At 38.3% G+C, this 64,837-nt stretch overlaps 2 protein-coding genes across 2 annotated transcripts; both read right to left on the reverse strand.

Moving 5' to 3' along the window:
• Positions 1-6,078: 6,078 nt before the first annotated feature.
• Positions 6,079-18,471, reverse strand: LOC146464994 (ATP-binding cassette sub-family C member 4-like). Its single transcript, XM_085129077.1, has 6 exons — positions 17,938-18,471; positions 13,068-13,450; positions 11,500-12,821; positions 10,260-10,830; positions 9,667-9,803; positions 6,079-7,522 (listed from the first exon to the last, which is right to left on the reverse strand). The coding sequence occupies exons 1-6, from the start codon at positions 18,469-18,471 to the stop codon at positions 6,639-6,641; spliced, it is 3,831 nt and encodes a 1,276-aa protein (XP_084985203.1). The 3' UTR covers positions 6,079-6,638.
• Positions 18,472-29,762: 11,291 nt separating this feature from the next.
• On the reverse strand, positions 29,763-40,771 carry LOC146464995 (ATP-binding cassette sub-family C member 4-like). Its single transcript, XM_085129061.1, has 6 exons — positions 40,241-40,771; positions 38,487-38,869; positions 34,991-36,291; positions 33,702-34,272; positions 30,944-31,080; positions 29,763-30,670 (listed from the first exon to the last, which is right to left on the reverse strand). Exons 1-6 carry the CDS (start codon positions 40,769-40,771, stop codon positions 29,763-29,765), a joined length of 3,831 nt encoding a protein of 1,276 aa, XP_084985187.1.
• Positions 40,772-64,837: the final 24,066 nt, after the last annotated feature.

Consider the following 64,837-nt stretch of genomic DNA (forward strand, 5'->3'; position numbering starts at 1 on the left):
CTAGCTGAGGGGTGGGAGGGATATTGATCTCACCAGCAGATGAATAATAATATTGTGTGGACACTCTATCAATTTCTCCAAAGTCCTATGAGAGATGTTGTATGGATCTTGAAGGAATAAGCACACTGGTCTGAAAGGACTAATATTATATTATGAAGTCTCTTACTCAAAGTCCAGTTCAATTTATAGAAGGAAAATAGTCTTTTAGCAGAAGACAAAAACTGAAAATATGCTAGCAAATGCGGCGCGCGTGTTCAGGAACTCAAGGTAAAGTATTTTGGGGAAATTAATTTGCGTTTACTAAATAAATAATCATTTTAAAAAAAATCATTTTTGTCAAGAAATACCAAAAAAAAATATATGACCTACCTCCATTTTATCCCCAAAAGTAAGCAAGCTTATATCCATCGTGTTGGAAACTTGTGTAATTTGGCAAGGCCGTTTGAACGTTACTGCAAACTCTTTTCGGCTAAAGTCGCTGTTGTCTTCCGAAAAAACAATTTCTCACTGTTCTCTCCCCACACAAAGGGCATGTATGTATTAAAACGTCGCATGACAATCTTAATCGGAGCGAAAACTTTTCCGTGTTTTTGTTTCTTCCCCGAACTGAGCGAAAACCAAACACAGAAGGAAAGAGCCAATCACAGAGCAGATTAGAATGAGGCATTCTTAATTCTGGTAACCAACCAGAAATGGCGTTGTATCGAACTTTACCAGATCTCACATTTCGACATTCCCGAACCGACGACTGAGATCGGGGTACGAGATTATGCTAAAGCATATCCACGAGTAAAAACGAAAGCGAGTTTTCTGAGTTTTTAAACATAAGGGGCGGACCATTAGAAATCACGGGGGGGGGGGGGGGGGTGACAATTCAAAAAAAAAAATTCCTGCAAGCAGTTCACCATCCAAAAAAAATTCCTGCAAGTAAACTGAATCAAAGAACAATATCAAAACACAACGTCAAATAGTTTTAGTGCACATTTCAAGAATATAACCTGCACTTCTATCATTTTAACACATTTTACGTGTATTAATGTTTTTAGAAGTGACAATGTAACCTGATCTCCTGCTCATTTATGGATTTCAAATGTAGAAGAATTAAATATAAAACAATTTTACTATAGCAAACCTTCAACAATCTTTCTTTTGAGTAGGAAATAGCAAGAGGTGACAGGCCTGCACGACTTCTAACAATGGAAACATGTTTTGAAGTGTAATCTCTCTATATTTTTGCTCTGACAAGCACTTCATTTAGAGGTTTTCCTTTTTTTTAAAGGAAATTAGTGGTGACTCTTTGAAGATTTCTCGTAGGAAAGGCTGGCTTTGTATTAAGTGCCATTTTCCCATTAAAACATGTTTGAGGTTGGGCACGATGGTTGATATTGTTACAAAAGGCAAAATTTGTCTGGGGGCGTTGTCTTTTTGCTTCACTGCCGATTACCTTTCTATAAATTTGACATCTGATAATTTTTTTAAATCAGATTATTTGGGTAGCCTCTAACAAGGAGTCGTGATTTAAACTTCTTAATATTTTTCTCAAATGTTGTTTTTGAGGAGTTTGTTCGTAGGAGTCTTAGGGCTTCGCCTTTAACAAATTCTTTTTTGACTCCTGGTGGGTGGCTAGAGGAAAAATGCGTGTATTGACAAAAGGTTTCAGTCGGCTTGGAATGCGTTTTAATATCCAGTATGGAATGGTGATGGAATGGATTGCCTTTGTATACAACTTTATCCAGCCGGAAATGTAGTGTCAGCATTTGAGATTTCAGCCATAAATTTGATTGTTGGATTATATGAGTTTGCTTGTTCGATGAACCGTTCTATATCGTGTAAATTACTAGTATCCCACAGGGTAAAGATATCGTCAATGTAACGCTTCCAAACTGTAGGTTTTACGGCGACGCTTTGGCTAACAATTTGTGTTTCAATGTCGGCCATAAAAATGTTTGCAAAAGCAACGGCCATTTTCGTGCCCATGGCAGTACCGTGGATTTGGAGGTAGTTCCTTCCATTGAATTGGAAATAATTTTCGTTGAGAATGAGTGTTAGCGTTTCTCTCAGGTATCGGGTGGGAATGGCAGGGTTGTTGCTGTGAAAATTATCGTATGCTTTGTGAACTCTTTGAAGCACGATCCATTTGTCAATTGGACAAGAAGTTTTTATCTTCGACCGAGAAAACAACACAGACATTTTTTTTAAATTTAATATACGTACTATATTGCCTTTGAACTTCTCTCGCTTTTCGCTTTTGAGTTCAACTGTAATTAAAGAATGGCATCGACCAACACGACGAAGCAGAGTTTCCTTGACAAGTGAAAAAAAGACGCCTCGAGTCATGAGGTGCAATACATCTAGTAGCTCATTTCTTTCTCGATAGTCGTGATACTCGAATTTCGCGAAAATCGAGACTCCAAAGAGTGTGTCACCTTGAGCGGTACTGTAATTGAACTGTGCGGAGCTTTGTATGCCTTTAATATTTAAAGAAGTTCTGTCGAAAAAAAAAAATCGTGCAGAGCTTTCACGTCGAAAAAAAAATACATGCAGACAAATTGGACTAAAAAAAAAAAAAAAATCATTCACTAAAAAATTTTTAGCCCCCCCCCCCCCCCCCCCCGTGATTTCTAATGGTCCGCCCCTAAAGTTGAATTTTCGGCAAATTACTAGAATTTTTTGCAGTTCAAACAGAAGAGTGCCCACAACTTTTAATTACTATACTTCCTGTTTAGCCTTAGTACTAGAAAGTTACAAAAGTCATTATTCAAGCTGAGGTCCCACCTTTGAGAAAAATCGATTTATTTAAATCCTCTATTGGCAAAAATGCTAGAAGCGATTTCAGAGGGTGAGACAAAAAAAATCAAAACTTTGCTTCCTTTTTATAAAGACAACAGCTTTTAGTTATTTGGAAAGAAGAAACAACAATTTAGTAATTTTGAAAAATAAAATGTTTCACTGAATGTGTAATTCTTAAACGAGTCTGGAGTAACTCCCAAATCTTGCGTTTTAATCTCCATTTTTGTGCTTTTTGAGGTGGCTATCAAAAATCCCCCTCAAAAAATCAGGCGAATCTGCCCAAATAAACACCATTTTGTTCATTGTATATGCTGCTGGTCTTGTGCAGAAGATATGAAGGAATCTATTTTCCACCGAAATTTGAGTGAGTTGTTCTTACGCGGACTCGCACTTAATAGTCGGATTGCAAACCTCTCAACCTTTCCCCTGGATCTTCTTTGTTACTTCAGGAAAAACATGTGCGTGTGTTAAATGTTTTCTTTATTTGGCGAGTTTTGTTTTCTCCATACAAACGTCTGTTAAATGTCCTCAATTTAAGGAACTACATCTTCGCTATTTCAAAAGACAGGTCACTCAGACTTGGCCATCGTACAAAGTTTATTGTGCCCATTTAACCAATTGTACTGGAGTTTCGTTGCCTGGCCCATAGAGAAAATTAAAATAAAAGGAAAATATCAGAAAAATTTTGAGGGCAAAGGTGGCTTAAGAGAGATCCTCTGTAAGATCCTCAGCACTAACAGCTGCAAGTCTTCCAAAACTTACGATGATCTCGAAACTGGATGTCGAGGGCATCCCGAGCTGTGAGAACTTCAAATCAGATCTCAGTTCATATTTGTTGCCTACTTGCCAAGAGAAGTTAGATGAAAATTGAGTACGAGGATCTTAGAGAGAGTCACTCTTAACTCAAATTACACTCTTTTTATCAGTTTGTTGAGGGATTATTTGCTGGTAAATGCCTGTTGAAAAAAAAAATCATTGAATGTTTCCGACATTTTCCCTAGTTATCAACTTAAACACCTCCAATTATAATCATTTTTAAGATGATGTTTAACGGACGTATTTTTACTAAAAAGAGCACAGATACTGGTATTAAATATCTGTGTTTAACAGTTAATAGTTATTTATATTTATTAAAAACTGGATCATTGTATAATGCAATTCCAGGGATTTGATTGGCTAAGCGGCCATGGTATATGAGCCATTATACCATGCCAGAGAAATAGCGACCATTAAAATGGTCTTCTGGTTGTTCTTGCTAAGCGAAACCAGCAAGTTCTAACAATATTTCTTGATTGTTTTTAATAAAACAATTATTCCACTCGCGCTTGTTGGATATGAGATGATTATAGCCAACTCGGCACTTCGCGCCTCGTTGGCTATCTATCATCTCATATCCAACGCGCGGTCGCGGAATAATTGTTAAATATTCACACGTAATGATCTTGTACGGTGTGTTACAAATAAAGGTCAAGTTCTCTTAGAAAATTACTTCAGTGATTTTTTTCCTCGCGGTGTTTTAGCTGTTTCATTTTTTAGCAAAGGTATTTTCAGTGTGCCATATATTAGTGCTATTTTGAGCAAATACAGCAAAATCATCCCATGCCAATTCTCTTTAAGGGAGCTAATGAAAGGCAAAGTTTCTAGTATAAGGAAAGAAAACCGACAATGTAGGGACCACTGTAGCCTCGAAACACTGACACTCTCATATCACGAGGTAAAGACAGTCCACAGCAAGAGGTAGTCGTCCAAGTTATCGGCTTTAATGATACTGATATTGCTCTCGAGTCAAGTGAGTTGAGCTTACGAACTAGCTCGTATTTACCTCAAAATTGAATACTTAATTGCATTTCACAAAGTTGTACTGTGGAACAATAATCTGTGTTATGCAAAAACAGATGAAACCAGCTTTTTGGGGTCCAGTGAAAAATTACAAAATTTTGTAATTTTCAAAATATCATCGGGTCAGAATTCCAATAGGGATATCGTTAGACCAGAGTCGACTGATTGAAACGAAGTTTCTGTCGAAAAAGATTTCAATTTAAGGTTACAGAAATGAATTAAATCTGGTTGAAATTAACCCGGCTTAGAACAACAAAAACAACAACAACAACAACAACAACAACAAAAAACTGTAAAAGGAGTCAAGGCGCGTAGACAAGCCCAACTTTTAATAAATCTCGCAGAACTGATTATTGTGCGAATTTCGACTGAAAAGCGTGAGTGAGCTACGAAGGAAATCCGTTGTTTTAGGTCCTATTTACTGAAGGGAGGACGATTCTAGCACTTGGAAGATCCTAGAAGGCAACAACTTGTCGTTTGGTTTAGATGCAGAAAATTCGGTCGGGGTAGTCACCAAGTGGCGAGGCTAGGATTCTCCTCCTTCTGGGATCTTCCTTGTGCTAGGATGTTCCTCCCTCCATGTAAACCGACAGTCCCTAACAGACCCGGCAACTGAAGTCACTTGTTCAGTTGAAGAACAAATTTTTCGTTATACAGTCGACTCCCGATAACTCGAACCTTCAAGGGAAATTGAAAAAGGTTCGAGTTAACGGGAGTTCGAGTTATCGAGGGTAAAATTATATAGAAAATGACCTGAAGGGAAAGTAAAATTGGTTCGAGTTAGTGAGGGTTCGAGTTATCGGGAGTCGACTGTAATAGGATAGTTTGTCCAGCGTACGCCAAGGCACATACAAAAATTAAGCTTCTTACGAAATTGTTTGATTGAGATAAGCTTTACGACGCACTAAAATATTTTAAATTTTCTCCTTGTACCAAAAGTATCTACAGTCGAACCTCCCGTTAGCGACCGCCCATAATGTCAAGGATATGTGGTCGCTTACCAGAGGTCAGACCGCAGGGGGTCTAAATTTCGGGTTATTTACATATGGGTTATTGCGGAGACCTAACCCTTTTGCCAGTGCTTATCGAAACCCATAGTAATAACGTTTCTTTGCTACAAGTATATTAAGACTGGTCCAAAGTTATTTTAGGCAACAAATCTGAGGGTCTATGGTGATTATTGTTTGTATCTCACAAATTACTTAATACAGCGACTGAGAAAAAACTTGACTTTTTTATTACTCCAGGTGGCGCTGTCTAAATTTTTCAGGGAACGGAACATACGCAAAAGGATAAGAAAGATAAAAGATAAGAGAGCTTTTTTCCTACAAGGGATTCAGTCTGATTAAAGTTTATTTCAGTGTGAAGTATGGTGCATTTGTGTTTTATCAATTGTTTCAATGCTAAGCTATATCGGGAAACACTCGGCTTCCGGCAGCTCCGACTGTGAGATTTACGGTGTCCGCTGTAATGGTGTGGGCAATATGTTACAGCGACATATTTTTCAATTTCCACCCGTAAGAGATACAGCAGATTATGTGTCAAGTGGTCGCCTATGGGAGGTTAAAAACAATCGAAAATTTTAAACAATCATCTCTAAAAGTGGTCGCTTACGAGAGGTGGTCGCTTACAAGAGGTGGTCGCCTACGAGAGGTTCATCTATAGTCATTTGACTTGAAAACTTTTGGTATTTTGGAAAAGTGGTCGCTAATGAGAGGTGGTCGCTTACGAGAGGTGGTCGCAAAGGGAGGTTCGACTGTATTATTAATAATAGCCAGCTAATGCCTGAAATCACAATAGAAGGAAGAAAATTTAAACTAATTCATACAAGTAGAATTCTGTTCAAATATATGGCCGTTGTGAATAGCTATACTTACAACATATATTGGAAATGTGAAAGAAGAAAATTTCAACTTCATACAAGTAGAAGTCTGCTCAAATATATGACTGATGTGTATAGCTATACTTACAACATATACTGGAAATGTTCCCTTCAACAACAAGCCATTTTAAGATGCCGTGCTTCCTTTCCTTTTCATCAATGCATGAAACTCAGCAAATCCATCAACTTCTCCCCGTTTTAACACCAAAATCTTGTCACAGTCTTTAATAGTATTCAAACGATGAGCTATAGTGATGACTGTGGAGTCACGCAGTTTCTCACGCACTACGTTCCAGATTGTTTGTTCTGTGTCTGGATCCACATGCGCAGTTGGTTCATCCAAGATAATAATCTTGTTCCTCTGCAACAACACACGAGCCAAGCAGATTAACTGACGTTCCCCTACACTGACATTTACACCATGTTCTAACAATTTATAGTCCAACTGTCCCTCCAAGCGTTCCACGAAATCTTTCAGTCGTACTTCTTCTAAAGCTCGCCATAAGTCTTCGTCTTGAAAGTGCCCCATAAGATCAAGATTTTTCCTGAGTGATCCACTGAAAAGGACAGGACTTTGGCCAAGAATGGAAATGCACCTTCGAGCTTCTTGCAGGTTGATTCCTTGTATTGGAACATCATCGACAATTATGTTTCCGTCAGCGTCTGGCATGCGCAACAGAGCTGCTACAAAGGATGACTTCCCTGCACCTGTGCGGCCTGCGACACCAATCTTTGTTCCTCCTTTGATGTTTACATTGATTCTCTTCAGAACTTGCGGACCTCCAGGATAATAAGACATTGAAACGTTTTGGAATGTGATATTTCCATCACGCGGCCAGTGTTCCGGAGAAAGTCGTTCCACTTTGTATCCAGGCTCAGATTCAAGCTTGGTGTACGTCATGACTCGTTCAACTGACGTCATGAAATTCTCCACGTCCGACGTTTTTCGGACAGCGTATTGGGTAAGGGCTACAGTCTGTATGACGTAAACCAGGGCAAGGCCGGCAAAGGCTGGTTAAAAGGAAAAAGCATTTACTTTCTCTTATAAATATTGGGGCTCAACTTAATCTTTCTCATTTAAATTTAAAGTGGTCGATATAGTTTCGTAAGAATTTACCTGTGGGACTCTAAACTTACGATGGCGGTCGCTTTCTCTTTTCTTATATTTCTATTATAGTTACTATAATGACGTCATCGGTCACGTAACCAGGACGCTTGGATTTTGTCGAGGGTTTCGTAAACTACATTAAGCCCAGGTTGTAGATTGTTCAAAAGAGGAATTATCATTTTTATGTAAAATAAACAGAAGTTCTACTCATACAAATCAGTTGAATGTCTTTAGTTCGACGGTTAATGAAGCTAAAAGTAAAAGCAAACTCGTATATGAGATTTGAATGTATGCTCTTGCTAATGGCATCGATGGTTTCCCCCTAGTCTAATTCCTTCCTGGCTAGAATGGATGTAATTTTTCCATTTGTGGCAGCGCTGGAAACGAGCAAGGAATATTGATAACGAGAGCCTGGGTGAAATTCTTTGACCAAAACGAAGCTACTATTTTCGCGGCTACCATTCGGTTATCTTTCATGCAGTGATGGTTGCGTAAGCTGAAAGTATTGTTCCTCGTTTCTTGTAGAAACCGTTTAGCAAAATTGTTTTGCTTGCAAAACAAAAGGGACAAAAGGGGACAAACAGGCCATTTGTAGTTATGTGTCTTTATTTCTCTCAGACACACGCGTGGGTGTCGCGCGTATTTGTTTTTATTTTTTTTTTTGCTAAAAAGACTTCCGAATGCAGATTCTTTAGCTTAGAAATTGTAGATCCTGGAGCTTTCGACTGGCCAAAGGGCTTTTGCCTTCCATGGAGGAAAAATCTACAATAATTTATCGAAGCATTACAGAGACACGGAAAGTCTTAGCGTTTTGAAAAAGAGACTTTTTTAAGAATCTTCTCAATTCATATATTTTTTATCGTAATTTTTTCTCTATTTTGTCATCTAAATGTAAATAGTTTTCATTATTATTATTATTATTATTATTATTATTATTATTATTATTATTATTGCGTATGGCGGAAGGGCCTCCAAAGTGGAGCTATACAATTAAGTATTTATGTATGTGCTATATGATGTCATGTATCTAAAAATAATTTCAAAAACCTGTCAAACCGGTGATACCACCCATGACTGCCATAAGTTAAAAATAGAGCATGACATCATTGATAAACCTGTCAAACCAGTTCATAACCTGTTGGTAAGCTAAAATAAAATATGACGTCATTCTATAATGAGTGATCAAGACAATAGGCGGTGACGTCATCGGCGATAATGTATGCCACCGCATATTAATGAGAAACCACCGCAAAAAAGGGGACTAACTGGTGCCCCCCTCACTACTCGCGATCAATTTAATCAAGAGAAAATGTATTGGTGAGCTATTAAGGCTGGTTCACACGAGTAACGCAAATGCAAGCGCAAGCGCAGGCAAACATACGTGTGAACTACCACAACGCAAACGCAAACGCAAACACAAGCGCCAACGTAAGAAATGGAAAATTTTTCATTTTCTTGCGCTTTCATTTGCGCTTGCGTTTGCATTTCACACGTGTGTTCCAGGGCAACGCAAACGCAAACGCAAGATGAACAACACTTGTTCAATGCCTCTGCGGTTTAAGTTCAAACCAAGATGGCGTCCTCATGCGATGAAAAAACTAGCAGAGGGTGTCAGAAAATACTCTGTGCTTTAAGAAAAAAGTTGCAGCCGATTCAAAGAAAAAAAACAAGAAGCAACTTGCATGGAGTGATGTAGCAAGAGAAGTGGGGCTAGAAAACGGCATGCCTTTGCATTTGGCGCCTTCGCCTTAACAGACGACGGCCGAGAACGAGAAAGAAAAACAATCCTAAAACATCGCCTTCGTCCGCCATCTTTTATCTCGTTCCCAGAGTCCTCGCTTCCCGACTGCTGTTCTAGGGTAACGCGGACTCTATGAACAAGATTGCCGCCATCTTAAGGTACTGAAATGCGCGTGCGTATCTCATTCTTCTTGCGTTTGCGTTCGATGGGTGAACGTCTCTTGCGCTTGCGTTTGCGTTTGCGTTGCTCGTGTGAACCAGCCTTTAAGGGTAATAGTTTTCTGATGACATGAATACGTAAACACACCAGCGTCTTGAGACACCAGAACTGCAGCAATAGCCACTGAACCAGTTAAAAGGGAAGAAAGAAGATCCAAGCGAACTGAAAGCCATCTTGCACTGGCCACCACCATGACAAATGACTGATTGTGGGTATCTTGATATCTACAACGCAAAAACTAACAAAATTAGAGAAAACATGGATGAACACAGTTGCTGTTGCACCGATGAAGAAGAGTTTGGCCCTTATGAATCCTCCTAATCTTACTGGGATACGAGGTACGCAGTCAACCAGCCCCCACACCCAACTCCCCTTCCGTAAGGCCTCAATCATCGTAGAGTATATCCAAACCTCAAACAGACCATCTCTAAACCTGTTTTGTTGGGCCCATTCAAATTTCTTAGATGGAAAGTGTCTTGAGAAGAGTTCTGAAAAGATTGTTCGTTAAACACTCATCTATCCAAGTATTCGAAATTGAAACCAAATGTCACAAAAATTCGCCCTCCATGTGAAGTAGATAATATGTTTATGCTATGGGCACGTGCCTGTCTTTCATGTACCGTTTACGTAAATGCTACTCTCAAAGAGATGATGACCAATCTATGGAACTGCAATTATACCTGTAAAACTGATCCACAAATTCTCTCTGTCTTCGTCTTGACCGAATCGTGTCCAGTCCATCTATTGTCTCCGAAATATGAGAGAAGACCGGGCTGCGACAAATCGACTCTAACCTTTTCAGCTCCCTTGATGTCTTCAAGTAATACCTCGAGATGATAACAGCAAGCACAGATACTGGTACAACAACAATCAGAAGCCAAGGATTTGTGACAGCTGGTAGAATTATCGATGTACATACCAACAAGGTTGTTTGAATCGCCAAGAGAAACGTTCTTGGCAATACCTCGTCCACGCAGCCTACATCTTTAGAGAAGCGATTCATGATTCTTCCCAGGGGATTTGAATCAAAGAATAGGACTGGTGCTTGTAAAACAGACACAACCATTTTATCGTGAAGACACTCGGAACATCTAAGCGAAAAGGAAAGAAACCCGTAGGCTCGAATAATGGCAAATACAAAAGCTGCACTGACCAGACTACCATATATAACTAGATTTTTCGTGTCTCGTTGATCCTCTGGGTGTTTCCTTGTCAAAAATGAGAGCCAAACGTCAGAGGAAACTAACACTCCTAGAAATAGGATAAAAATGACAAGAAAATCAAAATCATGCGTTGCTTTGTTACGGAACAATTTTTGTAAAAATTTCGATTGCCAGATTTACCCAGCTAAGAATTGTTTTTGTAACTTTGTTGATTCGGTGATCACCAGGTGGTAAAAACGTTTCATTTTTGGGTAAGGATTGAACCTTGAACAAACTTGGGCCAACCTTTTCAAGTTGTTCTCTTTTTATTTGGTTTTAAACATCGCCAAGAATAGTTATGGTTTGTTCTCCCTATGAGAAAATGATTGGTGTGCTGAGCGAAGAAAGGTGTAATTTTTAGTTTGTGCGCAGCTCTGATCCCAAAACGTTGAAATTCCCATGACACTAAGAAAGTCATTTTGTTTTGCAGATCCCGACATTATCCCATTCGGAAATCGCCTTATAGAGCGTTTTCATTCAAGTGACTATCGGCCATATCGGTTTCCTGGAACAAAAGAAAGTATTAGCATAAAAATAGAAATCATAGGTTTAGTTTGGGACACCAACATGGCCGTCGTGACGTCATGTGAGAACAATCTCAGCCGAAGTTAACTGTGCCTTTGATTGTGTACTTGCAAAATAGTTTAAAACACTGATAACGTAATGCCACTATTTGTGTCAAAAAGTCTTCGTGTCAGATGAAGTCACTGTGGCTCACCTTGAGTAATAAGACACAAGCAAACTACCATGAAAATCAGCAACGAAGATAATCCGCTTCTGAAGTAGTTCCAGTAAAGCTTACATGACACCACTCCGATTGTGCGATCTTCTTCTGAAATTTGGAGACCCTCGGCTTCACTGTTGTGGAGGAAATCTCTACCAGAGCAGTCAGAAAAGTCATCTCCATCTTCACTCTCCCCATCAAAGCTGTTACATGAATCGCTTTCCTCCATTTTTTTATAGAGCGGGTCAACAGTTGTGTTGAGAATACCTTTTTCTTTTAGCTCAGTGAAGCTTCCTTTTCCCAGGACACCACCTTTGTACAACACAATCACGCTGTCAGCCTCTCTCATAACCTGCTCTTGATGGGAAACTATCAATCGCGTTTTCTGCCCCAACAGTGCTATGATGCATTTTTCAACGATATGTTTGCCAACTTTGAAATCAACAGCACTCAGCGGGTCATCCAATAGGTAAATGTCTGCATCTGCGTAGACTGCACGTGCTAAGCTTATTCGAGCCCGCTGACCCCCACTTAGAACTGCACCGCGTTCGCCAACAACGGTTAGGTCACGTTCGGGAAACTGATGGATGTCTTCTGTCAAGGCGCATGCTTCGATGACTCTGGTGTACTTGGTCTCATCGTATGGTTCACCAAACAATATATTTTCTCTTATAGTTCCTGAGAAAACCCAAGGGATCTGCGGCACGTAAGCAAGAACTCCTTTGCATTTTATGGTACCGTCTGTGCCTGGAACTTCGCCTGCGATTGCTGATAGAAGAATAGATTTTCCGCTGCCGACTTGCCCGGTGATAACCGTCAAACTTCCTGTTTCAGTGGTAAATTCGATATCTTGAAGAACAAATTCTCGTTCTCGCTTGGGGACTTTACAATGCACTGGCTTGTGTTGATCTTTTATGTTTACAAGCACGCTAATGTCTTCTCTTTCTAGTTCTTCTTGATTATTTCTCTTACAAATTTTCTCCGAAGAAGCTATGTCGGTGTCATCACGTTCATCCAGAACCTGGTCTTGACGGCTAGAAGGAGGATCCTCTAACAGAAAAAAGTCTTCTAATCTTTTGAGTGAGACAAAAGCGTCGTACGTTTCCAGAAAGCTGTAGCCCATGGACAAGCACAAACTCATTCGTAGGGCATTGATGAAAGCGACAAGCATGAAAACGGTAACAGGTGTGAGGGGACGACCAGTTAGTACCAGAGTGATAATAGACACCAGGGTCGCTATTGGTGTTGCAGCGTATTCCAAAGCGGCAATACCTGACAGAACGGCACTCTTCTTACGAATGATATCTACCTCTTGTCTGCAAAGAGATTAAATCCTGGTTAATTTTTCGGGAAATCAGTGGGAGTGTTATATTCATTGCTTTAACTTCAAGGGTCCATTTACCTATATAAAGGTGGACCATTCATCAATGGCATAATTTAGTAACTGGATTGTGTTATAATTACTAGACAGCTCAATCTCGGCTTATCACTACTTTGACTTTTGTCTCAAGGTCAACAATCAGTCGAAAGGAACCTGGAACTTGCGGCTTAGTTCTACTCACCTCCGACTAGTTTTTATCTTCTCTCGGTATTCATCTTCCCATGCATTAGTTTTGATGGCGCGTATACCAGAGACCACCTGGTTCATCAAAGAGATACGACGGTCGGATGCCACGGCAGTGCGCAAGCGTAGTCTAGCACCAACATGGGATAACCCGGCAAAATATGGTAAGAGGAAACAAAGAAATATGACTCCCATCAAACTCTGCCAGCCAATCAAAAAGGCCATTAAAAATGTTACCACTGTGACTTCGAGAATCGATTGAAGTCCATAGAAAAAAATCACGATAGTCTGCCCTTCCAATCGCTGAACATCGTTTGATACTAGGTCGATCACGTGTCCAGTTGAAACCTCAAATAGTGCATTCTTGGTGAGGAGAAGAATCTGAAAATAACAAAAAGGTTAATTTAGTTTATTGTTACTTTATTGTCAGGAGAAACTTAATGCTCAGTGAATTAAGGAGAAGTTTGAAAACCTCACGTTTATTTGCGTTAAGACACCTAATTGTAGATCTTGTTTTGTTGCTATGAGATTTTAGGGAAGGTATTTTGTCATACGCTGTTTTGTGGTGCTAGACAATCTCGTACCCAGAGTCTTCAGGCTTTTTGGTCAGCGGGGCAACGCCGGGAAGACTCTGGGGACATCGAATTTTATTACCGCAGGATTTCTGCGGTAAAACAATGGAAACCGTTACGGAACAGCCAATCAAAAAATTTGAGCAAGCATTCATTGCAAGTTTTTAAACTTCAAGTTTATCGAGAAGCATAAAAGCTGTGCACATTTGTGCGAATGTTTTGCTGAGTGGCGCCGAGCGACGGAAACGAACATTATGGCCGCCGCTCGTACGGATTTCATAAATGAACTTTTGTAAGTGAAGTCTTGTAAGTACGTAGAAACATAAAGGCAGGCATTAAGCTCTTCTTGAGAAATTTCTACGATCGGTTTTAACCTTTTACCACCAGGATTTGCAAGCCATCCTGAAATTTTTGAAGGTAACAGGTTGTTATGTGATCTAAATCGTAAAATCGTGCAATTATTCTGAAACTTCAGAGATACGCACAATTAAATAGTGCCATACCAAGCTTTGTGGCTTTTATTGTTGTTATATTGAGATGGCATTGTCTGGTATTTCTTTCTTTTCTTTTTTTTTCTCCATTTATCCGAAGAAACTTTCGCTTCCCGCCGAAAAAAAAAATTTTGCTTAGCGACACCTGGGGCAATCGTTTACCATATAAGGTCAAACTACGGTCTATGGGCAGGAGCCCATTATGAGCTGATAACCGGGATTTAGTGAACCAATCAGAACGCTAGAAATGCATTATCCGAGGCTGAGAATGTAATAATTATTTTTTATTATATGGCTGGCTCCGCGAGCGGGCAAGATGACTCAAATCCTGCGCTGTGATTGGCTACCCGAGCGGGCAAGATGGAGCTTTCTTGCCCGTTCGGGATTACCCGTTGCCCGTCCGAAAGTTTAATTCCGAGCAACAATGCAATCTTTTCTTCGATTTTCTCGTTGTTCTGAGGGAAAATACTCACTAAAATGTTCGGTAAACTGTCAATATTTACCTAAAGGAAAGGAAAGAGAATGGAATTGTCCTGGTGTTGCGAAAATTTTGTTTCAGCTACAATGAATGTGAGTTGAATCGGTGAGCTCAGTGCTCTGTGTGTAGATAGATTGATTTTGGAAAACTTATTGTCTTATGTCGAGTATTAAATTGATTAGTTTTCTAGCTTTGCAATGACTGTATTTAAATCATAGCGTAGTGAAAGTTGCGTTAAGTGTTTAGAGCAGGTCTGAAAAGTGTTTTTCTCAAGTTCGCCGAAGAAGCTCAGGTTTTTAGTTTAGCTGCGTCTTGCTTGTTGTAAACAACAAAATCTTATCAAAGCTTCGCCCAGTTTTCTGATTTACCCGCTCTATTTTTCGGCTTGTGTTTGCATATAATTTCAAAATGTATTGGTTCATTCAAAAATTATTGATTGGAGGCCGAAAACTGTGTAAAAATGTTTATTATTTACGCCATCGCGCGATCGGCTGAAAATGGCGAGTTTGCCGGATTCTATTAAAATCTACCCCCGCACTTGCGAAAATGTAAATTTTTCGTACTCAATAACTGTATGCTCCCTTCAAGCCATTATAAAGTTAGAGCCTTAAGATAATTTAGGAGTCCTTATTTTCCATGATAACATGCTAATCCAAAAATGCACTGAAAATAAATCTTATACCGGCCGGCTATGAAGAATTTCTTTCCGAGCAGGCAATTTCATGTTCTGTTTTGTTTTGTTGTTGTAGTTTTAACTTGAAGATAAAGCCATATAATAAATCCTTTTATTGACGAAGCTTGTTCGGTCAAGATGGCTGGATATTGGCCTCGTTCTTTTTTTGCATTTTTATGGACCTCGACTTTCGTCTCGGTCCATAAAAATGCAAAAAACAAAAAAAAAAAAGAACTTGGCCAATATCCAGCCATCTTGACCTCACGCTTGGTCAATTACGCACATAGATTTTGCACCTTTGTATTGAAAGTTGTATAATGCCCGTACCCTATGATTGAATTGAGTCCATTGTGCGATCATAATGCACGCCTTTGTGTTATTGATTTATAATTATAATACACCAGGTACCCACCCAAGGGACCCACCCTAGATTCAAGAGCTTTACTTGCCAGGCATAACTAATTAATGATCAATGACATCAACTGGTAATCAATGAGTAATCGATGGGTAATCAGTTGATTAGTCATTGATTATTGGCGATGATCAATGAGTAATCGATGAGTAATCGAAGCCCAAAAATTTTGTGGCCTATCGATTACTCATCGATGACATCGATTACTCATTGATGTAATTGATTACTCATCGACTATTATACTGCCTGGCTTTGCTTTAGACACAGCAGAACTTAACTGCACTGCGCCTTTTGCGAGTGAACAAAATTCCCATCGCGTAGTTTGCTACCCACGTGTTGGAAAAGTCCCAGGGTAGAGGATCCGAAATTCTCAATAAGCCTAAGACGTTTGAACAATTGTCGGAGGAGGGAAGAGAGTCCTACCGAAGGATAAAGAACTGACTAAAGCAAGAAGATCCCATAGCACTGATAGCAGATCTGAGAGGAAAGATCAAAGGTACATGAATCACTTATGAATACGTTTAATTATGCTGTGTTCACACTTGAGCGCTTTACCGAGGTATTGAAGTTTACTTACCTAGGTAAATATTTTGCGTGTGTAAACGCCAACTAAAATCATGGTATTAAAACGCCGCCCGAGACAATAAAAAGTTAACCGAGGTAAACGTTCGATTAACCCTGTGATCAGGCATGGTTTTGGTCGGTAACCAAGGTTGAGATGACAGATATATCCATTTGCGGTCGCATAGTATTTTATATCCCGTGGTGTCCAGATTGCAGCAGTCTTAGTCGATCACGTTTTCGCAACTTCGTTTTCATGCTTGTTTTTGATCTACCTACGAGTCATGGCAAAAAACAAAAATTTCTGAAAATTTCCGTGTAAAAGGGTTTCAAACCAGCATTAGTTTCTCGGTCATGACCACGCACGTCTAGCGCGCCTTGTCTTTCGAAGAGCAATGCGAAGCAAAATTAATCGCTTTCGCCTCGACTTTTTGAGGTGCTGCAAAAGTAGGAGCCGCTGAAATCTTGAGACCTGAGTTTGCAGCTCAAGCAAGGAAAAAAAAAAAGAAAAAAAAAGGCGACGACTACAAGAGGCACAACTTCTCTGATAAACGCGGGCATTTTATGCATGAATTTTAGAACTTGCCGCCCATTCGATTTGATCGTGATCTTGATTGATGACGGGTTTATCTCGCTTATTTCAGCCAGTGAACACTGTACAAATGTACCAAGGTTTAGTCATTAAATGTTTACTTCGGTAAATGCCCAAGTATAAACACAGCATTTATCAATTCTCAATAACTATTTCCGTTGCACAATCCATATACATTGTGTACTGTCATTATTACACTGACGTCTTGCTTGCATGGAAATGTTTTTACCAGATGTTTATTCATCAGCTTTGCATATAAATAAATAAATAAATAAATAAATAAATAAATAAATAAATAAATAAATAAATAAATAAATGAATGAATGAATGAATAAATAAATAAATAAATAAATAAATAAATAGATAAATAAATAAATAAATAGATAAATACATGTTCAACTAAATTTATCTAATTTTATTTTGTTTTTGCTTTACAGGAAAAAGGAAACGAACGGCTTCATCAACCACAATACTAAGACGAAATTTTCTCATGTGCAAAAAATGGCCCTTGGGGCCCTGTATAAGAGAGCAGATATCCATCTCGAGGTGTGGCAGGAGAATTTGCTAAGATGAACAACCTTGAAGGGGCAACCGTCAAGGTTTGGTTCAATAATAAACGACAGCGAGATACGGGGGAACAAAATAGGCCTTCTGAAGCTTAATTCACATGTACTGCACGCTGGACAGAATAAAGCTGGAAACATCTGTTTACATTTTTAAAATAAGTTGTTTTTACTTTGTTCTTATTTACCAAATACGGTCGTCAGCCATGAGATGATATCGATGAGCGATGAATGAAATTAATGACTAGCCAATACAATCAATGACTAATCGATGCAATCGATGATTAATCGAGAATCAAAAATTTTGTGGCCTATCGATTAGTCATATTTGATCATCGGCAATAATCAATGACTAATCAACTGATTATCTATCGATTACCTTTTGATTACCCATTGATTTCATTGATGTCATTGATGTCATCGATTAGTTAACCCTGGCACTTGGTAGCTAAGTAAACTGTTCCACTTTCTTTAATACCGTATGACCACTGCAATATTACGGTTACATGGCTTCTTATAAGCTTACCTTGAGGTAAACGAGGCCTTTCAGGGCGCTGCTCATTCTGATTCCTAACAGTTCACCTCTGTATGCAAAATGGTGCATACTAAGAGTTCCGATCAGTTCATTGATACCCATTGCTAGTCCACAGCCGTAGAGAAGATACTTAGGCTGTGGTTCAGCTGAAATCAGATACGCTATGAGATATCCGAGAAGCAATGGTTGAAAAATGTGACAGAGCGTAATCATGGTCCCGGTTGAGAAGAGAGCCATGATGTCCTTAACAGAGAGCATCTTCAACACGCTTTTCCAAAGTCTGGGCTGTTTACCATTTTCCTTGCACATTGTTTTTTCTTTTGCCCAGTTTTTCTGAAGCTGTTTTATCACAAAAAAGGAAGTATTTTCCTCTGAAAGAGGCAAAAAGTCCGTTTTCTCCAAGGCTCGTTCACTGCCCTTCTTAAAGACGTTGCTCATCCAAAGAAAGTACAGGAAAGATACAAGGCTGACTTTTTCGGGATGCGCATCATCGGCATAGATCTTGCTGTATCCATTCTTTGCCATGTTTTTCTGTACACTGAAGAAGCAAATTGATGATTGGAAACTGACGAAAGCCCTTCTTTATTTTAACCTCCTTATTTATCATTTGAGCCGATATAGGGGGGGAGGGGGGTTGAATTATAAAGGTAGTTTTTCTGAAATCATCGTTCCGTTAATTTTAATCCAGGTTTATGTGAGGGCCCCGAAACTTAATCGAGAGTTGGCCAAATTGTATTTCACAACTACAAACGAAACGATGATGGAACCATCTGTTTCAGAGGCCTCGGTCATCATGGATATTTGAAAGTGTAACCAAAGGTGGCTGCTTCTGGATGCGACGTATCTTATTTGGCATCTTAAAGGGTCAACAGTCAAAATAAATCGTTTTTATATGCAACAAAACGTCTCTACGTTCAAGGGGCATTGTCACGGTTATTTGTTGTATTTTAAACAAAGCTAGATACTCAAATATTTAACAAAGAACCTTTTCTTTAACATGAAATTATCCATAGAACACCTGGAGGAATATACTAACCGATTTCTGTAGTGAAGAACAAACTATAAATCAGTTTTTAGCTTTTCTCTAAAAAACACAGGAAGAACTTGAAAACATTGGCCAATTTCTTCAAATTGTAATCCATTTCGGTCCAAGCCATCCATAGTAAAAGGCAACAAATACTGGCTTATGTACAATCGTAGGGTAACTGTTAACAATACTAAACAAATTTGGTCTGACGTTAGAGCAATTTTGTGTTCTGCCATTTTTCCTTCTATACGTCCTGAGTAAGGGAGCAGTAGTTCAGACATTGTTAATTGTAGATAATATTACAGATACTACATCAGCTTACCATGAACGACTATTTATTCATGACGATCAGGTCAGAGACGAGTCAGTTGATGCATGGATTAATAGACAATTAATGCATGAGTGCGTAAATCTTAGTTTCTTTCTTTGTGTGCACAAAACCATGAATTTTGGCGGGCTCTTCGAAAGTCAAGAGCCTTTCAACGGAAATCCAAATAACGATTCCTTGCAACGGAATAAATGAAAGAAATTTTAAAAAGTGAGCCTATAAGCTGCAAAATGATGTTTTCTCTTTTGTTTCACATTCGGTCTGGAGTCATAATCGACCATAATCCCCGTGCTCCTGATTCAATACAATAAAAAACTACAAGATATTTATTTGTGCGCGCTTAAATCCATTTCTTCAGGCACGCTCCCTATTGTATTAATCGAAATATATAAAACCTTCTCGTAATTGGAAAAAATATAGAAATGAACACAGTCACGAACCTATCAAGTGAATATTTGTTGCTGTTTTTTTCTACCTTAATTACTATTCTTGCAATAACATTATTCTATTCTAGTCTCCATGAAGTTGTATGCGACCTGTGCATCACAATTATTTTTACATGTCCACATGCTGTGTAGAGTGAAGACGAAGTAAAAACCAAAGGAAAGAGAAATTTTTAGTCTTGATTTTGATTTTCACTTACCAGCTCTATCTAGCACTGTAGAATTTGAAGTTCTGTATTAATTCTGACTTGCTCAATAAAGAGGTCAGCCATCGGTTTACCACCGCACTTAAATACTGAATAGACTAAGTTCAAGTGTAAATAGGAATACCATTAAAGTATTGTCCACGTACTTGTACAACTTTTCCCGCCAGAATTTAATTGACTTTCTGGAATATTGCATTTTAAAAATCCGTCAGAAAATTACGAGCTCCGTTTATAGGATAGATTTTCATAAATCTACTTTAATAATGGTGTCTATCTATCGCTAAGTATTTCTGGAAGAGGTGACTTACAAACATTGAGCTTAAATTGACTATGTAAAATATGGAATTAAGCGCACTAAACCATGACGTTAGCGATAACAGTCGATATGTAGAATCACAACAAAAATAAAATTAGCCGGCAATTGCATTTTGGAGAGCACAGAAAGCAAGAATGACGAGGAGTTTGAACGTGATTTTACAAGACATTGTCATTTACAAGCGATGGGAGGTCTTTGTGGTGGTAGGAGTGATGCGAGTTGTGATGACTGATCCAAGCCAGAGGAGGGATGCAATGAACCAGTAAAATATGCAATACCCTAACCCGAACCCTAGACTGCAAGCAGTCCCTTTCTGGATAGTCGAGAGATCGCGCGATATAGCCGAGCGCGAAAAAACTGGAGCAAACGAGCGGAGAGGGGCTTGGGAAGAGACGGGAAAAAGGGGAAAGGAAAAGAAAGGGACATGCTGGGTTGTTACTAAGTTGTCACAGTTCTTGATTGCTCCCATGAATGGACACTGGATAGTCTCTTCTCGTTTATTTCTCCTCGCTCCAGTCTCGCTGCGCTGTGAGCGTACCCTCTCGACTAATCAGGAAGGGGCTGCTTGCAGTCTACCCAACCCTAACCCCTAACTCCAACCCCAAACCCTAACGCTGGGCGCTCCATATAGTCACCCTTGGTCACCCTTTACTTACCATGAATTATATGCCACTGGCGGGTTCTAAAAGCAGTGAAGTGTTAAGTGTAGCTGTCACGTTTGATTGACTCAAGAGACGCTTTTAAGGTCTTTCCCCTAAAATAGAACCTACACTCAGATTTTTTCCAAACTTTGCCCATGTGTCGTTCACTATACGTAAACTGCAAAAATGCAAAAAAAAGAGGGGGTCCCCATGCTTGTTCTTCAGCAACGAAGCATTGAAATATGGTAATTTCTGCATGTTTGGACAAAAAGGACTATAATAGAGCATTTGCCAAAAACAGGAATTATTTTATGAAGGGAACAGTTAACGGCTCATTTCATAGATTTCTTTCCCTGTTCATAAATCATTTTCAATGTGAAATCTGTTTGAAAACTATCCCTAACCAGTACTACTGAGATATTCAGCAAAATAATCTAATTCGTTACCTCTGAAGGTAGGCCAAAATGTCCATTGGCTAGATATTAGGCGCAAAATTTGATATTTCTAACACTAGGATTGTCCTTAAATTTTCACGGTAGTTGGCAAACGATATTGTGGTTAGAAATCTGACAAGAGAAAATAGGTTCACCAGGTTGGTTTTACAGATATTTCACAAAGCAGTGGTAAATCGAGCTTCAAAACTGTTTTCTCCGCGAAGGGACTGGGGCGAGTCTTATGAAAACACCTTTATTTCCGCGCAAAATGCAAATTAAGAATTTTGTTGTTAGATGCAAGTCAGATTGAGTGATACTCAGTAGATAGCTAGAAATGAGCGTAAATTTTTTATTTTGCCATTGTGCGCAGTAGAGTTGCGCACTGCAAAACAGGGGAATGACCTTAACGAGCTCGACATAGCGTGACTGTACTTGTACAGAATACAGTACAATACATTTCCGAAGCGTAAGATTTCTGGATGTTATTTTGTCGATGACTTCTTATCACGGTTTCACAAACTACCTAAATAGATATTAATACAGCAGTAACTTTAAAATTACAATATTTTAAATCATGGCCTACAAATTATGAGATACCGGTAGTCAATGAACTTTTTTTCTTTTGTTAGATTTTGCACTTTCTTTTGTATTGTTGAACTTGTTATCCCTCGTTTTATTACTCTAAATATGTACTAGCTTGCTGAAAATGTTGGGAAAATAAGATTACAAGTTCCTCTGGAAAAAGGAGCATTCCATGCAGGACGAAGATTTTGGAGTTACTCCAAAGTCGCTTAAAAATTACACATTTACTGAAACATCTTAATTCTTTCAGAATTACTAAAATATTGTTTCTTCTTTCCAAATAACTAAACCCTGTTTGTCTTTATAAAAAGGAAGCAAGTTTTGATTTTTTGTTTCATCCTCTACAAATCGCCTTCGCCATTTTTGCCAATAAAGCCTTTAAATAAATTGGTTTTTCTCAAAGGTGGGACCTCATCTTGAATAACGACTTTTGTGACTCTCTTGAACTAAGGCTAAACTGTAAATGTAGTAATTAAAAGCTGTGGGCACTCTTCAGTTTAAAGAGCAAAACATTCTAGTAATTTGCCGAACTTTATGTTTAAAAACTCAGAAAATTCCCTTCCGCTTTAAAGTACGTTTAAGATTCCTTCGATGGAATTTTCGATCATTATGAGATGAATTTAGTTCAAATGAAAGCTAGACTAAATCGTACATCAAAATGTTGCGGTGCCAAATAATCCAATATTATTTGCTACCGGCTTTACTAAATCGAGTCACGCGTCACTCATTCTTGGTCAATATTCATTGTAATCGGTACATAGCGTGAAACACTGCTCGAAGCTTCGCATCCAGCTTTTAAAAGCTGTACAGATGAACTGATTAAATCGTTCTTCTAACTGAAAAAAATATAGAAGCGTTTCCACTCCATCAATCGAAGATTATCGTTTAGGATACTGGTAATTCAACTACTAAATGGAGCTTTTCTCACAATATACTGAAATTAACATATTGCCTACCCGTCTCACGGAAAGCCTATACCTTGGACAAACTCAGTTTTGAATTTGTGTTTTCGTTAGTGAGAAAAGACCAGCTCTTGCTAAAATGAGGTCCTTTCCGGTCAAACTTTCCTTTCCTAGTGACAAGTGGCGGCTGGTAAGGTGTGCGTTAACATGATCATTGCACTCTCTCAGGAAGGAAAGCTCCTCGAGGATGCGACTTATTCCGGCCACAATCACCGTTTACTAGTCTACGGCGTTCAGGGAACACAGTTTTGACGACATGTTGACAAAATGTTTATACTTTAAAGTATACAAGCCGTTTTTTTTTTTGCTTCATGTGTTAACAAGTTAATTCGCACGACGAGATTCACCGGGAGGTTCTGAAATTGTAAGGCCTACTGATTTTGTGCTATAGTGAATATCGAGACGGCATATTGATCATATTGACCACTTGTCTTCAATGGGAGCGATGTTCTAGAAAGTCGCTTTTGTTTTGCTACTCTTGATTGATGTTCTTGGCCGATTATCACCGGATCGTATCCATGGAATGTAATTTACAACTTTGTTGATGATCGGCCCTTGGCGATGATAATTATTGGTAAAGAGGCAAATCAACTTGAACGCGACACATTTCCATTATCAGGAATATCTCCCTCCGGTAGACTAAACGATTGTTGTTAAGGTGAGTCTCAAGGAAAAAAAATGTCCTCGATTCAAAGTTAGTTTCATTTGTTAGGGATTTAATGAATCAGAAGAATTTCAGGGTCACCCAACGACAATTTTCTCTCAGATCCTTTGAAACGTTATTTTAGGCGATCTGGAGTGGCTTTAAAGCTCTATAGGTTCATTTTAGGCACCGCTATAATGTTTTCATCTGTTCGGTCATTCTAGGAGAACTTGAGTCTTTTCGAAATTAGTAGGACATTTGTCTCCATTTCCCGAAAACTTTAGGTCTTATTTCCTCTCCGAAAATCTTAGCTGACCTTTTTTCGGTACCCGAAACAACATTTTGATCAATCCGAAAACGCTAGGCCTTTAAAAATTTCCTATATCACGAAAGTTCGTGGTGAAAATTCCCTTTAGAAAATTGTAGGAGATTAAGAGCCTTCCGAAAAGATAATTTACCGAAAAGATCCGTTGGGTGCCCCTGGAATTTTCCGTTACGAGTGGGTGATAATTCAGGGGCAACCAAGGGATCGTTTAGGCAAATTATCTGTTCGGAAGGCCCTTAATGCCCTACAATTTTCTAAAGGGCGAGGTAAAAGGGGCTAAGGAGCTAAACGGTTACTCCTCAACTCTTCAATTGTGCATTCACTAAAATTGACTGCATCTCGCAAAAATAATGTTTCTTATTGGAGATTGAACTTACCTTCTAGATATGTCGCCGCCAGATTCTCAAGAAAATAAGACGACTTGTTATCATTAACGATATATTTAATATCATTGAAATACAGACGTGACATGCCCTAGCTCAACCAATCAAGTAGACACTTCTTATTTTTATCCAACGGAGCGCAACTTAGTTTATGTGCAAGCTATTCAATATTGTCTCAATCCACCCATGCTCTTCACTTATCGTAGATATCATACCGCGAGAGTTCAATTTATAGCCACTTGGGTCGCCGATACATAGAGGTATTTGGACTCCTCCAAAAGAAAGCAAACAACTTGAAAAAGACAAAATTTTAGGATGGAAAATACGTCTATCCATACTAAACGCATGATCTTTTAATAAGTCAGAAAGGATTTACAATTAGTTTAACTGATTAAGTACTTAGTGAAGCAATCGGAATTTCCCGATACGACTGGGTGACAATCGGCCACGAACATCAATAAAGAGCCAGGCAAAACAAAACGGGACTTTCTAGAATATCCCTTTCACTGGAAACAAGAGATCAATTTGATTGTGCTGACGAAATTCGATCGAGCTTAAAAATCCATAGCAGCACATGGGCTCTGCTTTTCATTGGAAAAGTGATTTTTAGTGTAGATAAGGAGCTAGTTTCTAAAGAAATAGTGGTGTTGCGTCGATGGCGTAGCGGAGACGAATGTTTAGTTTTATTAGCATAGTTGATAAACTAGTTGATAAGGTACTTTTGTCACCGAGAGATGACTGGAAGCTGAGGTTTCGAGTCATAACACTTCATCAGAGCGATTCACAAGCGGGGTGCGAGTTAACGGTCGAGTTGTTGTCATCTCATTTTCTGTGTGAGTGTGTCAATTAATACCGATTTTAGATGCTGGTGGACCGTTTCATTTGAGAAATTATACCGGGGTTCTACAGACAACTGTTAGTTCTAAGGTAAGTGAAATACTCAAAACACGGAAAACCGTTTTCTTTTGCAATCTGATGTAACGTTCAATGCAAAAGACAGCAAGAAGGACTTGCTGAGACTACCTTGTCTTGTACAAGAATGGAAATGCTCCTTGAGTGACAATTGATACAAATTGATGATGAGGGCGAGATATCTTTGATTGTTGTTGTTTTTCTTTGAACCATCTCAGTGCTATCTGATGGCTTACATCACTCAACCTCTTTCCGTGTCAGTCTGCTTTGAGACGGGTAGGCAATACCGTTTATTTTAGTATATTGAGAAAAGCCCCATTTAGTAGTTGAATTACCAGTATCCTAAACGATAATCTTCGATTGGTGGAGTGGAAACGCTTGTATATTTTTTCAGTTAGAAGAACGATTTAATCAGTTCATCTGTACAGCTTTCAAAAGCTTGATGCGAAGCTTCGAACAGTGTTTCACGCTATGTACCGATTATAATGAATATTGACCGAGAATGCATGACGCGTGACTCGATTTAGCAAAGCCGGTAGCAAATAATATGCGATTATTTGCACAACATTTTGGTGTGCGATTTAGTCTAGCTTTTATTTGTATTAAATTCATCTCATAATGATCGAAAACCTCATCGAAGGAATCTTAAAGGCTATTTAAAACGAAAGCGAATTTTCTGAGTTTTTAAACATAAAGTTGAATTTTCGGCAAATTACTAGAATTTTTTGCAGTTCAAACAGAAGAGTGCTCGCAACTTTTAATTACTATACTTGCTGTTTAGCCTTAGTACAAGAAAGTGACAAAAGTCATTATTCAAGCTGAGGTCCCACCTTTGAGAAAAATCGATTTATTTAAATCCTCTATTGGCAAAAATGCTAGAAGCGATTTGAGAGGGTGATTAGAGACAAAAAAAATCAAAACTTTGCTTCTTTTTTATAAGGACAAACAGCTTTTAGTTATTTGGAAAGAAGAAACAACAATTTAGTAATTTTGAAAAAAAATAAGCTGTTTCACTGAATGTGTAATTTTTAAACGACTTTGGAGTAGCCCTAAAATCTTGTGTTTTAATCTTCATTTTTGTGCGTTTTTCAGGTGGCTATCAAAAAATCCCCCCCAAAAAACATAAAACAAGAGAATCTGCCCAAATAAACAACATTTTTGTTCATTGTATATGCTGCTGGTCTTGTGCAGATGTATGAAGGATTTTTTTTTCCTTCGAAATTTGAGTGAGTGGTTCTTAGCGGACTCGCTCGCGCTTAATAGTCGGATTGCAAACCTCTCAACCTTTCCCCTGGATCTTCTTTATTACTTCAGGAAAAACATGAGCGTGTGTTAAATATTTTCTTTATTTGGCGAGTTTTGCTTGTCTCCATACAAACGTCTGTAAAATTTCCTCATTTTAAGGAACTACATCTTCGCTATTTCAAAAGACAGGGCACTCAGACTTGGCCACCGTACAAACTTTATTGTGCACATTTAACCAATTGTACTGGAGTTTCGTTGCCTGGCCCATAGAGAAAATCAAAATAAAAGGAAAATATCAGAAAAATTCTGAGGACAAAGGTGGCTTAAGAGAGACCCTCTGTAAGATCCTCAGCACTAACAGATACAAGTCTTCCAAAACTTACGATGATCTCGAAACTGGGTTTCGAGGGCATGCCGAGCTGTGAAAAATTCGAATCAGGTCTCAGGTCATATTTGTTGCCTACTTGCCAAGAGAAGTTGATGGAAGAGTTATCAGCGAAATCTATACCTAGATGAAAATCGAATATGAGGATCATAGAGAGAGAGTCAATCTTAACTCAATTACACTTTTTTTATTAGTTTGTTGAGAGACAATTTGCGGCTGAAAGACTGTTGAAGAAAAAAATCAGTGAATGTTTCCGACATTTTCCCTAGTTATTAACTTAAACACCTCCAATTATAATCATTATTAAGATGATGTTTAACGGACTTTTTTTACTAATTTAAATTAAAGAGTAAATTAATGTAGTAAATCCTTTAGTTTAGGGTATCCTAAGATTAGCCCAGTATTTTATCGCTGGTATGTTAAGAGAGACTATTTCATCTATTAATATTTTTTGTGTTATTTATAATATATTTGGAAATCAAAATGTTAGTATTCATGGAAATGTTACAATAATGGAACAGTTTTGTTGACATCCAACCTTCTAGAGCACAGATACTGGTATTAAATATCTGTGGCAACCGATGGCTAATTGGGAAGCGAATTGAAACCTTAACAAATTGGCCATTTTTTAAAGTTCTTTCCATGTATTTTGAAAAAATCGCCAAAACCTGACTACGCTTTGTTCTATGGAGATCAATTTTAACTTTTCACTGTAAATGTCACACTCCTGCACGGCAAACACATAAAACAGTTCATAGTTATTTGTTTATATTCATATGTAATGATCTTGTACGGTGTGTTACAAATGAAGGACAAGTTCTCTTAGAAAAATACTTCAGTGAGCTTTTTCCTCCAGGTGTTTTAGCTATTTCAATTTTTAGCAAAGGTATTTTCATATATTAGTGCCATATATTAGTGTTATTTGGAGCAAATACAGCAAAATAACCCCATGACAATGCCCTTTAATGGGAGCCAATGAAAGACAAAGTTTCTAGTATAAGGAAAGAAAACCGACAATGTAGGGACAACTGTAGCCTCGAAACACTGACACTCTCATATCGCGAGGTAAAAACACTCCACAGCAAGAGGTAGACTTTGTCCAAGTCATCTTTATTGATACTGAGTCACTCTGGAGTCACAAGTGAGTTGAGCTTACAATTTAGCTCGTACTTATCTCAAAATTGAATACTTAAGAGCGACTACCCCTAAGAACCTCATATTCAATTTTTATCTAAAAAATATATTTCGCTACTAACTCTTCCTATGTACTCTTAGATTTATTACAGTAATTAAAGCTTCTGTTTGCAATTAATCAAATACAAACGTGAAGGTTCATCGTTTATAAGTAGCAAATTAGGAGGTTTTGGATGATCTGTATTCTCCAGAATTAACAGCTGCAAGTCTTGCAAAATTCACCATCTCGCCAGTTGGTTTCGAGCACAGTCCGGGGTGCGAAAAGTTCGAATTACAAAATTTTAACAAAATTAAATTTATCCGTTCATATTTCATATTTGTTACCTACTTGCCAAGAGAAGTTGATGGAAGAGTTATCAGCGAAATGTCTTTTTTTTTTTTGAAAAAATTGAATATGAGGTAGGGATAGTCGCTTTTAATTGCATTTTACAAGTTTTGCCGTGGAACAAATGTCTGTGCTACGCAAAACAGATGAAATTAGCTGTTTGAGGTCCAGTGAATAAAAGAATCTTGGATTAAGCTTGGTTTGTTTACTTGGGATAATTTTGTTATTTTCAAAATATCATCGGGTCAGAATTCCAGTAGGGAAATGTAAATAGTTAGATCAGGGTCGACTGACTGAAACTAAGTTTCTGTCAAAAAAGGTTTACATTTAAGGTTATCAGGAAATGAACTAAATCAGGTTGAAATTAACCCAACTTAGACCAAAAAACTGTAAAAGGTGTCAAGGCGCGTTAACGAACGTAGATTCGCAGAATTATGCGAATTTCGACTGAAAAGTATGAGTGAGAGCCAACCTAAAACTGTTCGCTATGAAGGAAATCTGTTTTTTAATAGACCGGCAGCTGAAGTCACTTGTTGAGTTCAAGAACAAATCTAATTGTTCGTTATAATAAGATAGTTCATCCAGCGTGCACCTAGTTAATGCAAAAATTAAATTTTTTACGAAATTGTTTGATTGAGAAAAATATATATATCTCAATTTTGCTTCCTGTATTAAAAGAAACTACATATTTCTACTTATGAGAAAACCCCAAAATAATTATGAAACGTTTAAAACAAGTGCGCAATGTACTGCTTAAGCGAACAAGGTTAGTGTAAATCATTTTTGATGTGGCTAATAATATGTTTGTTTACTTTTGATTTCGGCTTTCAATTCTCGGTTCTCATTGTAATTTCTGATAACGAATGAGTGTGCCGCACATGAATCAAATATTTCGATAATACTTGTAAACCTCGAGTATCTTATAATTGTTGTTCCTTGGAGACCTCGGTGCAATTAAATGCAGATGAATATGTTTTTTCTTTTTTTGTTTGTTTTTCTTTTTGTTAAATAGCTAAGACAATGAAGTAAAGTATTCCGATAATATTTGTAAAACAAATGTGTCTTATAATTGTTGTTCTTTGCAGACCTTGGTCCAATAAATGCCGATGAATATGTGTTTTTTTCTTTTTCTTTTTTTTTTTTTTCAAATAGCTAAGATAATGAAGTAAGATATTGAATTCCGATAATATTTTTACTTTTGAGGCTATAACGTTGTGGAACTTTTTTGAGCTATCGACTCACTGGACGAGTTACTCAGTTTTGATGGAAGTTCTGCCAACGCTCTGGATTTTATTCAAACCTGAACAAAGCCACCACTCTTATTTATGCACGTTCGTGCGTGGTGAAATGTTATGTTTCTTTTTAAGCAAATAAAAATCGTCTCAAGCTATTCTGCTATAAACCTGTGCTTTGTTGTCAATGTGTTGAACGAGGCGATATTCCGCGCTGTTTGGCAGGATAATTGTTATATATTCGCAACTTGAAGCATTTCACCCAAGGTGCTTCCTTTCCTATTCGCTAGTATATCAAAACTATCAAATTCATCAACTTCCCCATTTTTTAAGACTAAAATCTTGTCACAGTCTCTAATTGTGTTCAAACGATGAGCTATAGTGATGACTGTGGAGTCTTGCAGTTTCTCTTGCACTACGTTCCAGATTGTTTGTTCTGTGTCTGGATCCACATGAGCAGTTGGCTCATCCAAGATGATGATTTTGTTCTTCTGCAACAACACACGAGCCAAACAGATTAACTGTCGTTCTCCGACACTGACGTTTGCACCATGTTCCAACAACTCGTGATCTAACTGTCCTTCCAGGCTTTCTATCAAATCTTTTAGCTGCACGTCATCTAAAGCTCTCCATAAGTCTTCGTCTTGGAAGTGCCCCATAAGATCAAGATTTTTCCTGAGTGATCCACTGAAAAGGACAGGACTTTGGCCAAGAATGGAAATGCACCTTCGAGCTTCTTGCAGGTTGATTCCGTGTATTGGAACATCATCGACAATTATGTCTCCGTCAGCGTCTGGCATGCGCAAAAGAGCTGCCACAAAGGATGACTTCCCTGCACCAGTGCGGCCTGCGACACCAATCTTTGTTCCTCCTTTGATGTTTACATTGATTCTCTTCAGAACTTGCGGCCCTCCAGGATAGTATATCAACGATACGTCTTGGAATGTGATATCTCCTTCACTTGGCCAGTTTTCTTGGGGAATTCGTTCTTCTTTATATCCAGGCTCAGATTCAAGCTTGGTGTAAGTCATGACTCGCTCAGCAGACGTCATTTGGTTTTCGACTTCCGACGCTTTTCTGACAGCGTATTGTGTCAAGAGCACACTCTGGACGACATAAACAAGGGCAAGTCCAGCAAAGGCTAGAGTGAAAAATTAAGACATTAATAGGAGTCTTCCTCACTGGCATTAATATTACACGAACCTCTTTACAGAGCTAGATTTTATATTTCATTCTTAAGCCTATTTTCAATGTCAGTTTAAGGTTGTCATATGTTATCCACCCGTTGATGGCTAGCATTAATTTTAACCGACGGAAGATACTTATCGCAAAAGTTACGTATAGAATTACGCAGAAGTAAATACGACAGTTGTTGGGTAATAAATTCCTCGTTTACATTAATATGTAAACCTACCAGCATCTTGAGACATCAGAACTGCAGCAAGAGCCACCGCACCAGTTAAAAGGGAAGAAAGAAGATCCAAGCGAACTCCAAGCCATCTTGCACTGGCCACCACCATGATAAATGACTGAATGTGAATATCTTGATATCTGACAAGGAAAAATTAGCAGTGACTGATCTGCAACACTTTTTTTGTGATACCAAATAGACGCTAAGTCTAAATATAATAACCTTACAAATTCCTCATCCTTTCTGGACCCATATATATTTTTAGTGCATATGAAGCAGACTATTTAGCAATAACAACAATTACAACATTAACTGTTATACAGGAGAGCAAGGTTTCCGAAAAAAAAAAAGATTTCAATAGGTCTGAGCTAAATTCTAGGTAATTCAAGGTTAAATGATTATGAGGAGCTGGGAGTCTTAAAAAATATCAAAATGTTCATTGTGTACACTGTTCGTAAACATTCAAAACAGGATCGACTATTTATCGAGTTACGATAATTTTCTTCACGCTCAAAATGATATTTGCAAAGAGTTCTGTTCACTGGATTGCAACTGGCCGCTGACCGCTGCACAATCAATACACTGAGCAGATCAGAAGCACGAAGAAACTCGTCAGTCACCAAAGCTCGCTAAATAAGGGTACAAGTGCTTAGCTGATGCTGCTGGAATTGTAAACAAGGCGTGAATTTGTGCGTCACGGCAAACATTATTCCGCTTTCCATGTTGTTACCGTGACCGTGGTCAGAGATAGGAAGATTCTGCCCTCGGCCGGACCAAGTCAGGTTGTAGGATTTTCGAGCTACCACCCGCCCACGAACAGAGAAAAATAAATTAAAAATAAATAAATTAATTAAAAAAGTACTACCTCCGCTTCCACAAGGTGCACCGAGACGATTGAAATGACAAAATACTCTGTCTTTACGGCTGGTATTCGAGAGTCGCTGTCTTTTACGTTGAACTTTCCTTATTCATCGTCTGCGTTCTCGTTTTCTTTCTGTCTCTCGCTTTCTCTTTTTTCTATGTTTGTCGAGATATTCAACGAATACATAAATTTATCGCTTTCTACAAAATTTCCGTTTGTTTTTTCTAAAACGAAAAAAACGTGGGTTGCAGCACAGGATTAAGAAGAGTGTCGCGGACCTCTACCAATAATAGGACAGTGATATGACGTTATGATATCGACCTAAAATGACGATACTCTTTTCATTTATAAGGGAAAATCGCGATAATCACGATAATTGTAACCTGTTTCTTCTGACATTGAAATATTATTTGCATGTTTCCAGAGTAATGTGAAATTAGGTGTTAATTTTGACAATGTAAACGTAATTTTTTCCAAGAGGGGAAGTTTCTTGTTAACTGAGAATACCAAAACCGTTACGCTGCCCTGTTTGCTCAGATAATACCGGGGCTTTCCTCAAAATACCCTGTTAAAGGCGAGGGAATTATTGCTTTCTTGTTCCTGCTTGGTTCGCCATTTTCTTAGCGCAGCTCCCCACTATCTGAATGTATGGAACATGATATTCTGAAAACGAAAACTACCGTGGTAATCGGATAGTAATAACTGTGGGAAAATATGTTACATTTTTTTAAAGTATAGCAACCGAAAATCATTTGCGGCTTAAATTTTAAATTCCAAAAGTTTGAATGGTTACATTTTCTTAATTTTTTGTTGTTCTCACAAACTTTCAACTTATGCTACAATGACTTTTAAAATTTTATTATGAGAAAAGTACTTTTCTTTTAAGCTGTGTCAGCTGGAGGAATCAAGAGAAAATAAGGATTTGGCGGAATTGAATGCGAATGAATTGAACTTACGACGCGATAAAAGCATTGGTTTTGCGGATTTTCCCGCCAACTTTTCTCTACAATTTGAATGGAATCTGAATTTATTGCACAACAAGGCAACTAGACAGCACATGTTTCTCCTCAAGGATAAATAATTTTTGAATGAAATTTGGCAAATAGTGTAGACCTATGGCAGCCAAGAATCGTGTACTGGGAAACTGAGCAGACGTTAAAACTGTTGTTTTGGTGCTGGAGGGAAGTTGAAGGTAACATCTTTCATTATATCTTTCATACCCCAGTTTCCAAACACACGTTTGTGTATTAATTGATGGAGAATCAAAATACAGTTGAGCTATTGTCAAAAATCTAAATGTTTCCGAGCAAAACGGAACGATAATGCTCAATCTACATTTATTCAGCTCTTCAAACTCATTATCATGATGTGTGCCTTTTTTGGTGCTAAATCTAATCTCACATTTGCTGTTGTCAAATATGAGCAATTTTTCATAGTGGCAAGGCAAACACCTTACATAAAAGAAGGAAATTTGTTGGAGATCACAGCTTGCTTAAATATTAATGTCGAAATATGTTGACTTGACCCTTTCAAGTCGAAAGGGGGTGTCATGAAGCTCATTTGAATCTCAAATTTCATAGAACTTGATTATCAAGAAGCACCTTTTTTTTCAAGGCTAGCGGACTTTTTTTTCTGTTTTTCTTTTTTTTGCTGCATGTTTTCTAAACAAGTTCGGAGAGATAACTGACGCGGCCAAATTAAAGACACCGCCTAACGACCACGAGGAGGCACACTGCTAAACATGATTGGATGACTTCAGGCTTATGAATATGGAAAACAAACATGTGATGATATTGACCATAGCGGCATGCCATTATTTTTCAAGGGGTAGTTCGTATGTCACAGCTATCGTAATGGCAAACGTATTGTGGTTCAAGCGATCTTTTAAGTTGCACATACCTGTTAAGCCGATCCAAGAAATCTCTTTGACTTCCTCTTGTCCGAATTGTTTCGAGCCCATCTAGGGTCTCTGAAATGTGAGAGAACACTGGGCTTCGACAAATTGATTCCAGTCTTTTCAGTTCCCTTGATGTCTTCAAATAATACCTTGAGATGAGTGCTGCTATTACAGATACTGGCACAACAGCAAACAGAAGCCAGGGATTTGTGACAGCTGGCACGAGTACCGAGGTAACAAGCAGCAATGTCATTTGAATCGACATCAGTAATGTTTTAGGTAATAACTCATCAATGCAGCCTACATCTTTAGAAAACCTGTTTAAGATTCTTCCCACTGGATTTGAATCAAAGAATAGGACGGGTGCTTGTAAAACAGCCACAACCATTCTGTCATGAAGGTATTCAGAACATCTTAAGGAAAGAGCTAGAACTCCATACGCTCGAATAATGGCAAACACGAGAGAGGCACTGACTAGGCAACCATAGATAATTAGATTCATTGTGCTGCGCTGATCATCTGGGTGCTTGTTCGTCAAAAATGAGAGCCATACGTCAGAGGAGACTAACATTGCTAAAAATTATAAAAAGTTACAATCAGTGAGATGTGCGAAAGACGCTGTTCCATGACATCATTAACATAAAATGTCAAGTAAACAAAGTGTACTTTCTTTGACAAACGACTGATATCTTCTAAACGATACTTCAATAAAAGCGTTTTTCTCCAGGTGCCCTGATAAAGACAGTTTGCCGATTTAGGAAACGGTGAACGAGTTTTGACAACAAGACCACGATCGCATATTTTCTTTTTCTGAGTATGCCCGTGTTACTGACCGAAAAAATTAATCTACCATTTATTCATCAGGTTTAACACATCACTCATAGACATTCAAATCCTAGTAGTGCGTAGGATGTTTCTGACGTGAAACTAGTCAAATGGCCAAGCTCCCCCACAATGTCTTGTAGCTCAGTGGGAGCATCCCAACTAGTTCATCGGTGCGAATCCTATTAGGAAACTCGGATTTTGTTTTTTCGAGTATGCTTGTGTCACTAACTGAAAAAAATGCATCTACCATAATGCTTAAAGAGACCATAACATCACAAATATTGTGTTGTTTACGAAATTAATCTGAAGTCGCTTCTAGGACTGCTTATGCCTGCCCGGCTGTAACGGTGGACATAACACACCACCAAATAAACAACACTTAAGTTTGCATAAAGTAGCATTATTGTAATTCAGTCACCATTAGTTCTGATGAGCCGTTGAACCAGAGAAATTCATTATGGCTTACCTTGGGTAATAAGGCACAAACAAACTACTGCGAAGATTAGAAGCACAGATGTGCCACTCCTGAAATAGTTCCAGTAGAGTTTCGAGGACAACACTCCTATTGTACGATCTTCTTCTGATATTTGGATACCCTTAACTTCATTGGTTTGGAGAACAGTTCCACCAACGTCGCCTGAAACGTCCTCTTTCTCTTCATTATCCCCCAATAAATTAGCATCTGGTTGATTTTGATTTAGTTCCTTATAGAGCGGGTCAACAGTTGTATTCAATATACCATCCTGTTTTAGCGCAGTGAAGTCTCCGCTTCCCAACACACTACCTTTGTACAGCACAATTACGTTATCTGCTTCTTTGATGAGTTGTTCTTGGTGAGACGTTAATAGTCGAGTTTTCGAACCCAGTAGGCCTTTGATGCATTTTTCAAAGACATGTTTTCCAACTTTGAAATCCACAGCACTCAGCGGGTCATCCAATAAGTAAATGTCTGCATCTGCATAGACGGCACGAGCTAAGCTTACTCTCGCCCGCTGGCCTCCGCTAAGAAGTTCCCCACGTTCCCCTACAACTGTTTGGTCACTGTCAGGAAGCTGTTGGATGTCTTCCTTTAGGCTACATGCCTCAATGACTCTGGCGTACTTGGATTCATCGTATGGTTCACCAAACAATATGTTTTCTCTTATAGTTCCAGAGAATACCCAAGCTATTTGGGGCACGTAGATAAGAGTTCCTTTCCTGCTTATAGTGCCGGCTATGTCTGGGACTTCACCAGCGATTGCCGAAAGAAGTGTAGATTTTCCACTGCCTACTGGTCCAGTGATGACTGTCATACTTTCTTGCGCGGCGGTGAACGCAATGTCTTGCAGGATGAATCTTTCGCCTCGCTTTGTTTGTTTATGTGTCAAATTCCTGACATATAAAGATGTTGGTTTTTGCAAATGGTTGGTGTTATCAGGTTCTTGCTTTCCTCTTTGATGTGTCACTTTCTTTGAAGTGTCACTTTCGCCATTAGAAGTCTGGTTTCTTGAAGAAAGGTTTTCTAAGAGAAGAAAGTCTTCCACTCTGCCGAGCGACACATAAGCGTCGTATGCGTCCAGCAAACCAGTGGCCAAATCGGTGCAAATGCCCATTCTTATTACATTGATAAAAGCGAGAAGCATGAAAACTGAAACGGGTGTGAGGTACTGACCAGTTAGCACAAGAGTGATGACAGACACCAGGGTCGCCATTGGTGCTGAGGTGTATTCCAAAGCAAAAACACCTGAAAGAACCGCACTCTTCTTACGGATGACGTCGATTTCTTTTCTGTAAAGAAACAGGAATTATTTGAAGCTGGCACGATAACTAAAGGACTTATCGGGTTAGAAAAGTTTATACTCATTCCTGAAATTAGTGGCCTTTGCGTTCTCCATTGATGTAAAGAAATGTCGAGATTTCGAAAATTTATGGCAAGATATCTTTTATCAAGCTTACTATTGTCATGCACCGTGTGGGGTCACAATATCAAACATATATTAGTTAATAATTATTCCACGAGCACGCGTTGGATATGAGATGATAGATAGCCAACGAGGTGCATAGCGCCGAGTTGGCTATAATCATCTCGTATCAAACAAGCACGAGTGGAGTAATTGTTTTATTAAAAACAATCAAGTAATATTGGAAGGCCTTGCAGATTTCCTTTTCAAAAGCAGCCAGAAAACAATTTATGGTCGCTACTTCTCGGGCATGGTAAAATTCTCGGGCATGGTAAAATGGTAAAATATACCATGGCCGCTGAGCCAATCATTCCCTGGAATTGCATTATACAATGATCCAGTTTTTAATAATGTTGTATATCACCCTAACGAAAGTTAATGCCTTTATCTACAATTTGTGATTCATAAGCCTTCCGGTAGGGTATGGTTTTACATCGTTATAATAAAAACCCGTGATGTACAGGGTGTCCCAAAAGTTCGTTCCTCTATTTTAAATGGCTATATCTCAAGAACGCAGCTTTACTTCTATACACAATTTAAACAAAGCAATTATATTTCAACTAAGTACAAGTCTTCAAAAATTTAATATCCTGACTGCCTCCCCTTATTTTTTATCACATTTTGAAGCCTGCGTGGCATGGAATGCGATAAATCGCGCAGCGTAGATGGCTTGATGTTCTTCCAGGCTTGTCTCAGGCGTCTTTTTAGGGGATCCATGTTCTTAGGAGAAGGGTCCTTGTAGACTTCGCTATCCATGATGCTCCAAAGGTTATCTACAGGGTTGATATCTGGCGAATTGGCTGGCCATTCTGTCTTAGCGACGAAATTCGGCAGGTTTTTACCGCACCATGCTTGGGTAACCTTTGCCGTGTGGGCTGGTGCTCCGTCCGGTACCAGCGTCATCTGCTTGTTAGAGCTGAACAGTTTTCGCTTGTCTACAGCTTCTGTTGTACTTCTGCGGCGTAGCAGAGGCTTTACTTCTTTCTTAAGGATGTTTTCGATGTAATAATCGGCAGTTACAGTTCTCCCTTGGGGTACAAAATGAAGAGCAGTCAAGCCACGTCCGGTCATCCCACCCCAGATCATCCATTTTGAGCTGTTCTTAACTTGGTAAGCTGGCGGAACTTTGTCCTCTTGTGAGCCCCATACGATGTCATTTTTGGGGTTTGGAAGTTGAAAGAGGTGTTTGGGGCATTCATCTGAAAAGAGGAAATCCTACCAATCTTCTGCAGTGAGACGTTTAAACGCCTTTGTGAATTTCAGACGCGCGGTTCGCTACTTTGTACTGAGAAGAAGCTGCTTTGGCCGTCCAAGTGCCATCCATCCTTGGTTTTTCAGGTACCTCCAGACAGAGTTTCTACCCCCATCAAGGCTTTTTCTTTCGAGCTCTCTTGCAAGTTGTCTTGTCGAATTCCCTCTCTTTTATTTAGCTTTATTCAAAACTTGAATTGCTGCATCTCTGATTACCTTTGGTTTATCTTCGAAATTTTCGGCACTTCTCGTCGACCATTTCACAACCCAACGCTCAGATTTTTCTAGCTTTTTAGCGATTTCTTTGACTGTGAATCCGTTAACTCTTAGTGCATAAGCCTGGGCCCTCAAATATGTAACCTTTTTACCATTTAAAGGGAACAAAAAATGGTTCGATGAGGGTAGCAGCTCAACTAAAAAAACTGCTGAAAAAGTAATCACAGTTTTGGCGGGAAATTAGACGCGTGCACGCAAATTTGGCGGGAAAATAAATTGAAAATTTTAGAAATAAAGTCGCACAAATGTAAGGTAATAGTCTTGCAAACTTGTATTTGAAATTATTCGGTAATCGAGTAAAATTGCGTTTAAATTCAGGCTTTTAAAGTAGAGGAACGAACTTTTGGGACACCCTGTAAGAAACTAATGTAAAAAGGGGCGCTTTTTAAGTCAAGTCCCGCTTAAACAACACTGCAATGCCTCCACTCCAATAGGTGGTTTTTTCCACCTCGTTCCCAGGGTTTCTCGTACATACAAGAAAAGTAACTAGCCTACCTTCGGGCATCTTTTATCTTTTTTCTGTATTCATCCTCCCACGCATGCGTTTTGATGGCTCGGATCCCAGCGACTGCTTGATTCATCAAGGAGATACGAAAATCGGATACCAAGGCGGTGCGACGGCGTAGTTTAGCACCAACATGGGATAAAACGGCGAAATACGGCAGAAGAAGGCAAAAAAATATGACTCCTAGTAGACTCTGCCAGCCAATCAAATAGGCCATCAAAAATGCTGCCACTATGAGTTGAAGAAACGAAGAAAGTCCATGTAACATATGGACGATGGTATGCTCGTCCAGACGCTGAACATCGTTTGATACAAGGTCAATCACACGTCCAGTTGTAAACTCAGACAGTGCAGTCTTGCTGAGAAGAAGTATCTAAAAATTTCAAAAGGATTAACTTAATTATTGTTATAGTAAAGTGACATGAAAGGCTGGCTGCAATAAGTACTTTAATCAATAAATCATAAACAGGTGTGACGTTAACACCCCTTTGGTAATTTGCGCATTTGTAGTTGAAAAGTGACTATGAAGCGTAAAACCATTGTTCGCCAAGGGGAATATTCACCAATATTTACTGAGCCTGAGGCGAATAATTGTTTTCATCTTTTCAAGACAAACTTCCTTTCGTGGCCCTTCTGAATAAGTAATAGTGTCGATATTTTTAAGAAAGCTGTTGAAAGTTATCTGCTTTCAGCTTTTGCTAATTAGTGATCTTGTTAATGACATGATTATTGATTTCGTTGTTTAATTATTTGCCATTGTATTAGAGTGTAATCCGTTTTATTGGTTTTTATCTTTTTATCTCTTCTTCTTTGTCTCTTTTTTAGAGCACACACGAGTAATATAAGTAGACAATTATTATTATTACTATTATTATTATTATTATTATTATTATTATTATTATTATTATTATTATTAAATAGATGATAAGTACACGACGAAAATTATTGGGAAAAATTTTCGGAGCCGTGAGCAGGAATCGAACCCACGACCTTCCAGTTACTAGTCTGGATGCTCTTACCACCAACCACTCAGGACTTCGCATCTCGCGAGTACACTGGGCACTCCTGAGACTTATAACCCCAAGCCTGTGACCTGCTCGCCATATGTATCATCCATAGGTCAGTTGTTACAGTATCCAGACCAGTAACTGGAAGGTCGTGGGTTCGATTTCTGCTGGGGGCTGTGTCTTTTGTGCTTTAAGATGCAGGACCGTTAATGGAAAATTCCTATATACTTCACTATATACTTCGAATTGATAAATGTCCGCTTTCGTGATGAGGTTAAACGCGTTTTGGATGTGGTCACATGAATGATGACGTCATCACACTTAATTTGATATGAGTGATATTTTATGTATGGCATCTTCCTTGGCTTCAAATTGACAAATTTATTTTAAGCATTTGCTATTTTACAGGTGCAAAGGATTTTGGGAAGGTTCTTATTACAATTATATATTACTTTAATAATAATCATAATATTAATAATATTAATAATAATAATAATAATAATAATAATATTATTATTATTATATTAATATTATTAATAATAATAATATTATTATTATTATTATTATTATTATTGTTCCCCATCTATTATTAACTCATATAAGTGGTTGCAAATTGAACTGTCAATTATTAGACCATTTAAGTTTACGTGAAGTAACTCGTATTTATCAGTAATTTTGCCATTACTTCGTGATAAACAAGTCTTTAAGCATGTTGTTATCAATCCTGTTGTGCTTACCTTGTGATAAACAAGCCCTTTTAAGGCACTGCTAATTCGGATACCCAACACTTCACATCTGTAGTCATGATGGTGCATACTCATGGCACCGATCAACACACTGAAGCCTATAGCTAGTGCGCAACCGTAGAGAAGATAATTATGTTGCGGTGTTGCTGACATCAGAGAAACCATAAGATAACCGAGCAGTAATGGTTGAAGAATGCGACTAAGTGCGAACATGGCGCCGGTTGAGACAATGAGCAGAACATCTTTAGTAGAAGGCATCTTCAGGACGCTTTTCCAAAGTTTAGGTTTTTTGCCATTTTCTTTGCACTTGGTTTCTTCTTTTTCCCATTTCGCCTGAAGCCTTGTGATCACAAAGCTTGAAGTGTTATCCTCTAGAAGAGGTAAGAAATCGTTTTCCTGTAGAGCTCGTTCGCTGCCCGTCTTGAAGACATTATTCATCCATTGAAAGAAAAGAAGTGACAGAAAGCTGGCTTTTTCCGTGTCGGTATCACTGTTGATCTTCTTGTATCCATTCCTTGCCATGACTTTAGATCTAAAAGTGATAAAATAAAGCACGTAGCGAGAACAGATATGATAAAGATAATGGAATACAATGTGAACCACAGTAAAGTCGTGAACTCATTAAACGTCTGTGGAGGGTCAATTTTTGCATTCCTGAATGATGGACAGTGTAAATACATCGTCTGTTCAAGAACAACAGAAAATGAACGACGTGGAACCAATGGTGAACCACGTAAATTTTTAAGGTTAATACTTAACTACAGAACTACAGACCTACAGTGATACATCAAACTCCGCAGCACATTAAAACTGATAGAATGTTACACGAGTTCACTGCTGTCTTCATCCGAAATTAAATTTGGGAGTTCAAGTTGCCACTGTTCGTCTGTTACTATTGCAAAGTTCACGCATTTACCCGCAGACGATTTTGCCGGGCGAAATACCTTCAGCGAGGACCCACCTATTCTGTACTGAAGGGCTTGCTCCTTCAGTCCTAAAAATTCTGTTAGATGTTTTTTAACTCTCCTTTATGTTCTTCTTTGTCCACCGGAACCCGGCTACGATTGTTCGACTGAGACCTCTTCACTTTTTCTAAAGAACCTTACGATAACTTTTATAATTCCAGTCATGGCTGGACCGCATGGATGGCGCAGTGAAAATACACTCTTTTTTCTATAATAACGTCTAATTTTCGGGCTGAGACTGAACGCTCCTATTTGTTTTTGCAATATGATCCTGAAAAGGTTCTTAACATGTTCTTAAAGTTGTGTTGCGTAGTGTTCCAATAAATCAATGCGGAGGTGTGGTATCAAGTAGCTGTCACATCTTTGTGCGGCTTGCTTTGATGCCGCGAAGAAGATGTCACGCCAACCAACGCTTGCTAAATTTGGCTTCACAAAAAACATTGAACACAGTGGTTCACGAAGCAACATAAATTTACCAGACTTTGCGGCGAATAAGCAGAAGACGTTCATGTGTAGTGGGTACAAATAAAAACAAAAACAAAAACCAAAGAACAAACAAACAACAAACAACAACAACAACAACAACAAAAAACAAACAAATGAGCAAAATGAAGATTCTTAACTGACTCTCAACCTGGGTATGTTCTTAAAATTTTGGTTAATCTCATCCTGAACGTTCTTATAAAAAAGGTTCTTATAAAAATAAAAAAAATAATAATAATAATTAAAAAAAGAGTGTACTACTCCTCCCTGATGACAGGAAATTCTATAATTAACTGAATTTGAAATTTAATGTGATCACCACTGGTGAAATAGAGCCCACTAAAGGATCTGGACATTTCCTAAGCTAGAAACAAATACAAAATGCTGTTCTTTCTAAATACAGACATCCCTACAACGTCCGACAATGTCGGTTCTCGGTTAGTATTTACCTGTCGCTAATCAGTCAGTTATATTTTTCGCCCTTTGTCGCTAGTCGGTTAACCCCATTCAGACTCTCCCTGTGACCAAAGTCAAAGAAACCCTGGGGCTACTATTTACTGTACGGCTTAGATTGACTTATAACATGCAAACTCATTGTAAAATCTATTTCATCCTGACGGCCGTTAGTGCAGAACTTGTGGTATTTTGCTAATAAAATCGAGTACTTTAATGGCTGCAATGTGTTGTCAAGTCAAAGATGCCGTACAGTACTTTACGTTGGATAAGGTTAAGTTTTTCAAGTGTTTTTTCAAACCACCAAGCTTGGAAATTAGCCCAGAAAGAAGTTGTTTTGATACAGCTGATTAACAAGAGGACAAGTGGCACTTTCTGAAATACCGTCACGGAATATACTCATTTGGGTAGGCAATATGTTGAGTATGATTTTATTTTGAAACATTATAATATTAACTTCGTTTTTGACCAAAAAAGGTAGTGGGTAAACTTTATGAACATTGTTTTCGGTAAAGCCATGACGGAGGATCTTGCTTTGCGAGGTTGGCGGTACGAAGGAGGCCGTTAAGGTTACTGTATACCTTTAGAGGTGTCTCGCATCGAAGCGATGTAGCGCGTCTGGTTTAAACGGTAGATACCTAAACCCCTATATTAAATTAAAGCTTATAGATTTGGCTATCAAATAAAATAGAATAAATAGAATGAATTGTCAATGTTTTAGCGCTGTTTTCTCGAATCAATTTTTTCACTTGAAGGGGACACTTTAAAGAGCTAAAACTCAAAAGGAATTTGTTCGTTTACCTTCAAATTTGGACAGTAGCTAGTTTATATAAACAACAAAAAGGTGTCTGCGAATTTATTCTTTCAAAACATTTTTTTCTCCGAGAGTGATTTTTGTACGATCACTCCACATTTTTTTAATCTTATTTCGAAAATGTTCTGTAAATTTTCACTGAAATTGAATATGGCAAAACGCAGACAAGTTTTGTAACGCTTTGGGTCCGGAACTCACGGCTGAAGAGCAAATTAAATTAGCGAAAAACAAAATTCGCTTTGACTTGTAGCTTTCAAAAGGTGATTTGGACGCTCGCAGTTAGAGGTCGTGAAAAAGTTCGACAATTCATTTTATTTCAAAATTCTTGGTATAGTATAGAAGCTCTATAAGCTTTAATTTGATATAGGGTTTAGGTATTTACAGTTTAAACCGGACGCGCTACATAGCTTGGACGGAAGACACCTCTAAAGGTATACGGTAACCTTAAGATGGTAGAGTAAATAGACCTTGTAGCCGAAGTTGCATTGCAAGTACGCTTGACATTAATTAGTTGATCGTGCTGTTTTATCTTATTCTTCCACGCATCCGGAATGGCGTCAATGATACCATAAAAGACGGTAAAAGGCATATCCAGGTTATACATTGCTTTGAATTCGGAGTATAGAAAACTACAGGATATTCATTTGTACCCGCTTAAATCCATTCCTTCAGGCACGTTCCCTATTGTATCAATCGAAATACACAACACCTTCTCGTAAGTGGAAAAAATAGAGAAATGAACACAGTCACGAACCTATCAAGCGAATATTTGTTGCTGTATTTATCTACCTAATTAGTATTCTATGCTAGTCGCCCTGTTTTTGTATGCGACCTTTGTATCAATTATTTTTACATGTTCACATGTGTAGAGTGAAGACGACTGTCAAAACTAAAGGAAAGAGAAATTTTTAGTTTTGATTTTGATTTTCACTTACCAGCTCTTTGTAGTGCTGTATTAAATCTGACTTGCTCAATAAAAAGGTCAGCCATCGGTTTACCATCGTACTTAGATACTGAAAAGACTTAGTTAAAGTATAAATAGGAATACCATTAAAATATTGCCCAAGTACTTGTACAACTTTTCCCGCCAGAATTTAAATTACTTTCTGGAATATTGCATTTTAAAAATCCTTCAAAAAATGACGAGCTTTCTTTATAGGATACCTGTTCATAAATCACTTTAACAATGGTGTCTATCTATCTCTAAGCGTTTCTGGAAGAGGTGACTTACAAACATTGAGCTTAAATTGACTATGTAAAATATGGAATTGAACGCACTAAACCATGACGTTAGCAATTACAGTCGATATGTGGAGTACAACAAAAATAATATTAGCACAGTAATTGCATTTTGGGAAGCATAGAAAGCAATAATACAAAAGAGTTTGAACGAACGCGGTTTTACAAGAAATTGTCATTTACAAGCGATTGGAGGTCTTTCTGGCGGTTTCTCTAGTGAAGAACAAATTATAAATCAGTTTTTGGCATTTCTCCAAAATACACAGGAAGAACTTGAAACAAATGGCCAATTTACTCGAGTTGTAATCCATTTCCATCCAAGACAACCAGAACAAAAAATGACAAACACTGGCTTATGTACACTTTTAATGTAATTGTTAACAATACTAAAAAAAATTGGCCTGATGTTAGAGCAATTTTGTGTTCTGCCATTTTTCCTTCTACACGTCCTGCGTAAGGGAGCAGTAGTTTAGACATTATTCATTGTAGATAATATTACAGATACTACATCAGCTTACTATGAACGACTATTTATTCATGACGATCATGTCAGAGACGAGTCATTTGATCCATGATCTATTAAAATAGACGATTAATGCATGAGTGCGTAAATCTTAATTTTATTCTTTGTGTGCACAAAACTTAAACCATGAATTTTGGCGGGCTCCTCGAAATTCAAACACCTTTCAAAATGCAAATCCAAATAACAATTCCTTGCAACGGAATAAATGAAAGAAATCCAAAAAGTGAGCGTATAACCTGCAAAATGATGTTTTCTCTTTTGTTTCATATTGAGTGACGAGCGGCATACTCGCTAATTATATGGCTCCTGATTCAATGAAATAGAAAAGTACAGGATACATTACTTGCAAAAAATTTCGGATGTTAAAATTTCGGACGTTTAATTTTCGGACACTGGTCGACACTCTTTTCCTCATTTGGACAATTTTCGGACAAAAATTTCTGACACTGCGCTGGAACATGCCTAAAGCAAATTTACGACTAAAAAACGTGAATTAGACTGAAATAAAATCTGTGAAAATGATAGTTTTACTGTACCTTCAAGGTTTTACAGCCGGATACACCAACAAGAAAATAACATAAACTCAATCAAGCTTATGCCTCAAGCAGTGTCTCAAATATTTTCCTATCCAGAGATAAAAAGAACGACTAAGCAAAGCCGCCTAATCCGAATTCTAGCCATATCAAGTATATTGGCTTTGAATATGTGACGCCGTCGCCCAAAAAGTATTTTTAAAGTTTTATACTATACTGTAAAAACTGATCGGACACTTAAAACTTCGGACGCTTAAAAATTTCGGACGGTTTTATTTTCGGCACTATTTTTGTCCGAAATTAAAATCGTCCGAAATGTTTTGCAAGTAATGTAATCATTTGTACGCGCTTAAATCCATTCCTTCAGGCACGTTCCCTATTGTATCAATCGAAATACACAACACCTTCTTGTAAGTGGAAAAAATAGAGAAATGAACACAGTCACGAACCTATCAAGCGAATATTTCTTGCTGTGTTTAACTATCTAATTAGTATTCTGTGCTAGCCACCGTGTTTTTCTATGCGACGTGTGTATCAATTATTTTTACATGTTCACATGTGTAGAGTGAGGACGAAGTAAAAACCAAAGAAAAGAGAAATTTTTCGTCTTGATTTTGACTTTCACTTACCAGCTCTTGGTAGTGCTGTATTAAATCTGACTTGCTCAATAAAGAGGTCAGCCATCGGTTTACCATTGTACTTAGATACTGAAAAGACTTAGTTAAAGAATAAATAGGAATACCATTAAAGTATTGTCCAAGTACTTGTACAACTTTCCCCGCCAGAATTTAAATTACTTTCTGGAATATTGCATTTTAAAAATCCTTCAAAAAATGACGAGCTTCGTTTATAGGATACCTGTTCATAAATCACTTTAACAATGGTGTCTATATATCTATCTGAACGTTTTTCTGGAAGAGGTGCCTTTCGAACATTGAGCGCACATTGACTATGTAAAATATGGAATTGAACGCACTAAACCATGACGTTAGCGATTACAGTCGAGATGTGGAGTACAACAAAAATAATATTAGCACAGTAATTGCGTTTTGGGAAGCATAGAAAGCAAGAATACAGAGGAGTTTCAACGAACGCGATTTTACAAGTAATTGTCATTTACAAGCGATTGGAGGTCTTTCTGGCGGTTTCTCTAGTGAAGAACAAACCAAAAATTAAGTTTTTAGCATTTCTCCAAAATAAACTGGAAGAACTTGAAAAAATTGGCCAATTTACTCAAGTTGTAATCCATTTCCATCCAAGACAGCCGTAACAAAAAATGACAAACACTGCCTTATGTACACTCTTAATGTAATTGTTAACAATACTAAAAAAAATCGGCCTGATGTTAGAGCAAATTTGTGTTTTGCCATTTTTCCTTCTACACGTCCTGCGTAAGGGAGCAGTAGTTTAGACATTATTCATTGTAGATAATATTACAGATACTACATCAGCTTACTATGAACGACTATTTATTCATGACGATCATGTCAGAGACGAGTCATTTGATCCATGATCTATTAAAATAGACGATTAATGCATGAGTGCGTAAATCTTAATTTTATTCTTTGTGTGCACAAAATTTAAACCATGAATTTTGGCGGGCTCCACGAAACTCAAACACCTTTCAGAACGCAAATCCAAATAACAATTCCTTGCAACGGAATAAATGAAAGAAATTAAAAAAGTGAGCGTATAACCTGCAAAATGATGTTTTCTCTTTTGTTTCATATTCAGTCAGGAGCGGCATACTCCCTGATTATATGGCTCCTGATTCAATGCAAAAGAAAACTACGGGATATTTATTTGTACGTGCTTAAATTGATTCCTTCAGGCACGTTCCCTATTGTATCAATCGAAATACACAACACCTTCTCGTAAGTGGAAAAAATAGAGAAATGAACACAGTCACGAACCTATCAAGCGAATATTTGTTCCTGTGTTTGTCTACCTAATAAAGTATTCTGTCCTAGTCGCCCTGTTTTTGTATGCGACCTTTGTATCAATTATTTTTACATGTTCACATGTGTAGAGTGAAGGCGACTGTCAAAACTAAAGGAAAGAGAAATTTTTAGTTTTGATTTTGATTTTCACTTACCAGCTCTTTGAAGTGCTGTATTAAATCTGACTTGCTCAATAAAGAGGTCAGCTATCGGTTTACCATCGTACTTATATACTGTTCTAAAAGACTTAGTTAAAATATAAATAGGAATACCATTAAAGTATTGTCCAAGTACTTGTACAACTTTTCCCGCCAGAATTTAATTGACTTTCTGGAATATCGCATTTTAAAAATCCTTCAGAAAATGAAGAGCTTTGTTTATAGGATAGCTGTTCATAAATCTACTCTAATAATGGTGTCTATCTATCTCTAAGTATTTCTGGAAGAGGTGACTTGAATTGAGCGCAAATTGACTATGTAAAATATAAAATTAAACGCACTAAACCATGACGTTAGTGATAGCAGTGGATATGTGGAGCCACAACGAAAATAATATTAGTACAGTAATTGTATTTTGGGGAGCATAGAGAGCAAGAATACAGAGGAGTTAGAATGAACAAGCGATTGGAGGTCTTTCCAAGGAGGCAATGACTGATCCAAACCAGAGGAGGGATGCAGTGAACCAGTATTAATTAATTATTATAATGTACAATCTCTAAAAGGAGTGAAGTGTGAAGTGTAGCTGTCATGTTAGATTGACTCAAGAGACGCTTTCAACGAGCTTGACTGTAGTTGTACTGAATACATTACAATACATTTCCGAAGAGTTCTGGGTGTTATTTTGTCGTTGACTTCTTATCATGGTTTCACTAACTACCTAAATAAACATTAATACAGTAGTAACTTTAAAATTACAATATATTAAATCATGGCCTACAAATTATGAGATACCGTATTCTTGGTTTTCACATGACGTCATAAAAAACTGAAATTAACTAAACACAATTTTGGGTTTTTATCTTCATCACATATAAGAAAATATAAATTTCCATCGGCTTGCTTGTTTTCAGCAGGATAGCATTCTTTTTTTTGAAAATAGAGCAGTTTGAATTTTAGATTTTTGCGCAGTGCGTGACAGAAGGATTGCTGCTCTAAACATGTCACGTACATGAAAACATCGATTCGCCTCGTGTTTTTTTAAATCTGATCAGCTGACATGTAATAGAAGCGTTAATGTCAATGTGTGAAAGTTCAGCAGAGAGAAGAAAGGCTTTGAAATAGCCAAGGTAAACTCCAGATGTTTTTGCTGGTTTCTGGCCGCCATGTTGGTGCCCATCAGACGGGGAACCAACATGGCGTCCCGTACTAAACTCTGTAAAATTCCGTGGTACATGTTCTCGAATAACTCGATTAGGAGATATCGCACAGCCCTGTGGCTTTCACACGTTGTTTATGTATCACTCTTCTACAACATATCAATTTCTTGACTTTATCTATTGAATGGTTGAGGATTTTATTTTTTTCACTTGCGTGACGATTTGCGAGGTGAAAACCACCTATTTGTTCGATTAACTGCCCACCTTCGACTAAGCGCCCAGCCTGAAAACCCAAAATGTTTTAATAAGCGCGCACCCCACCCCCTCCCAACGAAAAACATTTCTGTACTAGCCCGGCGTGAAGTAAGAGGAGCGTCAGTTGTGTTCCAAAATTGGTTTTAGATACTGTTGCCAATGAACTTTTATATTGTTTGTTAGATATTGCACTTTCTTCTGTATGGTTGAAGCAAAATGAACTTGTAATCCCTAGTCTTGTTACTCTAAAAATTACTCATTGTAGCAGGCCATTTCCCAGTTGTTTTATTATCTTTTCTTATCATGCTTTCAACTAGTCTCCTACGCACCCGTTCTTAGTGTCGTCACGTGTCACGCAACGCTCCTGACGCGTGACGACACTAAGAACGACTGCGCAGGAGACTGATGTAGCTTTCAACCTCATTATATGAAAGCGAGTCTTCAGACATAGCTTTTACTATGAAAGTTTGTTTTCATTCATGCATATGCAAACAAAACTAAATTTTAACATGGTATATCTTATTTGCCTGCCAACGCGCGTTCTATAGAAAGCGTTTTTGTGGCTTCCCACTTTAAGAACGAGGAGTTTACTTGTATATCTTATTTTCCTGACAGCGCGCTTTTAGTTGTTTTGTTTGTCTTGTTCGAAGCTTGAAGTTTTACGGGGATCCTGAATCATCGAGTTTCGGGATTCGAGTTCGAGTTCGAATTCGAGTTGGACTTCGAGTTGGACTTCGAGTTGGAATAGGAGTTGCACTTCTATAAAAATACGAAAAAGCAAAATACTTCGTTATTTTCGAGAGCGCGCTCTCGATTGGCTCCCATGTGAAATCGGACCCCTCCCTCCCCCTTCTTCCCCTAATGAAGGATGGCATGTGTACGAATATTTTTTTCGCAAAATGTAGATACTAAACATGGTCTATAATAAAACAAAAATGGCGTACAGCAAAAAAAACAACAAAAAAAAAAAAAACAGTTTCGATCTGTTCAGAAGGTGGCGATGCAAAAGTGATAGTGGCGTGAGGATTTTGTTGTCCGGTTATCTTGGACACATTTATTGGGTCACATTACCAGTTCACAAATTTCCTGGGCCCGTTTCTCCCGTTTGGATTCGAGTTCGAGTTCGAGTTGGACTTCGAGTTAGACTTCAAGTTAGACTTCGAGTTGGACTTCATAAAAAATCGATAATATCGATTTGACACACCAAATCAAAATATCGATTATTACCGATTTCAAACAACAACAACAACAACAACAACTTATTATATGAGAAGACTTATTACAATATTAGATACCCACAATTAGCAAGGGCTATTCGAGGTGGGTAGTATTGATAGTTGTTTACACGCTCAAAAGGAACAGAAAATTTTCAGCACAAAACAGAAATGATTCATTAAACAAAGAGAAAAAGAATTGAATAGGAAAATAAACGAATAAATACAACACCTTAATGACTAATTATTATTTAGAAAGTTAAATGCAAGCTAACTAAGTAGTGACATAAGATTAATACGAGTAACAGCGTTTATATCAACATACACTCCCTCAGTCTCCAGAACCTTTAAGAGCAATTCATGCAAAGTGTTTTACGTAACTCTCTCTCTCTCTCTCTCTCTCTCTCTCTCTCTCTCTCTCTCTCTCTCTCTCTCTCTCTCTCTCTCTCTCTTTAACGTTCCGTTATTAATCGGTAAAAATCACTTGATCGATACCGATTTTTATCGATTGACTACGCTAACGTCTCTTTCTTTCCTTACGACTCCGCCCTTCGGGCGGCGATCGTTTTCTCACAGGCGACCACCGCCGCTTGTATTATTTCAACAGACGCGTAATAACCAGACGCTTTGTTCGATCAAGAACGGTTCTTAATTGTATCAACAAACTCAATTTTCCGATCAATTTTGTTTTGAATTTAGCCGGAATTTACATCAAATTTGATTGTCTGCACACTGTACACCCAGCCGATCCTTACAATGGCAAATTATGTAGTTTACTCAATTAAATTACTATTCTTCAAACATTCATGTAAAATAAAGTAGAATATTAATTAAATTTATCTAACTTTATTTTTGAACCACAGATAAGTCGCAGGGAGTGATATGCCCATCGGGAAGCGGTGTTTTTTTTTTTAAACTACTGGTGTTACCTTATCCCTATTTTTTACGTGATAAATTAAACTGGGATGTTACTCAGAGTAAAAAAAAAAAAACAGCGCGGGCAGGTAGCATTTTTTTCCCACCAATATTTGATTTTGCAACTAGGTCGTTTCTATGAATTTCCCTTTCTTAAACATATGACACTGTTGCCTATAAGAAAAGTCTATGGAGAAGGCAGGACCACTAAGACCTCAGATCAGAGCATCGTTACTGCATCGGTCAAGGTGCCCGGTTCTTGAAAGTCCCGGTAACTTAGCGGGTTCGATAAGTATATGTTTTCGCCGATTACACAGTGATTACAGTACTTGGCCAATGTTAACAAAAATTGACTTCTGTTAAGAAACATTTAACATCAAAGACACTTATTGGGCCCAGTAAGTTACCGGGACTTTCGAGAAACGGGCCCAGGAAATTTGTGAACTGGTAATGTGACCCAATAAATGTGTGCAAGATAACCGGACAACGATCGAAACTGTTTTCTTTTGTTGTACGCCATTTTTGTTTTATTATAGACCATGTTTAGTATCTACATTTTGCGAAAAAAAAAAATATTCGTACACATGCAATCCTTCATTAGGGGAAGAAGGGGGAGGGGGGGGGGGGGGTCCGATTTTACATGGGAGCCCATCGAGAGCGCGCTCTCGAAAATTACGAAGTAATTTTGCTTTTTGTATTTTTATAGTAGTGCGACTCCTATTCCAACTCGAGCTTCAACTCGAAGTCCAACTCGAACTCGAACTCGCACTCGAATCCAAACTCGATGATTCGGGATTCCTTAGCTAAGAGCGCAGTCCCTTTCTTTTCCTTTCCCCTTTTTCCCGCCTCTCCCCATGACCCCTCCGCTCGTTCGCTCCAATTTTTTCGTGCTCGGCTATTTCGAGCGACCTCTCGACTATCCAGAAAGGGACTGCTTACAGTTCCCTTTTACGTCGTCCAGTCTTTGCTCTAGTGTTAGAATTCGATCACACGATAAGAAAAACGAATGACAAAAAAAAAAAAAAAAATAATAAATAAGAAAAACGAATGGGATATCCCAATGGGCATCCGTGGTTCGAGTTATCGGGGTAAATTTTGATCAAGGGAAACGAAATTGAGTTCGAGTTAGCGGGGTTTCCGAGTTATCCGAGTTTGAGTTAACCGAGTAAAAGTGACTGAAAAGTTAGGTCAAATCCAAGGGAGTTGAGACTCAGTTCGAGTTAGCGGGGGAGTTCGAGTTATCCGAGTTCGAGTTACCGGGGTCGTACTGTATATATATTTATATCTTTGAAGATGTCCGTTCTGTTGCCTGGCAACAGTGCGCAAACAAATTATGAATGACGTCGATATACAAAGTACAGTCAAACAACTTCATAAGTGAATAGTCAGCAGATGAGACTCAAGGGGAATTGAATTCTTTTACGAAAATATAGCCATTTCTAATCCATTCAATTCCCTCCAGTCTTGCCTTGCAACTATTCACTAACTCCTTGTAACAAAGAGAAATCACTTCCCATACTGCCAACTGAAATTTTCTTTAAAACAACCACAATCACATGTTATCAGTACACATTTTGATTATCCAAATAAAGCAGATGCAACTATAACAAATGTTGTCCTTTCTGAGTGTCATTAATGATTAGGATGGAAGGGGGTGGGTGTGGTGGGGGTGTGGTTGGAGAGCAAAAGGATGAGCTACATGAACATGTACCATCTTCTGAGAACTCTCTGTTAAAGGGAGGGGTTCACAGTTCTGCGCATGTCCATGAATGAAAAGACTTTTTCGCCTTTGCTCGCTATGACCAAGCCTGTTTAATTTAATTCGTTGTTAATGAACCATTGGGAAGGCAATAGGTAACTCGGGTGGTAATAAGTTTCGTATGATTGTCTTATTTCGCATTCAAATAGCTGTAAACACATCAACTGTGGAATAAATCATATGGGTCAACGCCAAAATTCAATATCGACAATATGAGTACGATCCACCAGCATTTTCTGTGAATTTTTGTCATCAGTCATTTTGTTTGGACCAATATTATAGAATGTGATTACCGAAGGAGATGCGAGTTTTTTAAGGCCATAAAGTTGATAAGAAAGAAAAACAAATACATTTAGATTCATGCAGATGCGCTGAAATTTGAACCCCTCCCTTTTAATATCATTTGCAAAGTGTTGTACACTTTGACTAAACTAACCCTTGCACTACCAACATCTGAAAGCTAATTCTAAGTTATTAATATTCATGTTATTGTTGGCTTTTCCTGAGAGTTTGATGTCATAGCAAAACACTATCCCCTTATTGTTTTTATTTCCTTAATTCTTATGACATGTCCTGCTTGACAGTGGATTAAAATTATACGGAGATTTCAAAAAATAATGCTGCTCACTTCTAGTAGTGAAAGGGTTGGTGGGAAAGGACGACTGATTTATATTGGTAATTGAACTGAGTGGAGTGCAATTTGGTCTGAAATCATACGCGTGATTTCAAAATCAAACGAGCGCGCAGCGCGAGTTTGATTTGAAATCACAAGTATGATTTTAGACCAAAATTGCTCGACACAAAGTTCAATTACCACTTAATTACATCTATTTTGAAATCATAGAGTATCATTGTTAATATTAATATTCTATTTGTGTTACTTCATATCCATTTTGATGGGCTAAAGAAAGGATGCGATTTAGAGCAAAAAATGGTGCAATTTGGGAATAAATTACACCATTTTGGACCAATCAGATTGCAAGGATCACCAGTGATTTCAAGATGGGTGTAATTAATATTGGTAATTGAACTGAGTGAAGTGCAATTTGGTCTGAAATCATACGCGTGATTTCAAAATCAAACGAGCGCGATAGCGCGAGTTTGATTTGAAATCACAAGTACGATTTCAGACCAAAATTGCACGACACGAAGTTCAACTACCACTTAATTACATCCATTTTGAAATCCCCCAATATTGCCCCAAAAAGTGTCTAAATAAAAGATTTCAGCCTCCCCTACCCAGAATAATTATGTTATATTTAAAAAATCCGAAAAAAAAAATCATTTAAAAAATTCTAGGAAATTTAAGCTCTAAAAACAAAGCGAAAACAGTGCAAACTTCAAGTTCAATATTGCCAGTGGCTTTTTTTTGGCTAAAATTTTCCTGCAATTTGATTGGTCAATTTAAATAATCCCGCTTTCTCATTGGCTGGTTAAAAAGATGCAATTTAGAGTCTTAAATGATGCGATTTAGAGTCCAAAATGGTGCAATTTGGAAATAAATCGCACCATTTTGGACCAATCAGATTCCAAGGATCACCAGTGATTTCAAAATGGATGTAATTAAACACTTAACCATGCCCATAGTATCCATTATTTGCCCTTCTGTTAAATGCTTACACTCTTTTGAGTGACTTCTTCTCAAATCCATGAAGATAAATTTGTTACCGTATTCTTGATTAAGCAATGAGTTTGCTATTCCCCAGAGTGACCAATTAACAGTGGTTTGGAAGGATGATTAAGGAGATCAAGACAATTTATAGAACCTTCTGGTCAGGAAGTTACCATTACAAATTCAAGGGGGGTTGGTGGGGGGGGGGGGGGGGGGGAGGACTTTCCAGAAAGGAATATTACTTTTTTCACAACCAGCAGGGTTGGCACATTTTTGGTACCAACCTTGAAATCCTTTTTTCTCCTTCCTTTGCAATGCAAGATTTTTTTCTACATTTTCCTTTTGCACAATTTTCCCCCTGTTTTTAAAGCCCTCCTCCACCTCCTTCACATTTCTAATGGTGCATCCCTAACGTTGTGCTAATTACAGTGTATGACTCCTGCGTCTGCATGGATGACATTACACAGAGTGGGTGTGATCAAACCACTGGCACAAGGGCGGGGTTATTCAAAGGGCACACTCCTGGGGGCACACTATCCTCTCAATCACTATCGTAAAGAACGAGAATTCATAGCCCATTCCTTCACTCTAAATCAACTGTCCACCCAGCCGTAGCTTCGCGCGGTTTTGCGAGTCACGTATTTCTAGTAAAGTGATCATTTCACTGACCATGCATCGACTGACCATTGAAAAAGATTGAGATTTAAAGCATAGCTCCTGATTGTTGGTGCGTAGAGCCTTGAGTAGAAGAGGTAGATTTTTGTTTCGTCGTACCGTGCGATTACCTAAAATTTACTTGATCCAACATTCAATGCATAACTGTGTTCGTTGACTTTTAAATTTGCCAGTTGATGCTGTTAGCGAAGTAGAGTTGCGAGTTGCGTGTGCTGGTGTAACGGAATTCATTTTATGCACCATTGGTTGGGTAGAAAGCAATCCTTATGTTTTGTTTTATGTATGTGAGATGAAAATCGCCTTTTTGCTGGAGTTTAATTTTATATATGAGACAAAGTGGGTTAATGAAGAAATATGATCCAGAAACAGGCCGCTATGTTAAAACACATATTTATGGCGAAGGAATATCTGATGTATTTGGATGTAATAGTATTGGAACAAAACTGTTTGGGAAGACAATGAAAACCGCAGCAAAAACAGCCGCAAAAAAGGCTGCCACGACAGCAGCAACAAAATCCGGCGAATATGCTGGCAACGAAGCCGGAGATAAAATTATTAGTTGTTTTCTGGTAAAAAAAAAATCGACTGAACAAAAGCCTGTGTCTTAACAAGTGCCAGTTCCTAAGACTTAAACTAAATAAAAATCAAACCAATTGACTGATTTTGAGATCGCTGAACTATTATAACTTGGGCACTCAATGGCATCGGTTGGGGGATTGAAACTTAATTATATGTGACCAAGCCCAATATACGATTGATGCGAGGATTGTTGGTACACTTGAGTCTTTGTCTCAATAAAACATGTGTCCGTGTCGTTTATTCTGAGAGCTCGCTTGATACGGACACCCGGATAATACGGACACTTTTGCGTGTCCGTATTCAGCGTGAATCATGTTCTACTGTAATTCTAAACGATAGATATTAACAGCGATTTCCATATGGTAATTCTGAAAGTTTCTCTGCGGATGGGAGATTGCAGCTATCATGTGGAACCACGGCTCAATATATCTTTTTGAAGTTTATAGGATCGATGCGATCATAACGAAACCCTGCCGGGTGTTATATTCTGTAAGCACGTTTATAAAGTGATCATTTCACTGACCATGCATCGACTGACCATTGAAAAAGGAATTGTTGAGATTGTTGGTGCGTATAGCCTTGAGTAGAAGAGGTAGATTTTTGTTTCGTCATACCGTGCGATTACCTAAAATTTACTTGATCCAACATCCGATGCATAACAGTGTACGTTCAGACTTTTAAATTTGCCAGTTAATGTTGCTAGCCAAGTAGAGTTGCAAGTTGCGTGTGCTGGTGTAACAGAATTCAGTTCATGCACCATTGGTTGCGCCGAAAGCAATACTTATGTTTTGCCCTATGTATGTGATATGAAAATCACCTTTTTGCTGGAGTTTAATTCATGTTAAGATCCAGTTAAATCTAACATAATGATATATAAGACAAAGTGAGTTAAAGAAAGAATATGATCCAGAAATGGGCCTCTTTGTTAAAACACATATTTATGGCGAAGGAATATCTGATGTATTTGGATCTATTGAAACAAAACTGTTTAGAAGGACATTGAAAACCGCAGCGAAAACAGCCGCAAAAAAGGCTGCCACGACAGCAGCAACAAAAATCGGCGAATATGCTGGCAACGAAAACGGAGATAAAATTATAAAGCTGTTTTCTGAAAAAAAAAAAAAAGAAAAAACAACAACAACAAGAACAACAACAACAATCGACTGAACAACAGCCTGTGTCTTCACAAGTGCCAGTTCCAAAGACTGAAACAAAACAAATATAAAAACAATTGACTGATTTTGAGATAGCTTAACCATTATAAGTTGGGCACTCAATGGCATCGGTTGGGAGATTAAAGTTTATTGTGTGTGTCCAGGCCAAAAATATACGATTGATGCGAGGATTGTTTGTCACTTGAGTCTTTGTATCAATAAAACATGTGTCCGTGACGTTTATTCTAAGAGCCCGCTTGATACGGACGTCCAAATAATATGAACACTTTTGCGTGTCTGTATACAGAGTGAATCGCGTTCCACTGTAATTCTAAATGATACATATTAACAGTAATTACAATATGACAATTCTGAAATTTTCTCTGCGGATGGGAGAACGAGCTATCATGTGGAACCACGGCTCATTATAGATTTTGAAGTTTTAAAATAGGATCGATGCGATCATAGCGAAACCCTGCCGGGTGTTTTATTCTCTAAGCACGTTCATAAAGGGATCAATTTCACTGACCATGCATCGACTGACCATTGAAAAAGATTGAGAATTAAAGCATAGCTCCTGATTGTTGGTGCATAGAGCTTTGAGTAGAAGAGGTAGACTTTTGTTTCGTCATATCGTGAAATTACCTAAAATATACTTGATCCAACATCCAATGCATAACAGTTTTCGTTGACTTTTAAATTTGCCAGTTGATGCTGTTAGCCAAGTAGAGTTTCGAGTTAATGCGTGTGCTGGTGTAACGGAATTCAGTTCATGCACCATTGGTTGCGTCAAAAGCAATACTTATTTTTGTCTTATGTATGTGAGATGAAAACCACCTTTTTGCTGGATCTAATCTAACTTCAAGAATCGTCTTTTACTTTCTTTTTAAACGAACTGTTTTAAATGGGTAATGGATCGCGGACGCCTGTGAAGTTGCGAGATTATTATGTAGGTAATGGTGGCTCTCGCTTTTGATGTAACCATAGTACCCTTAATCACGACCTTTTCATTAGAAATTGTGTTGTTTCTCCGGCTTGCCCTCACTGCAGCAGACCTGCTTGGAAGATGTTAAGCACTATCTTTAATTTTGTACCGTCCAATGTATGCTGCTCATGGTATTGCTTTATTTACCTCTGCTGCCCACCTACTGGGAGATAAATGGCTTCTGGCTTCGGACAAGAAAAAGATTGAATAAGAATGATGTATTAATCAGCAAGTGACACAGGCATACTCGGAAAAAAATCCGAGTGCTCCTATCAGGAGTCGAACCTAAGATCTTCTGATTGCTAGTTCGGATTCTCTACCACTGAGCTACGGGAGACTCGTGGGAGCTAAGGCCATTAAATTAGGTTCATAGGACAAACATCCTGCATACTGCTAGGATTGGAATGTCAATGTATGATATATGCGCAATGGAAATAATGTGATGGAATATTTTAAGCCTTGTGAATAAATGAGAATGATGTATCAATCAGCAAATGACACAGGCATACTCGAAAAAAAAAAAAAAAAAAAAACCGAGTGCTCCTATCAGGAATAGAAACTTAAGACCTTCCGATTACTAGTTCCGCTGCTCTACCACTGAGCTACAGGAGACTCGTGGGAGATAAGGTCATTAAACATTGTAGGTTCATAGGACATATTGAATGTTTTCTGTTTGATTCTCCAAATTTGCAATTTCAGTCGAATGTTCGTTTCAGTCGAGCAGGTTCAGTCATTTATTTCCCATTCATCTCGCTTTTCTTAGTTCAGCTTTGTAGTTTTCTTTTTTTTTAACTTTTACTCGGGCACGTGTTAGCCCTGTAAATTAGTCCGTCTCTGCCGTGTGTTTATGCGGGTTGGTTGATCCAACGTCAGCTCTCTCGAGGAGTACTTTGTTGCTCTTACAGCAAATGTCGTGTTTAAATATTGTTTAAATAATTATAATAATAAAAAGTTGCGAGATACGCAGATATGGGTGTTAACAGGAGAGTGGTGATTACATTTTGTGAGCTTCTAAATTTTATTCCGCTTAGGGCTGCGACAAAGATAAAAAATTCCCTTAAGAACTTCTTCCTTTTTAAAAATTTGGGCTGTTATTAATTGTTAGGAGAATCACTCTCCATCGCTGCGCTCTCTTTCCGAACGATTGTGATTAACGGCGAAACCTGAAGAGGGTGAATCTTCAAAACCCAGAGAACCCAGCCACTCTGGAGAAAAGAAATGTCTACATCTCAGTGCTTCAAGTTGCTCACGAATTTCGCATCCAGTATAAGGAGGTACTGAGCAAAAGTGCCAAAAAATATAAAAAATCAAAACTCACCATGTTAACTTTGAAACCGCCACTCCCGTGCGAGGAATCAATGGAGAAATGGTTGGTTGGTTTCTTCTCGGTTGTTGTTCGATGCTCCTCAGTTAAATTTAACCATATCTTGAAAGCTATCTTTATTTGCATGCGTACCCATTATGATTAACATGACAATAAAAAGAAGACAAACCCCACGTCACGGACATGAAACGGAACAGCGCCCAAGAATCGCATCCTCAAGACGTTTGTTTTCCTTTCGCAGTGAGGATTGTGTGATTTTATTGTGAATATAAATAAATAAATCATGATTACCCTATCATGCACACATAGTTCGGAACATTCCCGCCCAAAAGCAAGCGATCAAGAGCCAAAATATCCTGAGCATTTCGAAATAAACAGTGTTCCTGTTTCTACTGTTTGTCTATTTCATAGTGTCAGATGCCTCCAAGATGTGAAGTACGGTAATCGGTCGACGGACACTCCTTGGGGCGTCTTTACAAGAGCGCCGGCACATTATTAGCTGGCACTGGAATTCCGATGTTGTTGAATGCATTGTCCGGTAAGGATTCAGACCACTGCGTTCTCGGTTCTTAAAGTCCCTATTATTTCGATAAACGAGGCGGCTGTTACAAAAAATACAAAAATGGCATCAAAGTTTGGGTTTGAAGCAATTAAATAGTAAGCTTTTTGCTCTTTCCAACCTCATTTTCTAAGGCGAAAAATCAGAGTTACCGTAAACTGTCGAGCACTTTAAAAGTAAAAACATCTAATGTGTTTACAGCATTGTTTCAAGACGAGAAAAAACACCCGTTTAAGAAATAACAAGTGCGTCCAGATATTCTACTTATCCACAGGAAAGCGAGACGGCAATTTTTAAAGCGAGATTTTTTGCCGCCCTAATTTCCGACCATATGTCAGGAGCACCCAACGGATTGTTTCGGTAAATTATCTGTTCGGAAGGCCCTTAATCCCCTACAATTTTCTAAAAATATTTTTCGCCTCGAACTTTCGTGATATGGGAAATTTAAGGCCTGGTGTTTTCGGATTGATAAAAATGTCGTTTCGAGTACCGAAAAAAGGCCAGCTAAGATTTTCGGAAAGAAAATAGGACCTAACTTTTTTGGGAAATGGACAAAAACGCCCTAGTAATTTCGAAAAGACTCAAGTTTTCCTAGAATGACCGAACAGATAAAAATATTATAGCGCAGCTTTAAATGAATCTACAGAGCTTTAAAGGCACTCCAGATAGCCTAAAATAGCGTTTCAAAGAATCTGAGAGAAAACTCCCATTGGGTGCCCCTGATATGTCAGTATAATTATTGTCAGAAAGTTTTTGGTCCGCTAGTTATTCAGCTTGTGTGGTATATACTAAAACTATTATTCACCTCAGTGTCGGTGAAAGTGGTGGATATTTACCTCCACTTCAGTGAAAAATTGTTAAATAAAGTCATGGATTAGTGCTCACAAATAAGAAACGGTCAGTCGATGCATGGTCAGTGAAATTGATCCCTTTATGAACGTGCTTAGAGAATATAACGACCCGGCAGGGTTTCGCTATGATCGCATCGATCCTATAAACTTCAAATAGATATATTGAGCCGTGGTCCCACATGATAGCTGCAATCTCCCATCTGCAGTGAAAATTTCAGAATTATCACATGGAAATCACTGTTAATATGTATCATTTAGAAATACAGTGGAACACGACTCACTCTGAATTCGGACACGCATAAGTCCGGGATAAGTGTCCGTATCAAGCGGGCTCTCAGAATAAACGTCACGGACACATGTTTTATTGATACAAAGACTCAATCCTCGCATCAATCGTTAATTCAGCTTGGTCACACATGATAGCTTCAATCTCCCAACCGATGCCATTGCCGGAGTGCCCAAGTCATAAAGATTGAAAAAGATTGAGAATTAAAGCATAGCTCCTGATTGTTGTGCGATTACCTAAAACTTACTTGATTCAACATCCAATGCATTACAGTTTTCGTTGACTTTTAAATTTGCCACTTGATGCTGTTCAGTAGCGAAGTAGAGTTACGTGCTGCGTGTGCTGGTGTAACGGAATTCAGTTCATGCACCATTGGTTGCACCAAAAAGCAATACTTATGTGTTGTCTGATATATGTGAAATGAAAATCGCCATTTTGCTGGATCTAATGTAACGCCATGAATCGCCTTTTACTTCATTTTAAAAGAATTGTTTTAAATAGGTAATAGATTGACGCCTGTGGAGTTGTGCGATTATTATTTAGTAGGTAATCGTTTTGATTCTGTTAAACACTCTCGCCTTAAATGTAACCATAGCAACGCACCTGTGGAAGATGTTAAGCAATGATTTTTTATACTGTCCAATGTATGCTGCTCATCGTATTGCTTTATTTACCTTTGCTGCCCACATACTGGGAGATAAATGGCTTCTGGCTTCGGACAGAAAATGATTAAGTGTTTTCTGTTTGGTTCTCCGGATTTGCAATTTCGGTCGTTTATTCGAGCACGTTCAGTCATTTATTTCCCATTCATTTCGTTTTTCTTAGTTTATCTTTGTTGTTTTCTCTTTTTAACTTGTACTCGTGTTAGCCCTGTAAATTAGTCCGTCACCGACATGTGTTTGTACGGGTTAGTTGATCCGATGTAAGCTCTGTCGATGAGCACTTAGTTTCTCTTAGAGCAAATGTCGTGTTCAATTTTGTTTAAATAATAAAAAAAGTTGCGAGATACTTTTGGGTGTTAGCAGGAGCGTCGTGATTACTTGCTGTGTACTTCTAAATTTTATTCCACTTAGGGCTGTGTCAAGGATAAGAATTCCCCTAAAAGCTTTAAGCTAATAAAAAATTTGGGCTGTGACAAATTGTTAGGAGAATCACTCTTCATCGCCGCGCTCTCTTTCCGAATGATTGGAATTAATTAACGGCGAACCTAAAGAGGGTGAACCTTCAAAACACAGAGCACCCAGCCACACTGGAGAAAATAAATGTCTGCTGCTCACGAATTTCGTATCCAGCGCAAGGAAGTTTAGCAAAAGTGCCAAAAAGAAAAAATATCAAAGTCAGCATGTTAACTTTGAAAGCTCCAAGACGTGCGAGGAATCAATGGAGAAAGGGTCGGTTGGTTTCTTTGCGGTTGTTGTTTGATGCTCTTAAGTTAAATTTAATCATATCTTGGAAGCCATCTTTATTTGTTTGCATGCGTACCCATTATGATTACCATGACAATTAAAGAAGACAAACCCCACGTCACCGACATGAAACGGTGTTAGAACGTTTCTCGTCTAACCAAGGGGGTTACTAGCTTAGCGTACTCCACGGGTTGAGTTCAATAGGCACACACAATTGTTGTTCAAGGCTTGTCTGTATTCTGACAAATTCTCTTTACAGCTTCAATACAACATTCTCTCGCGAAGGACTTCTCGCGTTGCTTTTATGTTGGTTGGAGTATGATTGACAACCTACGGTCAAAAACTCATCAACTACTAACATAGGCTTACGTAAGCCCTTCTATGATTGGTTAGTGTTGGAATTGGTAATGGGTACCTTCCCTCTATTTATTGTGAAAAATGCACCTGTCTTTCAAGATTTTCACTAGGTTCTTCGATATGTCCAACCAAAATAAAGCAACAGGAGAAAAATAAAAATTACAAGGAATATTTGTATCGATAAAAACTACACATTCACAATCATGAGTTTGTAGTATAGTCAGATGAAGTTTCATGCAGGCAGTATGCAGTGTTCTTGTTGCAAAACAACAACTTTCCAAGAAGAAAGGCGGTACTACAAGTCCACGCCTTTTTCCATAAATTAAGGTGTACGTGTTTACAACTTTCAGCTACCTTATTAAAAATACAGTAAGTGGTTACAGAACAAAATTGTTGACATTGGCAGTCACCTTCAAATGAAAAGATCTAAAGATTATTGTTATTTAAATAAATAACAAGATATCGGCTGGTATAGATTCGGTAAGAAACACTGAATATCTTTACTAGAAAACGATAAAAAACAAGGATGGCCATTTCCAGGCAAATGCCAGCGAAAGGTTGACTTAAGGTCAGATACAATAAATTACGGCTTGACCTTATGTAAACAATGTATTGTTCATGAGGAAAAACTCATTTTAAACATATTTGGTAGAACGATCAATTTCCTGGGAAACAATCCAAAACAGAACACCTGCTTATGCCAAATCTATACCAGGAGAAAACTATATTTGATCAGAGCTAGATCAGCATTATACTAAAACATAAATAGAAGGACAAACCATTCAACTTTTTAATATTTTTATCCCTTTGATTCGAATATTCCCGTAAATAACGCATATGTTGTATCGTTTCCCAACACCGAACAATAGATAAACCCAAGTAAACCACGAATAAAATATTACAAGAGTGAGTTTCTACATTGTTCGTATTTTTATTGTTTAACAAAAAAAAAAAAAAAAAAAAAAAAAAAAAACACCACCGACGAATCGCATCCTCAAGATGTTTGTTCTCCTTTCGCTGTTGCGGATTGTGTGATCTTATTGTGAATATTAATAAATAAAGAATGATATTAGCCTATCACGCACTAATAGTTCGGAAAATTCCCTGCCAAAGGCAAGCGATCAAGAGCCAAAATCTCTTGAACTTTTCAAAATAAACGGTGTTTCTGTTTCTACTGTTTGCCTATTTCATTATGTCAGATGCCTCCAACATTTAAAGTACGATAATCGGTCGACGGACGCTCCTTAAGGCGCCTTTATGAGAGCGCCGGATCGTACGATCCATCTTGTTTTTTGAATGTTTCTGCAATCTTCCAAGTTTCCAGTGTTGCATTGGAAGGCGATCATCGCTCACTGAAACTACGTCCCCGACTTGTAATTGTGGCGTAAGTTCAGCGTTGCATCGCTCGAGACAAATTGCAAGCATTGTTGAAGTGCTTTGTCAGCGTTCTTAAGGGATTTGAAATTGACACACCAAATCACGTCAATCTTGCCTAATCTTGACATCATTCTTGTCAAAGCCAACATAAAACTCTCGGTAGTCATGTTGCATGTGAGCTCGAGTTGCACCGCACGTGTTGCACTGCACGTAAGCACGGCAGACTTAAGCCTTCTGAGCTTCATGAAACTCGTTCGTGATTTACAAAGGTCCCAGAAATCAATTCCAACGTGTGTGAACGGCCGGGATGGTTCGACTTGTTCGTCTGGGAGTGGAGGCATCTTTTCCACCAGGGCTTTGGTCTTGGAATACCGGCAGGTGCGACACTGGATGATTACTTTCTTCACTGTGCTTCTTCCTTGTATGATCCAGTACACTTGTCTTAAATACGTGAGGTTTCGACTTCTGAACCTTTGAGGTACTTAAGTTCCTCTTGAAACTCTTCACTGTGTGGACCTTTAATCCAAAGAATCTTAGCCTCGTCCAATTCCACCGCCGATAGTACTTCGGTCTTCCTTTCGCTGCGCGAGCCTCTAGCGTCTCTAAGAAATCGTATAACGTATGCAACTTTCGCAGAGAAGTAAACTTCTCTAGTTCGATTACTGCTCGTGAGTTGTGAAGAATTATTTTCCCTTTCATCACCAACGCTGTTTTCTCTTCCTCTTGTACACTCTTTGCAGTTTTCAAAATTGCCGGCCAGTGACTGGTTCTGGTTGCGAAAGCCAGCTTGGACTGTTCCACCACTGATACTAGTTGAGCTGCAGTGGTTCCTCTTGAAGCCACAAATCAGTTGGGTTGTCATCACTGGGGCAACATCTCTAATATTGTGGCTCTGTTAAACTATTGATCTCAGACTCGGTTTGCCACGTACTGCTTGTACTGACCCGAGGGACCCCGAATCCAGATGGATCTCTGGTTGCGTTTTCGTCTTAAGCAATCTTTGAGATAATTGCTG

This window comes from Pavona decussata, unplaced genomic scaffold (genome assembly GCF_977016875.1).
Source record: "Pavona decussata unplaced genomic scaffold, jaPavDecu1.1 SCAFFOLD_158, whole genome shotgun sequence".
In the NCBI taxonomy this organism is placed as follows: domain Eukaryota; kingdom Metazoa; phylum Cnidaria; class Anthozoa; order Scleractinia; family Agariciidae; genus Pavona; species Pavona decussata.

What these genes read in the sequence shown, in the direction of transcription:
- LOC146464994 (XM_085129077.1), bottom strand. Translation starts at nt 18,471, where the DNA reads ATGGCAAAGAATGGATACAGCAAGATCTATGCCGATGATGCGCATCCC. An exon ending in AAGATAAAAACTAGTCGGAG is followed by an intron (nt 12,822 to 13,067) that starts GTGAGTAGAACT and finishes ATCTCTTTGCAG; the next exon opens with ACAAGAGGTAGATATCATTC. An exon ending in TCTGGTGTCTCAAGACGCTG is followed by an intron (nt 7,523 to 9,666) that starts GTGTGTTTACGT and finishes CCTTTTAACCAG; the next exon opens with CCTTTGCCGGCCTTGCCCTG.
- LOC146464995 (XM_085129061.1), bottom strand. Translation starts at nt 40,771, where the DNA reads ATGGCAAGGAATGGATACAAGAAGATCAACAGTGATACCGACACGGAA. An exon ending in AAGGGCTTGTTTATCACAAG is followed by an intron (nt 38,870 to 40,240) that starts GTAAGCACAACA and finishes TGAAATTTTTAG; the next exon opens with ATACTTCTTCTCAGCAAGAC. An exon ending in AAGATAAAAGATGCCCGAAG is followed by an intron (nt 36,292 to 38,486) that starts GTAGGCTAGTTA and finishes GTTTCTTTACAG; the next exon opens with AAAAGAAATCGACGTCATCC.